At 42.5% G+C, this 72,089-nt stretch overlaps 1 protein-coding gene and 1 long non-coding RNA gene across 3 annotated transcripts; one reads left to right on the top strand and one right to left on the bottom strand.

Annotated features, from left to right (window-relative positions):
* Nucleotides 1–31,466: 31,466 nt before the first annotated feature.
* LOC115137057 (uncharacterized) lies at nucleotides 31,467–53,729 on the bottom strand. 2 transcript variants are annotated; one of them, XR_010465093.1, is made up of 4 exons: nucleotides 53,548–53,729; nucleotides 40,037–40,112; nucleotides 39,606–39,658; nucleotides 31,467–38,880 (listed from the first exon to the last, which is right to left on the bottom strand). It is a non-coding gene; the product is annotated as an uncharacterized LOC115137057 (long non-coding RNA). The 2 variants fall into 2 exon arrangements; XR_003864751.2 differs by having other exon boundaries at nucleotides 40,037–40,117; nucleotides 53,548–53,727.
* A 6,173-nt stretch (nucleotides 53,730–59,902) lies between these two features.
* Nucleotides 59,903–61,438, top strand: LOC115137056 (mRNA decay activator protein ZFP36-like). The gene is made up of 2 exons (XM_029673073.2): nucleotides 59,903–60,025; nucleotides 60,291–61,438. The coding sequence occupies exons 1-2, from the start codon at nucleotides 59,993–59,995 to the stop codon at nucleotides 61,350–61,352; spliced, it is 1,095 nt and encodes a 364-aa protein (XP_029528933.1). The 5' UTR covers nucleotides 59,903–59,992; the 3' UTR covers nucleotides 61,353–61,438.
* The last annotated feature ends 10,651 nt before the right edge of the window (nucleotides 61,439–72,089 follow it).

The raw sequence follows: 72,089 nt of genomic DNA, 5'->3' as shown, positions 1-72,089 counted from the left end.
TTTGCTTACTGGATGTTATGTTGTGATTATGTATGTGTGCCTATATCTGTGTGTGCTTCTGACCCGAACAAAACCATCTCGAAGTGATGAGTCACATTGAAACGTGACAGTTTTCTATCTGTGAACGTGGTGTTTCCTGTAAGCTACGTTTTTCAACTGTGCCACTGTGACACACCTCTCACATCTTCAATAGTGTTTGAGGAGGTAGAAATGTGCCACGATAAAACATTTCCATGTGAAGCAGAACAGTTACTGGCAGGGCTGCTCCTTTTCATACAGGTTTTGTGTAAACGTTACGGAGGTAGGTGATGATACCCAGTACATCAACTACATCTATCCATTCCACATTTAATTGGTGTAATAAATGATCCTGTCTTCCAAGAAGGGAACTGGAAAAAGACTGTTCCAATGGGATTGAGGACTGGAATAAACAAGTTGTACGTGACAAAAGATATGACGAAACTACGTAGCTCTCTAGTCAATGTACTTACTGTATGTTATGGTTCTGGGAAATGTGGGCAGCAATGTACGGTAAATGGTGTCACTCACTGGTGGGAAATGAAGGCATACAAAAGCAGAACATTTCAGTCAACATACTCACATGCAAATATACGTACATGTACATACAAACACCAACACACTCATTCACACACATTTCAGGAAACTCTGTAGTCATCACTGTCAACACAGACCGGGAAGTTCTGTGACAAACATGTGACATAAGGAATGACAGAAGCAGAGGTAGAGAAAAACCTGCCTCATCCTTGTGCCCCTGTCTGCCGGGTGACATCAGAGAGACACTGTCTGGAGCCAGTGAGGATTTGAGGAAATTGGCCCAGGCCAGCAGACACCACAGAGGTTATTAAAAGTCGTCCACTTCACCAAAAGGGAATAACCAGGGGAAGTCTTGCCATCCATTCGGTGTTCTGTGGCTGTCCGACTGCAAAAGAGATATTAAGGTTTCTTGGGAAAACATGTAAAACTGTGCTCAACATAATATTGGCACACAAAATCAATCTCATCTTCGCTTTGGGAGATGTGTAAAACTATATCAATTGTTCTGAGAGGCAGACTAATCCCCAATGTTACACTGTTCAACAGCTCTACCCCTCTCTCCACCCCACTTCCCCACTTCCCAAAACATTGCATCAGTGGAAAACGTAAAGTACGTGGGAGAAATAGTGACACATTTCCTAAGTGGGTGTTTATGTGAAATCAAAGAATATACATCTGATGACGGAAGGGGATTACACAATATTGCAGAGGTGGCACCGTACTTCCCAGCCAAATATCTCTGGTTTACAAGGAAACTGAGGTTCCTGGAGGAGTGTGCAGTACATTGAAAATGTGATTTGGCTCTCAGTGAACATCTCTGTGGGCATGGGAAGTGATGTATACTGTGATACACTGAGTTATTACTGCCTGATCACCAACAACAATGAGACAGCCTATAGGGAGGAGAGGGTCAGAGACCTGGTTGTGTGGTGCCAGGATATCAACCTTTCCCTCAATGTGATCAAGACAAAGGACATGATAGTGGACTACAGGAAAAGGAGGGCAGAACACACCCCCATATACATCGATGGGCTGTAGTGGAGCGAGTCGAGAGCTTCAAGTTCCTTAGTGTACACATTACCAACAAAGTATCATGGTCCAAACACACCAAGAAAGTCGCGAAGAGGGCACGACAATGCCTTTCCCGCCTCAGGAGACTGAAAAGATTTGGCATGGGTCGCCAGATACTCAAAAATGTCTACAGCTGCACCATCGAGAGCATTTTGACCGGTTGCATCTCCGCCTGATATGGCAACTGCTCGGCATCCACCTGTAATGCGCTACAGAGGGTAGTGCGTAGGGCTGTTGCGGCAACCGTATTACCGCCACACAGGCAGTCATGAGTAATGAAGGCAGTCAAATTCTACATGACGATTTAGTCATGGTAATTAGTCTTCTCCAAGCTCTGATGCTGCTGGTCATTATAGCCTACCAAATTTGATAACTGTCTGGTCCTCGGCACACTATTGTCCCTCCACTAATAAAAAGAGGAAGATCCCATCAGCTTCTATAGGCTAGGCCTACTATATTTAGTTTTGAACTGTCCTAATATTAAGCACATTGCTTATGTTTTCAACAGGAGCATAGCTTACCTGGCTGGCATGAAAATGAACCACTTGCTATTTGCTATTTAAAAGTGCATAGATGACATGTATTTTTTCCACGCTGATACAGGTGCATGATAATGGTCCATTCTAAATCAAAACAAATGTCACTAAATATATTATTTAGTATATGTAAAGAGAAGATGAAATCAAGAATAGTCTGACAATATTAACCTATCAATTGTGAAATACATATTATCACTTGTGAATGACGCCCAGCATAAACAATGCCTTTTTTTTGCGACTTATAGGCCTATGAGCTAGGCTACACTCATAAGCGTATTGGCTAGGCTATATGAGGTGTTGCGAAGGGTACAAAGCAGCACTCCGGGCCACAAAAGGCCTGGATCTGTTCTGGGTTGCATTACAGGCCACAAAGAGGATGCCACCGTGAAATTCGAGGCATTAGCAAGTGCTTGTCAAATTGTGAATGAGAGACTATTGGAGTGTGTTCAGCCTGTACAAGAAAACAAAGCCTGAGCTCATGCCTTTCAAAGGACTTTGTCCAAATCATCATTAGAGTCTCATCATGCAGCCTTACAATGTATTAAAAATCAAAACATATAGCCCAATGTTTGTAGAACAACTGAAGTTACATTAATAACTCCAAATCAAGCATATAGGAGTACTTGTTTCTTTGTTAACCATTCAACTCAGAATAGCCGTATGTGCGCACTCCCTTAAATCGTTTGGGGAAATATTTGTATTGTATTCTTCATTCAATTGTATTCTTCATACTATAAAATAATATAAAAATAATGCCACGGAATTCTAAGCAAATCTTTTCTGGTAAATGAACTAGTGTAGCCCACAGCCATTTGGCATAGCCACATCAGGACCTCACATAAGGACAACTCAGATAATGCTATTCTTTTCTTCTGAAATAAACTACATTTTCTTCATATCATGCTTCTTTGGACCTGTCTAAAATAAATAATGGATCAATTGTGAAGGTGTAGGCTATATTACACGGCTTTATTCAACTTTTTAAAATGGCTTGTGTGGAAGCCAGGAGATGCTAAATGTGTTTATGTTAATTAACGGTCAATTATAGTGAGACAGACAGTTATTTGCTTGACAATACACCGACTGGCGGAATTTCGTGACCACTGCAGCCCTGGTAGTGCGTATAGCCCAGTTCATCACTGGGGCCAATATTCCTGCCATACAGGACCTATATACTAGGTGGTGTCAGAGGAAGGCACAAAACATTGTGAAAGACTTCAGTCACCCAAGTCATAGACTGTTCTCTCTGTCCCGCACGGCAAACGGTACCGGAGCGCCTAAGTCTAAGTCCAAAATGCTCTTTAACAGTTTCTACCCCCAAGCCACAAGACTGCTGAACAATTAATCAAATGGCCACCATTCTTCTTAAGCTTAGCAGATAGATAAACCCGGTACAGCTACTGTAGTGTTGAAGGATGATTTGCCACTGCTTTGTAGATACAGTAATATTGAAATATGGAAAGAAAAGAACAATGAGTATGACTTATTGTACGCTAACTGAATACTATGCTTAATTCCCAATAATAACACAGCATGTATTTGTATACATGGACATAAAAATAATATGACTTCACATCTCTAGATGGCCGGAGACAGCGGGGGTCCGGCTGGATGAACCAGCTTCAGAGGGAGATGGAGACGCCTAGACATTGGCGGCTCATAATCATAATCACTGCCACTGAAATATTTTTTTAAAATCAGTAACAATACTTTCACGTATGAGCCCTGTATCAACACGTAAAATAAACAGATATATATAGAGTACAGGGAACATAATCACTATGGTGAAGGGCTGTTCCATTCCATGTTTATGTAAAATAAATGTTAAAAATATATTGCAAATGAAATAAGAAAAGCTAAAAAAAACTCAAATGAATAATATTTGATATTATTAATTTCAAACAATGACATTAGCATTAGAACTTACCAATCCAGCATGGCATCTTCGCCATGCAGAAACATGTCCTCCGCTTGGGAGTCAAAACTAGCTTTGCTGAAAGATTCATCTTCCTGAAGCAACTCGGTCTCGCTGTATCTATTTCCTCTATAATTTGGGTTAAATCTGTATACCTAGACTTTGTTTGAGCTTTTCCTGATATATTCGCCATATTTTAAATATATAAACTTGTTGAAAATGCTATTGAATATGTACTGCTATGCGTACACCCGTGGCTCCGTCAAGTAGGATTTGCAATGGCGAATTAACCTCTTTTACGCCAAAGTTTACGCTGGTAAACCAAGCAATGACATGTACACCACAATACCCAAGAACTGCTCCGATTATTTTGTAGTTAGGTTAAGTGGCTTGTTTGTGATACGTTGTATCGCATATAGATTTGACTGCCCTACAATAACTTGCAGAATGTCTTCAAAGAAAAACTGCTTGAACTGGAGGGTGGACATGATATCATTAGATCTGTCTCTCAAACCTGATTCGGGGGTCCACTCTTCCTGACTCTCTTCACGCTCACTGTCTTCATTGTCACTCTCCTCAAGCTCAATGACCCCAACTGCTCGTTCATGTTCCTTTCCTTCCATAAAATAGTATTGTGTTCATTTCCTGTAAGTATCAGGAGATAGTAGAGTAAAAACATTGACTATGTTCATAGGTATTCATCTGAGCACTCTGATCTCCACACTTTAGCATGATATTGCCCAAACAAAAGTGGTCTAACTGCACAATGTTGCATTGATGCAACGAACCCCCAAAAAAGTTTTAGTACATAAATAAAAACAATCAAACATACTTCTTTCCATACTCATCTTTTTTTATATAAAGTTATTTCATCTTACCAATTGGTGGCACTGTGTCCCACGCGGCTTTGCTTCCTGCTCCAACGCAGACAAAAGGCCACACCAACTTCAGCCACTCATTTCCTTGGACACATGTCAGGTGATTATATATATATATTTATTTTGTAAATGTAAGAGGCGGTGTAAGGTCCAAAATGGTAGTTTGTTGGATGAAGGCAACACCATGCAATAGAGGGTTAACTTCTTGCGTCGAGCCATGCCGGATCCAGTAGCGTAATCATAGCCTCAAGCTCAATACCATAACGCAACGTTAACTATTCATGAAAATCGCAAATGAAATGAAATTAATATGCTAGCTCTCAAGCTTAGCCTTTTGTTAACAACGCTGTCATCTCAGATTTTCAAAAATATGCTTCTCTACCATAGCAAACTAGCATTTAGCATTTAGCTTTAGCATTTAGCATTTAGCGTTAGCAGGCCACATTTTCACAAAAACCAGCAGAAACATTCAATAAATCATTTACCTTTGAAGAACTTCGGATGTTTTCAATGAGGAGACTCTCAGTTAGATAGAAAATGTTCCGTTTTTCCTGAAAGATTTTTTGTGCAGGAGAAATCGGTCCGTTTGGTGCGTCACATTTGGCTACCAAAAAACCCCGAAAATTCAGTTATCCAAATGCCGAACTTTTTTCCAAATTAACTCCATAATATCGACTGAAACATGGCAAACGTTGTTTAGAACCAATCCTCAAGGTGTTTTTCACATATCTCTTCAATGATGTATCGTTCCTGGAAGTATGAGTCTCCTTCTGTAACGCAAGGTACAATGGTTGCCACTGGGAATTACGCACCGACTTAGACAAAGGCCACCGGACGGCCCCCTGGCAAATGTAGTCTCTTATGGCCAATCTTCCAATGATATGCCTACAAATACGCCACAATGCTGCAGACATCTTGGATGAACGGCAGAGCGCATAAGCTCGTTCACAGCATATTCACAGCCATATAAGGAGAGTAAGTAAAACACAGCGTCAAAAATCCTGTTCATTTCCTGTTTGAAGTTTCATCTTGGTTTCGCCTGTAAGATCAATTCTGGGGTACTCACAGATAATATCTTTGCAGTTTTGAAAACGTCAGAGTGTTTTCTTTCCAACGCTGGCAATTATATGCATAGTCGAGCATCTTTTCGTGACAAAATATTGTGCTTAAAATGGGCACGTCTTTTTATCCAATAATGACATAGCGCCCCCATAGGTTGAAGAGGTTAATGTGTTTGAGTCAATCACTTTGTCTCTGTATGTGTAGGCAATCAAGCTGATGCTGTCTGGTCAAAAAATAATATGACATTGTTGCTGCTTGTAGCATTTGGCCTCACTTGATAAAAAAAGTACAAAATAATAGCCAATCAGTGTTGAGCTAAACTGTGAATGGTCCTGGTGCACCACACCTAGGGAAGCCAGCTTGGATTTGGCTTCAATCCTGTCACATAGCATCGCGCAAAATACATCATTGACAGAAACAACTTGAATTGTTGCATCTTGTTGTGTTGTTGTCCTCCGGTGGCTAGCTATCTAGCTAAAAGTTGTCCTTTCCTAAATTAGCCATGGATGGAGATAGCTGTTGGGACTGGTTTTACTGACAGTAGTTCTCCGTACTGGCCTATGATTATAATGGTGATGCTGATCCAACAATAAATGTATACATTATGCCTATGTACTGAGAGGATGTAAGTTCAATATGTAGCTAGATGTACTGTAGAAGGCTAATGTTAACTAGCTGATGTTGCCCATGAACGGAAGTTAGGCTAGCGAGCAAGCATTTTAGCCAGGTAGCCTAGGACAATAAAACATTTAAGCGTATACTGTGTGACAGAGTTATAGACAATTTCGTCAACATGAAAGAGGAGGATGGCATTGGCCTCTCTCTACAGTTTACAAGTAGGGTGAGTAAACACTGGATGGTATACCAAACTTTTTGATATACTCAGAGGACCATTACTAGCATGTTTTAACCACTCCTATATAAACGATAGATTATCGGACACGCGACGATGGTCTGATTTCATTATTACTGAAACAGGATCCAAGTGGGATATATAAAGATCCAGTCCATTAAAAAAAGTGGAGGCCTCGTACACTTCAGTGCTGTGATGCAATAATTCTAGCTAAATGCTTGGTGCATAGAATTAAAAAGGTATTGTCAGATATTATTCATCCTAATCAGACAGGTTTTCTACATTGACGATACATTGGAGATAATATAAGAGAAGTATTGGAAACAATAGAATATTACGAAACATCGGGGACAGCAGGCCTGGTTTTCATAGCTGATTTTGAAAAGGCTTTTGATAAAGTACGACAGGAGTTTATATGTAAATGCCTAGAATATTTCAATTTTGGAGAATCTCTTATAAAATGGGTTAAGGTTATGTATAGTAACTTCCTTATGTCTGAAAAACAGGCTTCCAGGGAGGGCAATTTTGGGGCTTCACCATGTTTCATCGAAATGTACAGCTGTGTGTCATCCGCATAGCAGTGAAAGTTAACGTTATGTTTCCCGAATGACATCACCAAGAGGTAAAATATATAGTGAAAACAATAGTGGTCCTAAAATGGAACGTTGAGGAACACTGGAATTTACAGTTGATTTGTCAGAGGACAAACCATCCACAGAGACAAACTGCTATCTTTCCGACAGGTAAGATCTAAACCAAGCCAGAACTTGTCCGTGTAGACCAATTTGGGTTTCCAATCTCTCCGAAAGTATGTGGTGATCGATGGTATCAAAAGCAGAACTAAGGTCGAGGAGCACGAGGACAGATGCCGAGTCTCGGTCTGACGCCATTAAAAGGTAATTTATCACCTTCACAAGTGCAGTCTCAGTGCTATGATGGGGTCTAAAACCAGACTGAAGCATTTCGTATACATTGTTTGTCTTCAGGAAGGCAGTGAGTTGCTGCACAACAGCTTTTTCTAACATTTCTGAGAGGAATATGGGAGATTCAATATAGGCATTTATTTATTTTTTTCTGGGTCAAGGTTTGGCTTTTTCAAGAGAGGCTTTATTACTGCCACTTTTAGTGAGTTTGGTACACATCCGGTGGATAGAGAGCTATTTATTATGTTCAACATAGGAGGGCCAAGCATAGGAAGCAGCTCTTTCAGTAGTTTAGTTGGAATAGGGTCCAGTATGCCGCTTGAAGATTTAGAGGCCATGAAGGTTTTAAGTTCATGAATTTATCACTGCTGAAGTGAAAGCCATCCTCTCTTGGGGAATGCTGCTTTTTTGTTAGCTTTGCGACAGTATAAAAAATACATTTTAGATTGTTCTTATTCTCCTCAATTAAGTTGGAAAAATAGAATGACCAAGCAGAAGTAAAGGCTCTTCAATACTGCACGGTGCTGTCTTTCCAAGCTTATCGGATGTTGAGGGAAAAAAATGAAGATCTACAATTTTATTCCACCAGACAAAACTTGGTCCAGAGTATGAGTGTGGCAGTGAGTAGGTCCGGAGACATGTTGGACAAAACCCACTAAGTCAATGATGGCTCCAAAAGTATTTTGGAGTGGGTCTGTGGACTTTTCCATGTAAGTATTAAAGTCACCAAAAATTTGAATATTATCTGCCGTGACTACAAGGTCCGATAGGAATTCAGTGAGGAACGCTGTATACAGCCCAGGAGGCAGGTAAACAGTAGCTATAAAAAGTGACTGAGTAGTGTAACGGCTGTTGGAATGAGAGGACCAAGATGCAGCGTGGTAAGTGTTCATGTTGATTTAATAGAACTGAACACTGACATAACTAAAAATAACAAGGAGAATGAACAAATACCGAAACAGTCCTGTCGGGTGCAGAAATACACAAAACAGAAAACAACTACCCATAAGACACAGGTGGGAAAAGGCTACCTAAGTATGGTTCTCAATCAGAGGCAACGATAGACAGCTGCCTCTGATTGAGAACCACACCCGGCCAAACACACAGAAATAGAAAACATAGAACACAAAAACATAGAATGCCCACCCCAACTCCCTCCCTGACCAAACCAAAATACAGACATAAAAAGGATCTGTAGGCTGCATAGATTTCATGACTAGAAGCTCAAAAGACAAAAACGCAGTTATTTTATTTTTTGGTGAAATGGAATTTGTTATCGTAAATGTTAGCAACACCTCCACCTTTGCAGGATGCGCGGGGGATATGGTCACTAGTGTAACCAGGAGTTGAGTCCTCATTTAACGCAGTAAATTCATCAGGCTTAAGCCATGTTTCAGTCAGGCCAATCATATCAAGATTATGATCAGTGATTAGTTAATTGACTATAACTGCCTTGGATGTGAGGGATCTAACATTAAGTAGCCCTACTTTTAGATGTGAGATTTCACAATCTCTTTCAATAATGACAGGAATGGAGGAGGATCTCTTTTCCAGTGAGATTGCTAAGGGGAACACCTCCATGTTTAGTTTTTCCCAACCTAGATTAAGGCACAGACACGGTCTCGATGGGGATAGCTGAGCTGACTACACTGACTGTGCTAGTAGCAGACTCCACTAAGCTGGCCGGCTGGCTAACCGCCTGCTGCCTGGCCTGCACCCTATCTCATTGTGGAGCAAGAGGAGTTAGAAACCTGTCTATGTTCATAGATAAGATGAGAGCACCCCTCCAGCTAGGATGGAGTCCATCACTCATCGGCAGGCCAGGCTTGGTCCTGTTTGTGGGTAAGTCCCAGAAAGAGGGCTATTTAAATAACGAATATGAATTTGGAGGGCAGAAATTGTCCTCTCACTAAAGGCATCAGTCATACAAAAATTACATTTAAATCCGAAATGGTTCTCTAGTAAATTAGTCAGAATGTCTCACCCATGAGACTGAAAATGGCCTTTTTCCCTTTATTCAGATTACAACTAGTCACTTTCGGTTATTTGAAAATGTCACGCCCTGACCTTAGAGAGGCGTTTTATTTCTCTATTTGGTTAGGTCAGGGTGTGATGTGGGGTGGGCATTCTATGTTTTGGTTTTCTATGATTTTGTATTTCTATGTTTTGGCCGGGTATGGTTCTCAATCAGGGACAGCTGTCTATCGTTGTCTCTGATTGGGAACCATACTTAGGTAGCCCTTTCCCTCCTTTCTTTGTGGGAAGTTAACTTGTGGCACATAGACCTTACGCGTATTGCGTTTGTCAGCATCCTAAATAAAAGGAATATGTACGCTCACCACGCCGCGCTTTGGTGAAGTTCTTTCAACGGCCGTGACAGAAAACAAAATATCGTTATTTTTTAAACAAGCCTTAGGAAGTTGGTTTCAATTTTATTTTAATCCACCTGAAAAGACAACCAATAATACAACAAATTTTGTTTAACTCAAATATACTAATTGATTAAAAAAACATTTTTCGTAAAATGTTTAAGAAGGGTGTCATTTTTGTAAATGACATCATAAATAGGACTGGTGGAGTTATGTCACACATGCAGATAACACAGACCTATGGACATGCTCTACCCAAAATTACAACCAAGCTAATGGCAACATTACCACAAAAATGGAGGAGGCAAGTGGAAGGGGGAAAAAGTAAGGAACTTGTCTGTCGGCCCTGCATTAAAGACCAAAAATGGTTAAAGAAAATTGTGATAAATATATACTAATTTCCTTTAAGGGCCAACAAATTGACAGCTGTGCCATATAAATTGCAAAATAGTTGGAAGAGATGTTTGATGTAGCGATTCCATGGCACATGGTTTATGAATTGACACACAAAATGACCCGGATTCAAAATGTATTATTATTATTATTATTAAAAATTCTTGCAACCAATAGAATATTAAATATATGGGGGATACAATCTTCCCAGCTCTGCAGATTTTGCTGTGAGGAGGCAGAGTCATTAGAACATTTATTTTGGTACTGTCCATATGTAGCTCGTTTTTGGTCACAGGTCCAGGAATGGCTGAAGAATTGCAACATTTACTTTGAATTAACGCTGCAGATAGCAATACTGGATGATTTGAAAAGTCATAGTCAATTGATCAATAATTTAATAATTATTTAGCAAAAATGTTTATATTTAATTTACAATCTGTAGAAGCTATGAGATAGAAATGTTCAGTACTTTTGTGAAGCATCACAGCACAGTTGAAAAATGTATGGCAAATAGAAATGCAAAATGGATGGTGTTAAGAGATAGATGGGAGGGGTTGAATGGAGCTGAAGGGTGGGACTAATAACAACAAGATAACCAATGTAAAACATACAGGGTTTGTAAAATGTATATAGGGTCAGAAATGTTGCGAAATAGCACAGTTACAAATAGAAATCAAACTGGATGGACATCAGAAATAGAGGAAGGACTAAAAACAAACAAAATATAAAATAACAAAATATGTCTGTAAAGTGTGTATAATATGTATAAACTGAAGGTAGAAGCCTAAGTGTTATTGTTTATTAGTTTACTCCAATTGGGAGAGGGGTGGTAGGGTTTGGGGGAATAAGAAATGTATATTCTAAAAACAATATGTACTGTATATGTACTGTTTGTATGTATGCATGTATGTATGTATGTATATATGTGTATATGTATGAATGTTTATGTATATATGTATATGGGTATGTGTGTGTGTATGTACAGCGGGGAGAACAAGTATTTGATACACTGCCGGTTTTGCAGGTTTTCTACTTACCAAGCATGTAGAGGTCTGTCATTTTTATCATAGGTACACATCAACTGTGAGAGACAGAATCTAAAACAAAAATCCAGAAAATCACATTGTATGACTTTTAAGTAATTAATTTGCATTTTATTGCATGACATAAGTATTTGATCACCTACCAACCAGTAAGAATTCCGGCTCTCACAGACCTGTTAGTTTTTCTTTAAGAAGCCCTCCTGTTCTCCACTCACTACCAGTATTAACTGCACCTGTTAGAACTCGTTACCTGTATAAAAGACACCTGTCCACACACTCAATCAAACAGACTCCAACCTCTCCACAATGGCCAAGACCAGAGAGCTGTGTAAGGACATCAGGGATAAAATTGTAGACCTGCACAAGGCTGGGATGGGCTACAGGACAATAGGCAAGCAGCTTGGAGAGAAGGCAACAACTGTTGGCGCAATTGTTCGAAAATGGAAGAAGTTCAAGATGACGGTCAATCACCCTCGGTCTGAGGCTCCATGCAAGATCTCACCTCGTGGGGCATCAATGATCATGAGGAAGGTGAGGGATCAGCCCAGAACTACACGGCAGGACCTGGTCAATGACCTGAAGAGAGCTGGGACCACAATCTCAAAGAAAACCATTAGTAACACACTACGCCGCCATGGATTAAAATCCTGCAGCGCACGCAAGGTCCCCCTGCTCAAGCCAGCCCATGTCCAGGCCCGTCTGAAGTTTGCCAATGACCATCTGGATGATCCAGAGGAGGAATGGGAGGAGGTCATGTGGTCTAATGAGACAAAAATAGAGCTTGTTGGTCTAAACTCCACTCGCCGTGTTTGGAGGAAGAAGAAGGATGAGTACAACCCGAAGAACACCATCCCAACCGTGAAGCATGGAGGTGGAACATCATTCTTTGGGGATGCTTTTCTGCAAAGGGGACAGGACGACTGCACCGTATTGAGGGGAGGATGGATGGGGCCATGTATCGCGAGATCTTGGCCAACAACCTCCTTCCCTCAGTAAGAGCATTGAAGATGGGTCGTGGCTGGGTCTTCCAGCATGACAACGACCCGAAACACACAGCCAGGGCAACTAAGGAGTGGCTCCGTAAGAAGCATCTCAAGGTCCTGGAGTGGCCTAGCCAGTCTCCAGACCTGAACCCAATAGAAAATATTTGGAGGGAGCTGAATGTCCGTATTGCCCAGTGACAGTCCTGAAACCTGAAGGTATCTGGAGAAGGTCTGTATGGACGAGTGGGCCAAAATCCCTGCTTGCAGTGTGTGCAAACCTGGTCAAGAACTACAGGAAACGTATGATCTCCGTAATTGCAACCAAACGTTTCTGTGCCAAATATTAAGTTCTGCTTTTCTGATGTATCAAATACTTGTCATGCAATAAAATGCTAATTAATTACTTAAAAATCATACAATGTGATGTTCTGGATTTTTGTTTTAGATTCCGTCTCTCACAGTTGAAGTGTACCTACGATAAAAATTACAGACCTCTACATGCTTTGTAAGTAAGTGTATCCAATACTTGTTCTCCCTACTGTATGTATGTACGTACGTACGTATAGATATATATTTACCCCAAAAAATACATGGGGGATTGGTAATGCTTCCAACAATGTAATTGTCTGCATCAACAATATTTCCGCAATATTAAAGCTGTTCCACCCCATGCGAAAAAATAAATAATTACAAATAACAATAAAAATAATAGGTTTTTTTCTACTTTCACGAACTGATGCACACACACACACACACAAATCAGAACCATGGACAGCCACATCATATTGAGCTTTCGTTGACTGGTGCTTGTACAGTGGATGCAGCTCCAGTTTTCTTTGTGATTTACGGTAACTCCTTCTAAATCGGTAACTAGTTCTAAATCAATAGTTGTTTAGTAGTACAAAACATTTCGGAAACATTTACTTGCTTGACCATGCTGTAAGTCAGTGGTTCCCAACCAGGGGTACTTGGAGCAAAATTCAGTTGGTGGTACAGTAACCAAACAATGGTTGGGAACCACTGCTGTAGGTCATGTAACTGTTTGTTACATGCAATATGCTTTGTGGACTTCACCTAACAGAGATTGCTCTGTGGTTTTGTGATGAAACAAAGGTGTGGTTGAATTTATTCGGCCACTCTGTCTTCTTATTGTCTTGGCATTAGGCCTGTATATCACTGTCGCAATCCATATGAACTAACAGGTTATGATCAAACAATGCAATTGTCACAACGCATAGGTTGCAATGTGGATTTCTTTCTGGCTTGGCTTCCCCAGTGATTTTCCCCACGCACAGCAACTGGATTCGAGGTCTAGCTGTGGCCCAGTGCAGAGTGCATTTCTTGACAACCGTGAGATAACAGTGATAAGCACAAGTCATTCAAGAAATGCAGCCTCCCAAACGATTCATTCTCGAGCATGTTAAGCAGAGGCTGTGTATTGTATGTTTTGGTTCTACAAAGCTGTGTCCATCATAACATTAAACAATCAATTCATTTAAGTCATTATTGCACCATGCAATCAATTATCATTACGTAATTTTCTTCACTATGCTCATGATCTATTTTTTCCTGCGCGCATATGACAAACAGTTGGTGGTCGGGGTATGTCTCTGGAGCCGCTGATCCGGAGGAGCGTGTATTAATCCTGCTGTAGGACTCAAACGAATGACTAAAATGAAAGAGTCACTGAAAAACAAACCATGACTCTCGAGTCAGTGAAAAGCGTCATTCAAAACGAACAAACAGTTCGCGAAGTACACATCACTAGTATGCTGATTCACATTCCAGTGTTGGACTTTGTAAGAATTCTCCACCAGGTGGCACCACAACAGCAGAAGATATCCTTGTTTTTCCTCGTCAATGGATCCTATTAGAATGGATTTGAAGCAAGTTGGTATAAAACATTGCCCTAAGCACTGTTTTAGGGGTTACATGCAATGTTAGGATTTAAGGAGAGTTAACTGATCCTAGATATGTGGCTACGTGCATATTCTACCTTTACGTTATGTTCAGTTGTAGTTGCTACCCTTGACAGAAAATACAAGATTGTTCAACACTGTAAAGGTCATGACCCCCTACAGACATGGTATCATTTAACTGAACTACATACTACAAACATGAGGATCACAACTCATCAAGCCAATTGATCATTAAAAACTCTACGGGACCGGTGTGCCCCGGTTAACGTAGGCTAATGTGATTAGTATGAGGTTGTAAGTAACAAAACATTTTCCCAGGAAATAGACATATCTGAAATGGGCAGAAAGCTTAAATTCTTGTTAATCTGACTGCACTGTCCAATTTACAGTAGCTAATACAGTGAAAGAATACCATGCTATTGTTTGAGGAGAGTGCACACTTATGAACTTGAAAATGTATTAATAAACCAATTAGGCACATTTGGGCAGTCTAAAACATTGCATATAATTGTGCCTGGGCTGGAACAATGGCCTTTCTCTTGCATTTCAAAGAGGATGGTACAAAAAAATAAATGCATGTTTTTGTTTTTGTCTTTGTATTTTCTTTTACCAGATCTAATATGTTATATTGTCCTACATTCATTTCACATTTCCACAAACTTCAAAGTTTTTCCTTTCAGATGGTATCAAACATATGGATATCCTTGCTTCAGATCCTGAGCTACAGGCAGTTAGATTTGGGTCATTTTAGGCAAAAAAGGTCCAATACTTATTAAAGCTTACTTTGTTGGTCTTACAATGTCACGTCCTGACCTTAGTTCCTTTTTTATGTCTCTATTTTAGTTTGGTCAGGGCGTGAGTTGGGGCGGGGCGGGCATTCTATGTTTTTGTTCTATGTGTTATAGTTCTATGTGTTTGGCCTGGTATGGTTCCCAATCAGAGGCGGCTGTCAATTGTTGTCTCTGATTGAGAACTTAGGCAGCCTATTTTCCCACTGTGGTTTGTGGGTAGTTGTTTTCTGTGTCTGTGTCTCACCATACAGAACTGTTTCGATTTTTTTACGACGCTGCGTTTTGGTCCGATCTTTCATACTCCTCATCAGATGAAGAAAATCGTTACATACATTGAGCTCCATAAGCATTGGGACAGTGACACATGTATTATTGTTTTGGCTCTGTACTCCAGCACTTTGGATTTGAAATGATATAATGACTGAGAAAGTTAGACGCAGAAATATCATACCCCCAAGACATGCTAACCTCGCACCATTATAATAACAGAGGTGGTTAGCATTTTTACAGGGTACGATATTTATTCCTCTGCAACTTTCTCACTCTTCATTACTAACAATTGATTCAGGATTAACACAGTCAAAAAGGTGTGTGACGTGTGTGTGACTCAAGCTGTGATAATTATGTCCCCCAGGACAATGATCAACACAGGGTACTTAAATTACAAGTTTGACTTGCCAGTAACCTCTAAACTGACTGTAAAACAAGTCATATATGCACATCTCATCAGTGAACCTAGAGCATCTAAAACGTTTTGATGTACCACTCAGAGTATCTCCTCAGTTAAGAGGTTGGAGTCCCATGATTTTGTGGCTAATCAAATACATGTTATGTGTCTTCCTCTTCTTGTAAAACTGCACAGGTTTTGTACAATAGGCAGGTTTCTACCACTTGTCAGCCATATTAAACAGCCCGAATGCAAACTGAGACCTGTGAAATTATGAAACTGCCATGTTGTTGCTAAAAAGCTCTTGTCATGAAAGCATCCTTTTAAATAGCCCATAAAATACCACAGTATCTCAGGTATGTGGCTGGAAAATATGGGGTTAGCTGTTCAACTGCAACATAAAAACTGTAGACTAGGAATACAAATGATAACAGGAGCATAACTTGGACAATAGACCCAGTCACTGCTCAGTGAGGCTGTTTTTAGCAACCCAGTATCACAGATCATTGTGAAATAGACAAAATATCTATTGGAATTTTGTGACAGGCACACGAAAAAAGTACATTTTTTTCGTGTAGAGTACATGATTTTGTATTTAGTGAATTTCAATCACAGATAAAGACAGTAGGTTACTTTTAAGACAGAAACGGTAGGAGGAAGATTGGTTGAGGAGAATGGGTGGGTGTATAACGTGAACGCCTAGCAACTCAAAGGTGGCGTGTTCAAATCTCATCATAGACAACTTTAGAATTTTAATTGATTAACGTTGCAACTGCTTAGCTAACCCTTCCCCTAACCTTAACTTATCTGTAACCTTAACCCTATAACTACTTAGCTAGCATGTTATATAACCCTAACCTTAACCCTTAGCCGAGCTAACATTAGCCAACTAGCTAGCCTAGCTTATATTAGCCACAGCAAATTGGAATTTGTGTATGTACATGAATGCAATATGAAGAAAGATAACCGTGTAATACACACGAATTGCATTGTGACAAATTGTGTAATTTTGATTTAGTAATTTGTTTTCAATAAGCTGTGATGGTGTGTTGGTTTTTAGGGTTGCATTACTGGGCAGATTAAACACCAAGAATCCAGGATATTTATTTAATCTAAACTCAAAGTCGTGTAAATGTAAAATATTGTACATTTATGGTATGCAGACCATTTATTCGCTTGGAGTATTGCCAACAAACCTATGTTGGTTAGAATCGGTAAAATAGCTTTGAATGTCAGCCTGAGATGTATAAAATGTGTTGACTACCCCACATGAATAAGGTTTATTGGATGTTCGTTATCATCTGATGCTGTTATGTACTGTTCACTAGGCCTGCTAAGGTTACATGAAAGCACTTTTGCAAGTGGAACGTGCCAGACCCCACTGATGCAAGTGCTTTTTACATCTCTGGTGGAAGGTGACTTTATGTTCGGTAGTGTGGTTTCCATATCCTGTGGTTGTGTGCGAGAGATCTGCCATGAAATCACTAAAATCGTCACAATGATTGTTGGCATCTCCTCTCGTCTCATGTTGTCTCGCTGTACATTAGTGTGAGAGTTTTGAACATTGTACTGGCAACCTGGTGTCCCTACAGGCCTACCTGTTGAATCTCACTGCCCAGACCTACTCTCTGACTTCTCTATCTCTTCCTTTCACTCTGGATCTTTCTGAGCTCATCTAATAACGTATTTGTTAATTTGACAGTTGGATGTACTGCCAAATTTTCTAAAATGACGTTGGAGTCGACATATGGTAGAGATATTTACATTAAGTTCTCTGGCAACAACTCTGGTGGATATTCCTGCAGTCAGCATGCCAATAGCACGCTCCCTCAACTTGAGACATCTGTGGCATTGTGTTCTGTGACATTTTAGAGTGGGCTTTCATTGTCCCCAGCACAAGGTGCACCTGTGTAATGATCATACTGTTTAATCAAATCAGCTTCCTGATATGCCACACCTGTCAGGTGGATGGATTATCTTGGCAAAAGATACATTTTCACGAACAGGGATGTTAAAAATGTATGCATAACATTTGAGAAAAAATAAGCTTTTTGTGCATATGGAATATTTTTGGGCTCTTTTATTTAAGCTCAAGAAACATGGGACCAACACTTTACATTTTGCCTTTATATTTTTGTTCTTTGTAATAACAAAGTCCCTGAAATTTGTGTAGTCAGAAGTTTTGCATGAGTGGTTTCCCATGATCATCTCTCCCTGGGCCGGCCCCAGGAAGCTCAGGTGCTAAAAATACCGAATTTCTACCGCTCCGGTGGCAGCCGTAGCAGGAAACAATGCACAATTCCTCCTGCAATGACAAAACCTGATCCAACACCAACAACAAGGGTTGAACTGAGGGGAACGAGGGCGGGGGGCTACTCAGAGGGGTCTAATGAAAACCTTTTGCTTTGACGAGTTATTACCTGGTAAAGTAAGGGTTAAATAAAATAAATAAAATGTGTATTTATTGCGCTGGTTCTGCACTTTAACCCTCAAGGCAATCTAAACAGTGTTTGGATTGGATGACTGACGGGTTTAGAAGTTCCTAGGCCTGGCTAGGAAGCCTGTCACATTAGCTGACATCTCCTATTTCTTTGAAATAAAAAATAAACACTGGCTCTCTAGGTTTGAAATGCTTATGTATGTGGGGTGTCTGAGACACATGGCATGGACAAGTGATCTTGAAGTAGCTGAGGTGAAATGTCTACCTCTTGACTCTCACACTTTAAGGCATGACAAGAATAGCAATAAGTTGATTATTAAACGGCAGTAAGCCATCTATGTAATTTGGCATTGTATTATCCTGAAAATAAATCTGCTCCGCGTCAACCAAACCCAATGGACATCCCTCCAATCATCTCTAACTCACTTTTGTTTTGTTTTCATTTGTTTTACTGAGTAGAGATAACTTCTAAGCTTTATAGATTCATTCAATTGAAGGCCCTAATTTGGAGCTCAGTTTTGTCGTTATTTTGAGGCTCTTACAGATACAGTGTCATATTCAATCTGAGAATACAATGTGTGGTGAGCTGTATCACTACTACTGTATGAATTGCTTTTCAGTATCACATCATTTTCAGTATGACTTCACAGCCATGTAAATGTGGTCTTGAGTAAGCTGTATGTTATGTTGACCGTTCATCTGATGTAGAAATAGCAGACAATCAATCAAAGACATCACTAATGGTAATTACAGTAACTTATGTTGTTCAATGGATCAATCTTTCGATTTTCCTAGAAGCAACTATTACACCAACTGTCTGTCTATTGCATTCCTTGGGGAGAAAGAAGTAGGACTGCATTGTAACATTATATTGTATGTGTGACTAGACTTCACAATGAAACACTATTTCAGACCTACTGTTTCATATTCGGTGAAGCATTCAGACCATCTTCTGAAAATAATATATTTTTGGAGCCATGCCTGTCAGAAATAAGCCCCATCAACACATTGCTCTACATGAACATGTTGGTGTCAACTAAAAAAAAAGTCAGGCAAGAGGGTGGAAACGGTTAACCCCGCCTGTTATTTTTAGCCATGAAAGCCCCCAGACGGAGAGACAGAGAAGAGGCGATGGAAACAGAACCCCTGCTCTGTAGTGTTGAGAGATTCCATCTAGAATACTTCTCACCTCCCTATCCCACAAGACATAAGTTAACATGGGTTTACCACGTACTGTACAGTTAAAGTTCACATGTTGTAAAAATCTTGTTAGTGGATAAGAGGCAAATCAAATGTCACTGATCGAAGAGTGGTGACAGTTGTCTTGATATACCACTGACAGGCCTAGAACAATAAGCTGGTGACATTTGGAGGGGAAAAAAACTCAAATGTCAAAGGAAGTGCTCCTGTTTTGATCTGAAATGTATTATTTGTTTTATATGTAATCTTTACTGTGTGTGTGTACATCAGTTCAGTTTTTTTTGTCCATTGAGTGTAATTTGCGATTTGTTCATGAGCCCTTGTCTCATTTTGAGGAGTTAACTTTTCAAAACAGTCTTCTTTTAGGGGGGAAATCACATTAAAAAACGTAGAAAATTGTATTCTCTTCCAGAAATACAGAAGCATAACTTACAGTAAAAACCATTTGAGGTGAGTCTTAATGAGATGTTGAAGTAATGTAGAGGTGGCATGGAATATGAAAGTGAGAGACAAACTGTTTTCCTACTACACCCCCCATATACAGTTACAAGAACCTCAGAGTAGGTCATGGGCGTACACAAAACTTACCCCTTTACATTCGGCAGACGTAAGCTGTGGGATGGGGGGTGATTTTACTTCCCCATATTGTGGTCAGCTTCATTTGTTTTACAACTGCCTTTGACATTTCACTTGTCAAGAGAGGTTTTGTGTTTTTGAAGCCGGGGACAAAGGCAATAAGCCGTTCTTCTATCAGCACAGTTGAACATGCTGTTGTAGACAGAGATAACTTGTTTTAGAGAAATGTTATCGTAGAACATTGTAAGCGCTTTCATTGTCTGCTTATATGCCCCCTTTATTTATCCTATGGTTCTGACTTGGTGTACAGGGAGAACACTGTCAGAATGACCCGTGTTCTGAATTCTGTCGCTGTACATTTCAAGTGCTGAACAAATAGTTATATTGACTATGTGCATCCTAGCTCGCTCATTAATGTCTTAATCGTAATTACGGATGGCCTCTTATCCTCTTGTCTTCACGTTATGACAGTTTATATACATCTCAATTGTCAGTAGAAACCACATTTGTTTAAGTAAGTCAGCCATTTCAAATATGTTTTTTTTAAAGGCAGTTACTGAGGCTGAATTAATTGTTTCGCTGATAGCCAGGCGTAGCAGTGGAAAGGCTTTAGGTCTGCTGTTGGGAAAGCTTTATGTAGGCCCAAACAGTTTGTGGGCACCGTTTGTCACCGTTATAGTGCAATTAATGTATTGTTTAATGTTGTGTAGTTGCTTTACTAGCATGCATCCCATCATTTTTTTTATTGTTTGCCCCACCAAGATTTACATGCTAAAATCACCACTGGTCTGTACTATAAGCCTATGGCTTTTACCTTCTGTCCTGGTCCCTCCTTTCCAGATCTGATCTCCTTCCAGCTTGGCTTGGACCGCCGTTCAAGAAACTCTCAGGAGATACTCCAATTTGGCACATGATGACCATCTGGGAATGTGGGAGCAGCGAGTCAGCGAGTCAGAGCGGCTGGCTAAATGCGCAGTGACAGAAAACGAGCATGTTTCTCTTAAGAGTGAAGTTAAGTGAGTTAAGACCACCAAGAAAGAGTTCTTTGGTAGACAAGTAGTCTATCTCTGCCCCATTTGTTTATTTTATGGAGGTAGCCTAGTTTTTTAGCAGTCTACCAACTAACTCCGAGCATAGGAGCTTTTGTCGATCTTGTGAGAATGTTTTTATATTTAACCTTTATTTAACTAGGCAAGTCAGTTAAGAAAAAAATCGTATTTACAATGACGGCCTAAACTGTCCAAACTCGGACTGTCACACCCTGATCTGTTTCACCTGCCTTCGTGCTTGTCTCCAGCCCGTCCAACTGTTGCCCATCTTCCCCATTATCCCCTGTATATTTATACCTGTTTTCTCTGTTTGTCTGTTGCCAGTTTGTTTTGTTCGTGAAACCTACCAGCGTTTCTTCCCCTGCTCCTGCCTGTTTATTGCTCTTGTTTTCTAGTTCTTCCCAGTTTTGACCGTTCTGCCTGCACTGACCCTCCCAAGGAGCCACCATTGGAAGGCACGATGAGTTTCTTCGGGGTCTTATGGAAGGGCTCCAGACCTTGGCTGAACGTCACGACCAAGCATTAAACACACTGCTGGAGCAATTCCGTGGGTTGTCTACTATGCGGCCTACCACGACGGTAACCTCCCAGCTCCTCAGTAACCTGGCTGTTAGCAGCGCCGTCACCCCGGTTTCCCGGGATCCTCACTTACCTCCCCCGGAGCGCTTCGACGGAGAGTCGGGCAGTGTTCACTCATTATCAAGCTGCAGCCCTCCTCCTTCCCCTCGGACCGCTCTAAGATAGCATACCTCATCACGCTAATGTCTGGGAAGGCTCTGGCCTGGGCTACGGCAGTATGGGAGCAACAGTCGGCCATATGCTCCAATCTGGAGGAGCTTGTGGAAAAGATTTTTGATGCTCCATTGTCCAGGAGAGGCTGCCCGGAAGTTATTCAAGCTCAGGAAAGGCTCCCGCATGTTGGCAGCGAGAGTGCCTGGAACGCGGGAGGGCACTGTTCGAAGTATTAATGCACAGAGTTTTGGAGGAAGTAAAGGACGAGCTTGCTGCCCGGGAACTACTGACGGTTCTCGACTTGCTCATCGCCTTGACCATTTGGATCGATGGGCGACTACCGGAATGAAGGAAGGAGAGGAGAGGAGATTCGATTTCACTCGCCCGTTCAAGGATTCCACCTCGCCTCCAAAGTATCCCGGAAGTCCCCGACGGCTCCGTTGCCAAGTGAACCTGAGGCTACCCGAGTTCCCCTGAGAGTCTCCGAAGGCTGTTGATTCACCTCGTCCCGTTTCCATGCAACTAGGCAGAGCTAGGTTGTCCCCAGACTAACCCTAGGGGGGTCCAGATAACCGGATGTCCATGTCTGACATGGTCCGTTCCGCGGTCCTGGAGTGGGCCCACTCCTTCAGGCTTGCCTGCCACCCAGACTCCTGGCGGACCCTGGCTTTTGTGCGACAATGCTTGCCTCACGTCTCTGCATTTGTCACCGCTTGCATGGTCTGTGCACAGAACAAGACTCCTCAGCATGCTCAGGCTGGTCTCCTCCAACCTCTGTCTGTCCCTCTGCCCTGATCTCTGGACTTTGTCACAGGTCTACCTCCATCTGATGGCAACACTGCCATCCTGACTGTTCTGGATCGGTTTTCCAAAGCCGCACACTACATTCCTCTCCCCAAGCTACCCTCTGCCAAGGAGACGGCCCAGCTCATGGTGCTGCACGTCTTCCGAATCCATGGACTGCCCTTTGACATAGTCTCTGCCAGGGATCCTCAGTTCTCAGCCTGGTTCTGGAAGATGTTCAGCACCCTCATTGGGTCGTCTCCCAGCCTGTCCTCCGGGTTCCACCCCCAGTCCAAAAGCCAGCCTGAGCTTGCCAACCAGGATCTTGAGACTACTCTGCGCTGCATGGTCTCTGCAAACCCCACAACCTGGAGCCAGCAGCTTGTGTTGGTCGAATACGCCCGCAACACCCTTCCCTGCTCTGCCACGGGCCTATCACCGTTTGAGTGTTCCCTGGGGTATCAGCCCCTGCTCTTCCCTGAGCAGGAAGAAGAGGTCGGCATACCTTCTGCCTAGATGTTTGTCGGCCGCTGTCGTCATACCTGGAGGAGAGCCCTGTCGGGTATCGACGACAAGCGGATCGCCACCGGAACCCTGCTCCCCGGTATCATCTCGGGCAGAAGGTATGGCTGTACACCTGGGATCAGCCCCTCAGGGTGGAATCCCGCAAACTCTCCCCCCGGTTTATAGGCCTGTTTCCAATCTCCAAAATTATTAGCCCCTCTGCAGTTTGTCTTCTGTTGCTCCGTACCCTTCCTATATATCCCACCTTTCACGTGTCCAGAGTTAAACCCACGTCTCACACCCCTTTGTCTCAGCCGACCGGCTTACACAGTAAGGCGTCTCCTGAAGGTTCGACATCGGGGAAGGGAGTTCCAGTACCTGGTTGACTGGGAGTGTCCCCACCAGGGACATCCTGGACACGTGCCTCATCACGGGTTTTCCAACGATGGCACCCTGGTCTGCGCCCAGGTAGGACGCCAGGTGGCGCCACTAGAGGGGGAGAGGGGGGTACTGTCACACCCTGATCTGTTTCGTTTGCCTGCCCCTGTTTTAGAATTAAACTTTCATTTCGTCGAACACTGTATGCATCTGGGCTTACCTGAAACGTGATACGGATGACGGTGGGTTAATTGAGAGCCGCCCTATGGGACTCCCAATCATGGCTGGTTGCGAAACATCTTGGATTCGAACCAGGATGTCTGTAGTGACGCCTCTAGCACTGAGAGGCAGTGCCTTAGACTGCTGCACCACTCGGGAGCCTGACAACAATTGTTATAAACTATACCAATCAAAAGACCACATCCTACAGATAAAAATGATATGTTTAGATACATGGAGTGTTTCTTTGGTCGATTATTAAAAAAGAGAGGTCAATAAAACCTTAAATAATTGATGGATTTATAAAAAATCATTGGCATGTTGACACATGAGAGATTTGGAAGTTGTTTCTGTAATGAGTTATTTAACCTCTTACAACTGACCCTTGTTTAGGCCCGGTCTCCCCATATTTGTGATTTTTTTTACATTTGGCTGAAACTTCTCTGTAAGGGTAAACTAATTAAGTAATTTAGAAAATACATATTGACTTGTATTTCCAAATCAAATCTTATTTGTCACATGCACTGGATACTACATCAAATGCTTACTGACATGATGACCACACCGCTCGTGTCGCATGCGCATTGCAAAATAAAGTTATACATACATGTTATTCAATCATTGCACCCACACTGCTCACACACGTCAAGGAGCCTCTATGTAGCCAGGCCCTAAATATCACAATTTGTGACACTTGACACGCTGCAAGTCCTGCCTCTCCCATCTCCTCATTGGTTTTTAGGAGCCTATACCCACGTGGGTGATTGAAAGATTAACTGAGGTCCACACGCCAGTCCAGTGGCTAGTGGTAATGCACCTTAATGACGCTACCAATCCCTGTAGTGGGATAATATTCGTCTGCAACCGCTGAACAGCATAGCGCAACAGTCAAATAATATTACTAGAAAATATTAATATTCATGAAATCACAAGTGCAATATTTTGAAACACAGTTTAGCCTTTTGTTAATCACCCTGTCATCACAGATTTTGAAATTATGCTTTACAGCGAAAGCAATCCAAGCGTTTGTGTAAGTTTATCGATAGCATAGCATTATGTACACTTGTGCATCAGGAAGCTTGGTCACAAAAATCAGAAAAGCAATCAAATTAACCATTTACCTTTGATGATCTTCGGATATTTTCACTCATGAGACTCCCAGTTACACAGCAAATGTTCCTTTTGTTCCATAAAGATTATTTTATACCCAAAATACCGACGTTTGTTTGTCGCGATATGTTCAGAAATCCACAGGAAAGAGTGGTCACGACAACGCAGACAGAAATTCCAAATAGTCTTCATAATGTCCACAGAAACATGTCAAACGTTTTTTATAATCATTCCTCAGGTAGTTTTTCAAATATATATTCGGTAATATATCAACCGAGTGTGTAGCTTTTTCCATAACAGCGGGAGGAACAATGGCCGCTTCACTCAATTCCGCACCATCTCACTCAGAGCCCCCACCTCTCCACTTACGCAATGTGATCCTTCACGCTCATTTTTCAAAATAAAAGCCTGAAACTATGTCTAAAGACTGTTGACACCTTAGGAAGCCACATAAAAAGGAATCTGGTTGATATCCCTTTAAATGGAGGACAGGCACGCATAGGAACACAGAGGTTTCAAAATAAGAGGCTTGGATTATGGATTATCCTCAGGCTTTCGCCAGTTCTGTTAAACCCACAGACAATATTTTTACAGTTTTGGAAACTTTAGAGTGTTTCCTATCCTAATCTGTAAATTATATGCATATTCTAGCATCTGGTCCTGAGAAATAGGCCGTTTACTTTGGGAACGTTATTTTTCCAAACATAAAAATAGTGCCAAATGGCTGCCAAATGCCAAAGAGGTCCAAAGAAGAAGAAGAAGCCTGAAGGAGGAGAGATTTCTAGAAACAAACTCAGTTTACTTTTTTTATCATTTACATTTAAGTCATTTAGCAGACGCTCTTATCCAGAGCGACTTACAAATTGGTGCATTCACCTTATGACCTCCAGTGGAACAGTAGTGCATCTAAATCTTTTCAGGGGGAGGGGGGGTGAGAGGGATTACTTTATCCTATCCTAGGTATTCCTTAAAGAGGTGGGGTTTCAGGTGTCTCCGGAAGGTGGTGATTGACTCCGCTGTCCTGGCGTCGTGAGGGAGTTTGTTCCACCATTGGGGGGCCAGAGCAGCGAACAGTTTTGACTGGGCTGAGCGGGAACTGTACTTCCTCAGTGGTAGGGAGGCGAGCAGGCCAGAGGTGGATGAACGCAGTGCCCTTGTTTGGGTGTAGGGCCTGATCAGAGCCTGGAGGTACTGAGGTGCCGTTCCCCTCACAGCTCCGTAGGCAAGCACCATGGTCTTGTAGCGGATGCGAGCTTCAACTGGAAGCCAGTGGAGGGAGCGGAGGAGCGGGGTGACGTGAGAGAACTTGGGAAGGTTGAACACCAGACGGGCTGCGGCGTTCTGGATGAGTTGTAGGGGTTTAATGGCACAGGCAGGGAGCCCAGCCAACAGCGAGTTGCAGTAATCCAGACGGGAGATGACAAGTGCCTGGATTAGGACCTGCGCCGCTTCCTGTGTGAGGCAGGGTCGTACTCTGCGGATGTTGTAGAGCATGAACCTACAGGAACGGGCCACCGCCTTGATGTTAGTTGAGAACGACAGGGTGTTGTCCAGGATCACGCCAAGGTTCTTAGCGCTCTGGGAGGAGGACACAATGGAGTTGTCAACCGTGATGGCGAGATCATGGAACGGGCAGTCCTTCCCCGGGAGGAAGAGCAGTTCCGTCTTGCCGAGGTTCAGCTTGAGGTGGTGATCCGTCATCCACACGGATATGTCTGCCAGACATGCAGAGATGCGGTTCGCCACCTGGTCATCAGAAGGGGGAAAGGAGAAGATTAATTGTGTGTCGTCTGCATAGCAATGATAGGAGAGACCATGTGAGGTTATGACAGAGCCAAGTGACTTGGTGTATAGCGAGAATAGGAGAGGGCCTAGAACAGAGCCCTGGGGGACACCAGTGGTGAGAGCACGTGGTGTGGAGACGGATTCTCGCCACGCCACCTGGTAGGAGCGACCTGTCAGGTAGGACGCAATCCAAGCGTGGGCCGCGCCGGAGATGCCCAACTCGGAGAGGGTGGAGAGGAGGATCTGATGGTTCACAGTATCGAAGGCAGCCGATAGGTCTAGAAGGATGAGAGCAGAGGAGAGAGAGTTAGCTTTAGCAGTGCGGAGCGCCTCCGTGATACAGAGAAGAGCAGTCTCAGTTGAATGACTAGTCTTGAAACCTGACTGATTTGGATCAAGAAGGTCATTCTGAGAGAGATAGCGGGAGAGCTGGCCAAGGACGGCACGTTCAAGAGTTTTGGAGAGAAAAGAAAGAAGGGATACTGGTCTGTAGTTGTTGACATCGGAGGGATCGAGTGTAGGTTTTTTCAGAAGGGGTGCAACTCTCGCTCTCTTGAAGACGGAAGGGACGTAGCCAGCGGTCAGGGATGAGTTGATGAGCGAGGTGAGGTAAGGGAGGAGGTCTCCGGAAATGGTCTGGAGAAGAGAGGAGGGGATAGGGTCAAGCGGGCAGGTTGTAGGGCGGCCGGCCGTCACAAGACGCGAGATTTCATCTGGAGAGAGAGGGGAGAAAGAGGTCAGAGCACAGGGTAGGGCAGTGTGAGCAGAACCAGCGGTGTCGTTTGACTTAGCAAACGAGGATCGGATGTTGTCGACCTTCTTTTCAAAATGGTTGACGAAGTCATCTGCAGAGAGGGAGGAGGGGGAGGGGGAGGAGGATTCAGGAGGGAGGAGAAGGTTGCAAAGAGTTTCCTAGGGTTAGAGGCAGATGCTTGGAATTTAGAGTGGTAGAAAGTGGCTTTAGCAGCAGAGAGAGAAGAGGAAAATGTAGAGAGGAGGGAGTGAAAGGATGTCAGGTCCGCAGGGAGGCGAAGTTTTCCTCCATTTCCGCTCGGCTGCCCGGAGCCCTGTTCTGTGAGCTCGCAATGAGTCGCCGAGCCACGGAGCGGGAGGGGAGGACCGAGCCGGCCTGGAGGATAGGGGACATAGAGAGTCAAAGGATGCAGAAAGGGAGGAGAGGAGGGTTGAGGAGGCAGAATCAGGAGATAGGTTGGAGAAGGTTTGAGCAGAGGGAAGAGATGATAGGATGGAAGAGGAGAGAGTAGCGGGGGAGAGAGAGCGAAGGTTGGGACGGCGCGATACCATCCGAGTAGGGGCAGTGTGGGAAGTGTTGGATGAGAGCGAGAGGGAAAAGGATACAAGGTAGTGGTCGGAGACTTGGAGGGGAGTTGCAACGAGGTTAGTGGAAGAACAGCATCTAGTAAAGATGAGGTCGAGCGTATTTCCTGCCTTGTGAGTAGGGGGGGAAGGTGAGAGGGTGAGGTCAAAAGAGTGGAAAGAAGGAGGCAGAGAGGAATGAGTCAAAGGTAGGCGTGGGGAGGTTAAAGTCGCCCAGAACTGTGAGAGGTGAGCCGTCCTCAGGAAAGGAGCTTATCAAGGCATCAAGCTCATTGATGAACTCTCCGAGGGAACCTGGAGGGCGATAAATGATAAGGATGTTAAGCTTGAAAGGGCTGGTAACTGTGACAGCATGGAATTCAAAGGAGGCGATAGACAGATGGGTAAGGGGAGAAAGAGAGAATGACCACTTGGGAGAGATGAGGATCCCGGTGCCACCACCCCGCTGACCAGAAGCTCTCGGGGTGTGCGAGAACACGTGGGCAGACGAAGAGAGAGCAGTAGGAGTAGCAGTGTTGTCTGTGGTGATCCATGTTTCCGTCAGTGCCAAGAAGTCGAGGGACTGGAGGGAGACATAGGCGGAGATGAACTCTGCCTTGTTGGCCGCAGATCGGCAGTTCCAGAGGCTACCGGAGACCTGGAACTCCACGTGGGTCGTGCGCGCTGGGACCACCAGATTAGGGTATCTGTGGATCTGTGGATTAAATGTCGGAGTAGAGGACCTTGTGCATTTCATGGAAAATAACAACTCAATGTTTATATCCCATGACAAATTAGCTAGCAACAGCAAGCAAGCTAGCTAAATACCCCAAAACAGTAAGCTAGCTAGCTAAATGTTCATAAATTATTATTGCATTTCAACCTATCCCCAAATCAATATAGTTGGTTCAGAGTTTGTTTTGATATTTCAACATGCTTGTCCTGATCAGGTTCAACATGCGTGGGAGCGGGCTGGTCAGCATTACCAACAATGCAGTTTTAAGAAAACAGAGTTAAGAAAAGATTTATAAATTAACTAAGGTAAAATAAACAATAAAATAACAATAAGGAGGCTGTATACAGGTTAGTCGAAGTAATTTGTGCATGTAAGTAGGGGTAAAGTGACTATGCATAGGTAATAAACAGCGAGTAGCAGCAGTGTAAAAACAAAGGGGGGTCAATGCAAATGGACTGGGTGGCCATTTGATAAATTGTTCAGCAGTCTTTTGGCTTGGGCATAGAAGCTGTTAAGGAGGCTTTTGGCCCAAGACTTGCCGCTCCGGTACCGCTTGGTTCAGCTTTTATGAAAAAGTTTTATGGTAAAGTGAACTCAGTTGCACTACCACCATGGCGAAACCAGCGAAACCACTCTTTCTCCATAGGGCGCCATACGCAATTTGAACAAATGTAGGCCAACAATTGCGCTTACATATTTGTTTGTGCTACTAATTATTCTAATACATAAAGACTTCACAAACAACTTCCTATTAAATCATTGTGAGAATTTATTGTATCTTCTGAACAAAGATAGGGCATACATTTCATGTTCAGCCTGTGTTTGTGTTCACCTTTTGTTGTGTAGGCGCTTGCATAGGCCTACCAAAGTAAATAGACAAACATTTACACAACAGAAAACCTCAATAATGATGCTTCAGTCACCGACTATAGCAGGTGTTAATATTTTCGGTACCTTATACCTGATACCCTACTTATCCGAAACGGAATAAATCAGTCACCAACACAATGTATTGAGGAAGTGAAGCGAGTGCACACCATAGAGATAGATAGAGGACTCATCATGGATATATACATATATATATATATATATATAATTTAGCATGGGCATTGCCATTGAGGGCTTCCACCATTTTAAAGTAGTCAACTGGGTGAGGATTCCGATGATTTGGGAGCGATCATCAAATATAGGCAAAAAAATGTACTACTTTAAAATGGATATAGCTTCAATGGCGCTGCCCATGCTGTCAAAGAGGCTGCAATGGCACAGATACAAAAATGAGTCCTCTAACTATATCTATGGTGCGCACTCGCTTCACTTCCTCAATACATTGTGTTGGTGACTCCTGGAATTGCTTTGATTTATTCCGTTTCGGATAAGTAGGCTATTGTAATAAGCTACTGAAAATATTAACACCTGCTATTGTTGGTGACGGAAGTATCAGTATTGATGTTTTCTGTTGTGTAAATGTTTTTTTATTTACTTTGGTAAGCCTATGTGCATTTTACCTTTGAAAAAAACTACCTGTTTAGGCCTATTAGGTGTCAAGTTCAGGTAGGCCCATTTAACCTATGCCTCATATTCATTGTTCAAGAGAACTGCTTATACAACATGTGTTGCGAAGCTGATAACTCAGCTTTGGGAGTATTTTTGAGCTGTCAAACAACCTGTACATACTGTTGAACTTTTTGCTAAAGTTAACTGTAAATAAAAACCTGTATTGTAAGGTTGTTATAATCTGATTTGCTCAAACCATCCTGACTAGACTGCCGGAACCAGTTACATCGTATTAACACATATGTCGTTTATGATACACAATGTGCTATTCGACCTCTGAGACAAAGATATACAATTAGCTTCTTTGGATGCAGAAGCCATTGACAGAATGAATACAGCTTGCAGATATCTGTTGAAGCATTCATCTTTGACTTAAACAATCTGATATTTGAGTGAAAGTCAGTCAGTCGAGCCAATAGCCCCCAATGTCCTTGAGTTTGAACAATTGGACCTTGAAGGAAGGACATTCCTCAGAGTTTAGGTCAACATGACCCTCCACCCCCGACACCAAAAAAAGCCCCTGCAGTATCTAACCACAACTGGACTAAAGGACTCCGCCTACGCATACGATCACAACCAACTAACCGGTGCCCCCCCACATTGACTATGTGCCGGTACCCTCCTGTATATAGTCTCGCTATTGTTATTTTACTGCTGCTCTTAATGACTTGTTACTTTTATTTCTTATTCTTATCCATGTTACTTGAAACTGCGTTGCTGGTTAGGGGCTCGTAGGTAAGCATTTCACTGTAAAGTTTGATTTGACCCATTCCTTCATTTAGCTGCCGTCTCCATAAGCAGTGACAGTGAGTAAGTCACCCTACACCACCACCCACACCACCCCTCACACAGTCTCAATCTGGAACACATCCATTACCACTGGCCATCCACTATTCACTGACTGAAAATTTGTAACATCTTCTATTGCATGAAATGCTGGAACTGAGGGAGCTGCTTTTTGACCCTGACTGCCTAACAATAACATTTTTCCCTCCCTCAGACTACAGATGCTGGGTGTCTCTCTGAGGCGTGTGCAGCTAGTTGCTGGGCCATGAGAACTGTTGCTATGGAAAAAGATAGGGAACCAATCCAGATGAGCCAATACACAATTTACACAACTTCACATACACAACTTCTTTCTTGTATTTTGTATGTACTAGAAAAGGTGACACACTAAAATAGCAATCATATATATACATATATATATACAGTTGAAGTCAGAAGTTTACATACACCTTAGCCACATACATTTAAACTCGTTTTTTCACAATTCCTGACATTTAATCCTAGTAACAATCACCTGTTTTAAGTCAGTTAGGATCAACACTTTATTTTAAGAATGTGAAATGTCAGAATAACAGTAGAGATAATGATTTATTTCAGCTTTTATTTCTTTCATCACATTCCCAGTGGGTCAGTAGCTACATACACTCAATTAGTATTTGGTAGTATTGCCTTTAAATTGTTTATCTTGGGTCAAACATTTAAGGTTGCCTTCCACAAGCTTCCCACAACAATTTGGGTGAATTTTGTCCCATTCCTCCTGACAGAGCTGGTGTAATAGAGTCAGGTTTGTAGGCCTCCTTGCTAGCACACACTTTTTCAGTTCTGCTCACAAGTTTTCTATGGGATTGAGGTCAGGGCTTTGTGATGGCCACTCCAATACCTTGACTTTGTTGTCCTTAAGCCATTTTGACATAACTTTGGAAGCATACTTGGGGTCATTGTCCATTTGGAAAACCCATTTGAGACCAAGCTACAACGTCCTGACTGATATCTTGAGATGTTGCTTCAATCTATCCACGTAATTTTCCTACCTCATGATGCCCTCTATTTTGTGAAGTGCACCAGTCCCTCCTGCAGCAAAGCACCCCCACAACATGATGCTGCCACCCCCGTGCTTCATATTCTTTAATAGAACTCAGAACACTAAAATACAAAACCAACAAGAGAACAAAATTAAACCGAAACAGTACTGTCTGGTAACAGATACGAACAGAAATGAATCACCCACAACTCAAGGGGGAAAACAGGCTGCCTTAGTATGGTTCTCAATCAGGGACAACGATTGACAGCTGCCTCTGATTGAGAACCATACCAGGCCAAACACAGAAATACCAAATCATAGAAAAAAAGAACATAGACTGCCCACCCAACTCACACCCTGACCAACTAAAACAAAGACATCACAAAGGAACTAAGGTCAGAACGTGACAGTACCCCCCCCCCAAAGGTGCGGACTCCGGCCGCAAAACCTTAACCTATAGGGGAGGGTCTGGGTGGGTGGGTGTCTGTCCGCGGTGGCGGTGGCGGCGCGGGACGTGGACCACTCCATCATAGTCTCGGCCCACTTAAGTGGCGCCTTGGAAGCGGCGACCCTCTCCGCCGAGCTCTAACTGGGGACCCTAGCAACGGGTCCCGAATGGACGGGAGATTCCGGCAGCACCGGACAGGCGGGAGACTCCGGCAGCTCCGGAGTGAAAGGCGATTCCGGCAGCTCCGGAGTGACAGGCGGCTCCGGCAGCTCCGGAGTGACCGGCGACTATGGAGAATGGATACAGAATACAAAAAGTACAAGAGAAACAAAATGAAAACCGAAACAGTCCCGAATGGTGCAAACACTGAAATGGAAAATAATCACCCAAAAATCACAGGTGGGAAAGGCTACATAAGTATGATTCTCAATCAGAGACAACTAACGACACCTGCCTCTGATTGAGAACCATACCAGGCCAAACACAAAAACACCACATAGAAAAAGGAACATAGACAACCCACCCAACTCACGCCCTGACCATACTAAAACAAAGACATAACAAAAGAACTAAGGTCAGAACGTGACACAAATGATGTCAATTAGCCTATCAGAAGCTTCTAAAGCCATAACATAATTTTGGGAAATTTCCAAGCTATTTAAAGGCACAGTCAACTTAGTGTATGTAAACTTCTGACCCACTGGAATTGTGATACAGTGAATTATAAGTGAAAAACTCTGTCTGTACACAATTGTTGAAAAAATTACTTGTGTCATGCACGAAGTAGATGTCCTAACCGACTTGCCAAAACAATAGTTTGTTAACAAGACATTTGTGGAGTGGTTGGAAAACGAGTTTTAATGACTCCAACCTAAGTATATGTAAACTTCCCGACTTCAACTGTATGTATATATATGCTATATATATATATATATATATATATATATATATATATATGCTATAATTGCAGTGATAGGGAAGTGTATCTATTTCCCTTCCCCCACAGTACAACTGTTGACCAATAGATAGTGAGTTTGGTACCTTTATAAAGCTTTGGCAATAAAGACACGTATTGAATGGGAAATTATTTGCTTGTTGTATAGCCTATAGATCAATCTAGAAGAATAGGTGTAAGGGTGAGATGGTTATACTTTTCTTTTGTGTGAACATGCTGACTTTCCAGTTTCTAAGACCCGCTGTCTGTCACACTGTGGTTGGTGCAGTCCCACAGGCATGAACAATGCATGTGTACATGCTTTCACAACCTGCCCTACTTAGCACACTATATAGCCATCACACTGCACCTGATACAGTCATGTTCTCAGAAGGGATCAGACAGATTGTCTCAACTAGTGCAAAGATGACTTGATCCATGTCATACTGACCCAAATGGTGCTTGCTGACTAGTCAATGCCAGCCATTATGACACACAAAAAAAGGACCACCTTCACTTACTAAACTCAGGCGACTGCACATACTGGTATTACCATCAAAATAGAGACAAACCCATGCTGCGCACAAGGACCTTTCTGTACTCATTAGAGCGTGTTTGTGCGTGCAGTTAGCACTCCCACACGTCTTATTAACAAGTCTAAAATCAGCTGCCGCCCCTCTGCACAGCTCCCTGAGAAGTTAACAGTCTGCATGGACAGGATGTTGTGGTTGTACTGGTAGCGTGCACTTCACACCAAGAGGCGAGAATGGAGACGCCATGACGTGAAGGTAAGAAGAAAAACAGAGGCACCGCTATGAGGGTGTGCAGTTTCCACCCGGGCCCATGCCAACTTTGACCAGTGTCTAGATACTATGTAGCCACTATTAGTCTTGCTCAGTTCTTTAATCAACCTTCAGTTGAAGTTAAAGCAGGTACATTCATCTCAGTTATGAATGAGAACTTCCAATTTTGACATGGTCCCTGCGTCTAAGTTGATATAAAAGACGAAACCGATCAACATTGAATTATTCCATTGTGCCATAAAAAAAAAAAAACGTTTTAGTGCCGTTATAGTACAATACAATACAGGGTACCACAGGCTAACCGCAACGCAAGAATACAGAGGAAGTGTGCAGTTCCTCCTCGACACAGTCCAAAGGGTGTTTGCCTAACAGTATTCAGGCCAAGCACAGACACTGACGTCAGAGAGCCTTTACAGTACAGCCGCCAGAGTGTCCTGACCTAAAAGGTACAAGAAAGTGAGAAATGGAGTCCTACGTCCCTTCGAATGAGGGCAGCTACAAAACACGAATCACTGTAGTTTCTTTGGACTTCAAAATGCAGACAGTGAACTGGTAGAGGGCAATAGTATGTGCGTCTAGTATATGAGGCGAGCTAAAGCCACAAAGACACAGACCTAATGGTAGAAGTAGTCATGTCTTTATATTTACATATGCCTAGTTAAATCAAATAAATTAACATGGCAGATAAGCTTGGCTACACTACGACTGGCCTAGAACTACAGAGGTGTAAAAGATTGTATTTTGATGAGCTGTCACTTGTCCCATGTTTATGGTTAACATTGGCCAGCTTACTGCACCTTGCCAACTGCACCTTGCCAAATCAGGTGAGCGTTCTGAATTACGTCATTCTACAAATAATTAGTCCGGTGGAAACGCTTCAAGAACCATGTAGCCTTTTTAAGACAGAGCTTTCTTCCAGGGAGTCTCTTTCCCTCAGTCTGTGGAAAAACATGACACAGGTCCTATGATTGTTTCATGGTCAAGGTTAAAGTATGTCAACCTCCTTCACTGATTTGACCCATGAGCTAAAAATGACCGTCGATAAGGAGAAGTTGATCTTTAACCGAGTTAAGTCATTTTATTTCCCCTTTGTCTGCCCTTTGCTAATCTGTATCTCATCCTTACTAACACGGTTTCCCCTGTGATTCTATTGTGTGATTACAACAGGCACTTCATTCAGAACCTGTTCCCGTGTTATTCCTCTTTCTACTATAGATCTACTCTACTATTGATTGTGTAATATGTATTTAGCATGAACTAACACAACATCCAGGGCTCTGACCCAAACTTACTAGTTAAAAAAAATAAAAAATCCCCCACCCCCATCCAACTCCCTCTGCCCACAGCTCTCCCCTTTCAACCAGCTGTGATAATGGCCACATTTAGAAATCCAAGGGCTGTTATTACTCACAGGCAGAAACACAAACTCACTCTGCAAACACTTGGCCCGAAGGCCTGGTATACAGAGTCAGAAAAAAATGCTGTGTTTGTCCCCAAAGGATGGCAAATAAGGGTTGTGAGGAGGTTCGACTAGTGAATTGGGAACAACACCCTCCTAGCTCACAGCTGTGGGAGACGTACACCACAAACCGCCCCTTGAACAACCTGCAGAGCCACCCGCCTCTGCTCTTCCCTCACCTACATCGTGTTACACACAAACACTGCATACAGCAGGCTACATGAGGCAACAAGCTCAAACTTTAAAGCTACGAAGTATGAACGTCCGTCTATGGGTATGTGTGGGGTTGTATGTGTGTGTACGGGTGAGAGGGAGAGTGAGAGAGACGGATACGTAGTTAAGACATGCGGCCTGCAGAGAAGGTGAATTAAAACGTTCTAATGGCGGTCAACATTGTAACCAAGCACCAGTTAGTGCACACTCAGATGTTTAGTATGTCCCCATTTGTATTGTGGCTGACGGACACTGAGTACACCAAACATTAAGAACACCTCCCTAATATTTAGTTGCACCCCCTTTTTCTCTCAGAGCAGCCTCTATTCGTCAGGGCATGGACTCTACAAGGTGTCGAAAGCGTTCCACAAAGATGCTGGCTCATGTTGACTCCAATGCTTCCCACAGTTGTGTCAAGTTGGCTGGATGTCCTTTGGGTAGTGGACCATTCTTGATACACACGGGAAACTGTTGAGCGTGAAAAACCCAGCAGGGTTGCAGTTCTTGACACAAACCGGGGCGCCTGTCACCTACTATCATACCCCGTTCAAAGGCACTTCAATCTTTTGTCTTGTCCCTTCACCCTATGAATGGCACACATACACAATCCATGTCTCAATTGCCTCAAGGCTTAAAAATCCTGCTTTAGATTGTCCCCTCCCCTTCATTTAAACTGGTTGAAGTGGATTAAACATGTGACATCAATAAGGGATCATAGCTTTCACCTGGATTCACCTAGTCAGTCTGTCGTGGAAAGAGGTTGTTGATGTTTTGTATAATATTTTAGCATTATTTATACACACTGTTTTTCTGTCTAGGAATGCAAGATCTACGGTAAGCTAAGCTTGTCTTTCCAGTTTTCTAAATATCGGTAACTGGGTGGGGCTATTTAAAATAGGGTGTTGGTTGTCTGAACAGACAACAGACAAAGACGGAACATGGAACAAACCACAGTCACCCCCAAAAAAAGACAGAAGTTTAGTAATTATTTCACCTGACCTTACTATTCAACATTTCCATGCAATCATTTGATGCCTTATGTAAGGGGCCTTGAGACAAGAATCTATGTGAACAGGTTGGCTTCAAATTTCAAGTCACTGGAGTATTCGTACAGTAATTCTTTCCAGTAATGCTGACCATTTTTTCATGGATTTTTCTTCACTGAGAGAAAACATTACCAGCGGGAAGGTCAGCAGTTTGTGCTTGTACGTGTTTGTCTGTGTGTGTCTGTGTCTGTGTTATGACCTGTATGAAACCTCTGCTGCACCCCCACCATTCACTAAGTGGTTCAGTGGAGTATAGGTCCTTACAGCAATTTTAACTCAGTCATAGAGTTCACTATTTGCAATAGTATGACAAGGATTGCGATTGTGACACATGACATGAAGAAAATATTCTCTGTAAACTTGTGAACTTTTCCATTGGAATAATGTAGTAAACCTGCATGGTTTCATCATTGTTTTGGGGGAGTATTCTAGATCTTATATCACTGAGGCATTTTGACAGGTTGTTTTGACATTGTTGTCCTGTGGATTTTGTGTCATGTGAGGCCTCGTCCCTACCTGTGCCCCACCCAGACTTCAAAATATAACTCTGTGATGGGTTCTGCCCCTGCTGTGGGACTGTATAACCCGTTTCACCAGCTCAGAGACTTGCCCAATCAAAGACAGCTCCATAAGTCAGTCCCGCCTCTTTGCACAACGCACGCCTAGGGGTAAGGCTGTAAACCAGGGACTCACACTGGCCGTTATTCCACCAATCAGATGATATCGTATGAGTTTTCTTTTGTATTATTTATGACGCTACAGATAAATCTACCAATCAGGTGCCCTGTGTTGTATAACCAATTACTTCTCAAGTGTGTCCTATTTCATTGTGTTATGAAAATGTTCTCTATCAATTTTGAGGATGAAGAGGTGTGTCTTACTGTTCATAGCAAATGGAAAAAACAAGGCTTCATTTGTCACAAAATAATTGTGATAACTACAGTAAAACTCTGTCACACTGACCCTTGTTCCACCAATCAGCTTTGTGGCAACATGATTTGTAGTGCACTCTTAATTTTTTTTTTGCTATGGTAGAACTTAAAAGGGTTCTTCGGCTGTTGCCATAGGAAAACCCTTTGAAGAACACTTTTTGTTTCCCGGTGTAACCTTTTTGGGTTCTATGTAGAACCCTTTCCACATACGAACCAAAAATGGTTCTCTTATGGGGACAGCCGAATAACTTTTTTTTTCTAAAAGTGTACCATTGCTTAAGCTACCATGCAGCAGAGCCAAGTTGTATTGCCAATTAACAGTCTGGGATGCTGTTAGATTTCCTTAGATTTGTCCAGATTTCTGTTTTTTATTATGAAAGGTTATCTCTCAAATTTTACAATGTTATTGGGAAAAACTACTACATTTGCCACCAAAGAATTGTGATGACTACAGTAAACCACACCAGGCAAATATTTGCAGTTCGGTTGACCACAAGGGCTATTTTTTCCCTTTAAGAGCTTAAAAAGGCCCAATATTGGCTCTGTTCCAATAGCACATTCATGTTGTTCTCACTCTTCACGTGTGGGAACGGGATAAACCTGTATCCTCATCAAAAACAAGATTCACTTTCTTCTGCTGTTCAACACGTGGCACTTTTGAGAAGCGGTAAACCAAGTTCTCAGAATGTGCAGAAATAGCTGTGAGTATGGAGAAGAATGAGTGTTTGTCTCAGAGCTAGCGGGTGGGTAAATTGGTGAGTGTGGAAGTAAGTGGGTCCTCTAAGTCTGAGTCATTGTGGCCTGTGACGAAGCCTCAATGTTCATTCCACCTCATGTGACTCTGTTTCACTGTGGTTTTGGCACAGCGTTCGGGACTTCAGATGGATTCATCTGTGAGGGAACAAAAGAAGACAAATGGATTGTCTTAGTGTTCGAGACAACATCACAGACAATCAAAACAAGAAAATAAATGCTTAGATGATTGCACGCTTTGTGTGTGTTATTCCTTCAAAATAACTTCCTTATGTCTCAAATTCCCTAGGTGTTTGTGTTAAAGGCAGAAAAAAAGAACATTGCACATTTGACAAAGAAGCACTGTTGAAAGGCAGAATAAGCCATATGGTTACGACAAAGCCAAGGAATGTCGGACCACCTGATTTACAGCAGTGATTCAGTACATAGTAACAAAAAGTAGTTATAGCGGAGATATTAAGATTTGTCACAAACACATGCAAGCTTTGGGTTATTCCATCCAGGCTTAACTAAAAATGAAAATAGAAATATATTATGGTGTCACATGACCTATTAGAAGAAAAAAATCGAGCATTTTACAAAATAGACAATATGGACACAAAATAAAAAGCAAGCCTACAGGCTGAAAAGTTCACTAGAATTACGTAATTAATGGAAGAGATGTAAAGAGTTTCACATTTACCTGTTCAAATCAAACATTACAGTCACACCCATCAATGCCAAAACACTGGTAGACTGAGTCAACATTAGCAGTGGTATGTTTCTGGATGTTTTTGCCAATAAAGCTTCTAATGTACATCCAGTGACAACAAAGTGTAGAACTTGTGAAGAAACATTTGTCAGGTTGAAAAGAGATCACCCACCCCCTTGATTTCATCATACGTTCAACTGCCAGTCATTTGTAGGCTTTGGGAACCTAAGAATCACAAAAAGATTTCTGGTTAATTAGTGTGTGTTCTTACAAGCAAGTGTGTTAATCTCTCTTCCTTGGAATTGTTGTCAGAGTTCTTAGAAACCTGGGGATGTACTCTTAGCCACACTGGCTGACTGGGGTGGCAGGGTAGCCTAGTGGTTAGAGCGTTGGACTAGTAACCGAAAGGTTGCAAGTTCAAATCCCCGAGCTGACAAGGTACAAATCTGTCATTCTGCCCCTGAACAGGCATTTAACCCACTGTTCCTAGGCCGTCATTGAAAATAAGAATTTGTTCTTAACTGACTTGCCTAGTAAAATAAAGGTAAAATAAAAAATAAAAATAAAATGCTCTGGGCAGCTTGGAATGAAAAGAAAACCCACCAATTGAGCAGTAGATCTTTCCTCCCATAGACCTCACGTCCACAGGGCAGGAATGCAACTCTCACCTTCCTCCTCACTGATCTAGGAAGACAGACGTTTTGCTTTAGTTCTAGGCTCTTCATAGTTCTTCATGATAAGTGCTGAGTGGGGCGCGTGGGTGGGGCGCAGAATAGCATAGTTTGAACGGTACCTCCCTGGTGACATTTTCAACATATGGCCTGAGGTTTCAGCCGGAGGAATGAACTGTGATATGGTCTCTGGGGAATGGGAAACTTTCAGGGTTTTTGACAGAGTTTCAGTGCCGTGGTAGATGGACGGAATCTAAATCCATACCCCCAGAGTATGTACTTTGGCTAAATAGTGTAAACGTGTAATTATGCACATTCTTATATTATAAAAAACAATACTGATTAAAAAGGATGTGGGTGGTGTCAATATGTTGGCACATGGCTTCTGAAAGCAAATTTATTTTGCCAACGTAAATCCAAAAACTTGCGTCAGCATTACATGTTCTCTATCATTTCAATTATCCGGTCCACCTTTTATAGATCCTAATGGAAAATGTAATAATGTATGAGGAGCATTCAATACTTTATGGCGAGCATCACGTTACAGTTTCATCTCATTGGTCATTAGGCGTTGACAGGTGTTTTGTTTGCTTTGAGGTTTTGCTGATTGAGGAACTAGTAATGAAGCGTGTTATGACTTGGTCTCTAGTAACAACAAGTGTACACCCTTCTCACCGTATCACCAAGACAACTCAAACAGACAATATGCTGAATTTAGAAATGCAATAGAAACCAGGAACATTCTACTCTGTGTGGCCGCTTTCAAATACGGCAAATGTGTAAGACAAATGTATAAATACACATTTAAAATACAAGTAACGTACGCAAAGTTGGTAACCACACAATTTGTACAGCAGATTATTTATTTGAACAGACTTACCTTAGGTTTGACTAAACTTCATGATTGCCCCTTTGTTAAAATTGGCTAAGAATTGAATAATAAACACTTCATTTCCGTACCTCTAATCACTAATGGCATAAATTGCAGAAAAGTAAGACTAAATTGTTACCTCCATTACTACCACACATCAGCACAAGCCAAAATATTTGTCCCACCACCACACCCTCCATAGGCCTAGTCCTAAGCCCTTTGCTCACTATCATACACCTCCAGTAGGCCAAAGCCCAAGCCTTTAGCCCACTACCATACCCCTCCATGCGGTAGGCCCATGCCTAGGGTCTTGATCCGCCTCCTCTCCCAGCATCTGCCGATTGTTTGACAGGGCCCTCTTCGCGACGTCTCCTAGCATCTCCAGTTGCTCTAGCTCGCCCTGTGACTAACACCTCTCAGCTATATTTCACTAACAAATGAGAAGACCTTCCAGACGACGGGCAGAGAAGAAGAACCAAGGACGGAAACGAAAAACATGTGGGAAAGCCTGGACTGCATTTCATACAGAAAAGGATACTCCAAGAAAAATCGGAACATTCCCCAGACCCCTTCCTCCATTTAAGAGGGACTTGAACCTCTCATAAAAGCTCTCTCAGTATGAATGGCTTGATGATCTTAACAGAAAGTGATCCAGTATTGTTATGCATTTGACTGACGAGTGAAGGTACATAACTATACCTAACATACACATCAATTTAATTAGTCTTGTATGTGTGACCTTGTCATTATTTTTCTTAGGAAATAAAAGTCCTTATTACACTATTGCTAATACTGTACGTAACACTAACACTACTGTGTACATTTCTACAACATTTGGGGTACTTTGCACTCTGAGCCAACAGATATAGGCTTACAAATAGGGTTTTACTGTCATAACATTAAGAGGTCAATAGGTTGTTAAAAAAAAAGCCTGAATTGAGTGAGTGAGTGAGTGATTAAGTGAAAAAAGCTAAACATTTGTTCGTATGCAGGTTATTATCAACCTCAAAACTATGCAAGGAACTCTGGGTTAAACACAAGCATCAGTCAAAGCTATGTTGTTCTGAAGACATTAAATCAACCTGTTTAAAATGGTGTACTAAATCGGTATGACTGAAGTGGGATAAGGAGAAGGGCAGAGGGGGGAATTCTCTGGCAGTGAGCGAGTCAAACCTCTCTTTCAGCTGGAGTCCGTATGACACCAGCCCAAAGGCAGCCATCTTGCAGCATTGCAGGCATTCCTGTGATTTAAAGCAGCAGGGTGAGTCACTGTGTTCGATGCAAACACGGCCTCTGATTCACACCCCGGTGACTAAGACCCCAAACGGACCCCACTGAGAGACGAGGAGTGAGGAAAGGAGAAGCCTTTATCTGTCTGCCATCTCCTCTGCCCGCCAAAACACAGGAAACCTGATAAGGGGACAAAATGCAATGCATTTATTTCCAAAGCTAATTGTCCATTGCCCAACAAATGATTTTTGGTTGACCTCAAAGTATGCCATGAGTCACTTCCCTAGTTGGCCCAAGTCTTCAGTCTACAACTGTTTCTAGTGACATTTCATTGCTAAGATTGTTTAGTAGGCCTATAACCTTTCTCTCAATAATTCTTAATGAGTTTGTACCAGACCAGTATAAAGCCGTGAAGATGTGTCAGAAAACATTTCTAACCTAAATTAGCCAACTCGGCACACATACCAATTTCAATGCATCATGATTTGAATGATCAGATCTTTTCACTTTTCTTACAGCTCATTAAAATGTACAAAATTGCCAAACAACAAGACACATCCTTTTTCTCTCTCTCTCTATCTGCACACTGTCTGACTTCCTGCCTGCTACCAACAGAAACAGGTTGCACCTGCTATGTGACATCATAAAATATCTTTCCTCCATCATATCCTTACATGGTCTCTCCTATCGTTGTTATGCAGATGACACCCAGGTCCCACTTCTGACACCCAGGTCGCGACACACATCTCTGCATGTGTGGCAAATATCTCTGCTTGGATGTCGGCCCACCACCTCAAGCTCAACCTCGACAAGACAGAGCTGCTCTTCCTCCCGGGGAAGGCCAGTCAGCTCTAAGACCTCGCCATCATGGTTGTCAACCTTCCCAGTGTGCAAAGAACCTTGGCATGACCCTGGACAACACCCTGTCATTCTCTGAAAACATCAAAACAGTGACTCGACCCTACTTCACACAGGAAGCGACACAGGTCCTAATCCAGGCACTTGTCATCTCCAGTCTGGACTACTGCAATTTGCTGTTGGCTGGCCTCCCTGCTTGTGCCATCAAGCCCCTTCAGCTTATTCAGAATGCTGCATCCCGCCTGGTGTTCCACATTCCCAAGTTCTTCCATGTCACCCCATCCCTCAGCACACTCCACTGGCTTCCAGCCGAAACTCGCATCCACAACTTGCCTACGGGGCAGCAAGAGGAATTGCCAATCCCTACCTTCAGGCTATGCTCAAACCCTACACCCCAACCCGAGAACTCCGTTCTGCCACCTCTGGTCTCTTGGCCCACCCCAATGGTGGAACCAACTTCCCCCTGAAGCTAAGACAGTCCCTGCCAATCTTCCCGAAAACATGTGAAACCCAACCTCTTCGAAGAGTATCTTAATTCCACAGCACCCCCCCCCCCCCCCCCCCCCCCCAAAAAAGGCTTTCGTGAACTAACACTTTACCTTTTCCCTTTACTAACTTTGACTTTGCTGATAGCTACTTTGAGGAAAAATGTACTTACTATGACTGTGATGTGTGGTTGTCCCACCTAGCTATTTTAAGATGAAAAGCCCTAACTGTAAGTGGCTAAATTATGGTTCTTGCGCAATGGACGACACACCTCAATATCCCTTCTAGATGTTTTCATACTCCTGTTTCAACAACTGATACAAAGACATAAAACTTCACACACATGGTTAGATAATCATTCTTAAATCGAATGCCAAGTAAGGTTTTGATCAAAAGATGACACATTGCTCATCTAATAAAAATAAATACACTTCATTAAGTTGTCACTTGAAAAAGCAATTCCTTTGTATGTCAGATGGTACAATGCTATATGGTGTTAAGGGAAAGTTGAAAAAGTCCACGACCCACACACTTCAACCTGGGCAGTTTGAAGCTCACCTTAGAAAGATATGACCTACATATCAAGACAAAGAAAGTTTTAGATTTTGTGACAATTCAGAAAATATCCATAGGTGGAAGATAATTTACACCACATCAAAAGGGCCAAACAGACATTTTCCATTCCCCTTTCTTTTTTTCAATTTAAAGTTTTATTAAGTTTTCTTGTTTTTCAATAAACCAACAAAACACATTCCACATTCACAGATGTGACAGGCTTAAAAAAATATATATATATAATAATAAAAAATTATAATAAAAAAATAAAAATCAGAGCTCCTAAATTCTAGTACTGTTGTTTGCCATCCAAAACAACAGAGATTGGCCTGTGAAAACTGAAGGATTCATTATGCAGATATCACCCATTTACACAACTGCAGCCTGCGTCACAGCATTACTCTGATACTCTTTGGCTTCTTGCTTATTACCTTTCCTGACCCTGATAACTCCCCTTTTAAATCCTCACAAACTTTAAGAGGAGCTCAAAACTAAATCCTCCCGAGCGGTCAGATGTATTTCTTCCTTGTGTGCCATGACATGAACTTCTCTGATAAGGTAGAACTGACTCAAGTGTCCATGAATCCACCCTTGTCCTAGATGGAGGTGATCATATGTCCCTTTTCCGTCCCCCTCTAGCCTTCCATTCGGATGGCTTGGCAAGGTTCGGGATACAGGAGGCCGGAGTGTTGGTTCTGTTCAGGAGATTTCACTCTCACATAACCACGTCAAACCCAAGCACGGCCAAAACAATCGGGCTGTGGAGGTTTGCCTCCTTAAAACGGATTTCGTATGAAATAATCCCAGGCTCTAAAGTCTCACGCACGTGGCCCGGGATGTTTGATGTGTGGATTATTGCTCAGATTAAGCCTCCCCTTTAAAAAAGAGGCACATTCAGTGAGAGGTTTGATGTAGTGATAAAAAGACACCAGTGACCTGCTTTGATGTGTAGGCCCCTGAATCTGAACATACACCAAGCCTGACACTCCCCACAGTGACTGTATGTGCATGCCCCAACCAGAAGCCGTGGATTACAGGCAACATCTGCACTGAGCTAAAGGGTAGAGCAGCCGCTTTCAAGGAGCGGGACTCTAACCCGGATGCTTATAAGAAATCCTGCAATGCCCTCCGATGAACCATCAAACAGGCAAAGCTTCAATATAGGACTAAGATTCAAACCTACTACACGGACTACAACGGGAAGTACAGCTGCGAGCTGCCCAGTGAGACAAGCCTACCAGACGAGCTAAATGACTTCTATGCACACTTTGAGGCAAGCAACACTGAAGCGTGCATCAGAGCACCACCTGTTCTAGACGACTGTGTGATCACCCTCTCCATAGCCAATGTGAATAAGACCTTTAAACAGGTCAACATTCACAAGGCCGCAGGGCCAGCGGAATAACCAGGATGTGTACTCCGAGCATGCGCTGACCAACTGGCAAGTGTCTTCATCTGTCTGTAATACCAACATGTTTCAAGCAGACCATCATAGTCCCTATGCCCAGGAACACCAAGGTAACCTGCCTAAATTACTACCAACCCGTAGCACTCACGTCGGTAGCCATGAAGTGCTGTGAAAGGCTGGTCATGACTCACATCAACACTATTATCCCAGAAACCCTAGACCCACTCCAATTTGCATACCGCCCCAATAGAGCCACTGATGACGCAATCTCTATTGCACTCCACACTGCCCTTTCCCACCTGGACAAAAGGTGGGAATTCTATTTATTGACTACAGCTCAGCGTTCAACAGTATAGTGCCCTCAAAACTCAATGGGACTAAACACCTCCCTCTGCACCTCCCTCTGCAACTTCCTGACGGGCTTCTCCCCCCGTGCTGATCCTCAACACGGGGGCCCCTCAGGGGTGCATGCTCAGTCCCCTCATTACTCCCTGTTAACCCATGACTGCATGGTCAAGCACAACTCCATCACCATCATTAAGTTTGCAGACGGCATAACAGTGGTAGGCATGATCACCGACAATGATGAGACAGCCTATAAGGAGGTCAGAGACCTGGCAGTGTGGTACCAGGATAACAACCTCTCCCTCACAAAGACAGTCGTAAAGGGCACAAAAACGTCTATTCACCCTCGAGAGACTGAAAAGATTTGGCGCATGTGACAAATACAATATTATATAATTTTATTTGACATAAACCCACAGCTATGCCCTTTGAGGGCAGAGTGCATTTCACAGAGCAATATATGAGCAATATTTGCACTTCACAATCATGGATAAACAGTCACGTCCATGGGCATGGGGAGTAGGAGTCACTGGTAGATGGATAAGAGGAGTGGACTGGAACCAGGTTTCGATGAAGGGAAATGTTTATGCATGGAATTGGATCGGGTTAGGTTCTAAATTAACCTGCTCTTAAATCGGGGTATTGCAAATGAGGGACAATGTCAGCTGAATGTAAATGTTTCAGTTATAATAAGTTACTGTCAGATTTTAGTTTCTCTATCAGTACATAGTGGCGGTCAGTGCCGTTTAAGATGAGGAAGGACAATGTTTTTGTCACGTCTAATCAAGGTGGGTGGAATCAGGCGCAGAGAGCAGATAGCGAATAAAGTTTATTCTCCGTTGAACAAAACAAACACGGTGAACCCAAACACACACATGGTGAAATTATCCAACACAGGATAACAGAGTAACCGGAGAATAAGAAACACAAAAACACCGATAGACGAAAATAATGACAACATAAACAATCCCGCACAAAACAAGGGTGGGACAACCTACAATATATACAGACACTAATTAACTAAACAACACACAGGTGCAACCAATCAGACAAAACCAACAGATAAACGAAAAGGGATCGATAGTGGCTAGTAGGACGGTGACGACGACCGCCGAGCACCGCCCGAACGGGTAGGAGAGCCAACCTCGGCGGAAGTCGTGACAGTTTTTTAATGAGCATGGCCTTATTTCCATTACAGCATATTGGATGACTGTCATTCATATTCCATTCACCCAGCTCAATGTAACATCAATAGGTTTAGGCTACTACATGATACTCAAATGTTCCCTAAACCCATCATGAGGTTGTTACAACAGGTTGAGAGAAAAATTTGAGTAATCCAAACAGTGACACATTCAATAGCACCTTGCACACTCTTGCCTGCATCTAGCTGATATAGGGTGTAATCATTAGTTCAACAGTTGCAAACGAGAGTTTTTATTGGACAAATTCAAGTATGTTTATCCCAGTTTCATTCTCTATTTTCGATACATTTTTCAACAAATTCGGCAAATCGAATAGACCCCAGATCAACGCAAACACGGTTCACTTTCATAGCAACCACATACAAACACCATGTTCATTTTGATGTATAATTCCTTCTCGCAATCTACACGCTCTGAAGTGGTGGAAAAAGTACCCAATTATTATACTTGAGTAAAAGTAAAGATATATAGAGTATATAGCTATCTTTCTCTCACTTCTCCTTCATTGTCTTATGAATTAATTTCTTCAAAACTGTTCAACTATTGTCCTTCTCTCACTTTGAGTCAACTACTCACCATATTTGTTGCACTCCAGTGCTAGCTAGCAGTAGCTTATGCTTTCAGTAGTAGATTCTTTGTCTGATCTTTTGATTGGAATGACAACATGTCAGTTTATACTGCAAGACCTCTGATAGGTTGGAGGATGCCCTCTGGAAGTTATTACTGTGTGTCTATGGAAGGGGATGAGAACCCTGAGCCTCCTAGGTTTTGTATTGAAGTCAACGTACCCAGAGAAGGACGGAAACTAGCTGTCATCCGGCTACACCATGGAGCTACCCCAGAGATTGCTGTTGAGGCTACAGTACATGACCTTCATTGCAAAACAGTGTGTTTCAGTCAATTATATCGTTTTATCAAAATAGTATAAAATTAAAAAAATTCACTAAGGAGAATGGTCCTCCCCTTCCTCCTCTGGGGTGCCTCCACTGGTATATACAGAATATAGGCCTTGACAAGAAAAACATGAACATGATCCAGCGTTTATGACATCTACACAACAAACAGTAACCTCCTTCACACCTCTTCAATGTTTTCACCCACTTCACAAGGTTCCCTTTAAAAGCCTGAGGGACTGTGTATGTGCGTGTGTGTGTGGACGTGTGTAAGTATTTGTGTCTATGTGCACACATTTGCTGTTATTGCTTAGCCTTTCACTTCTTTCTGCTGTGAGTGTCAATAGTGCCATGGTGGCAAATACAGAGCATACGTGAGAGCACCGGCAGCAGGGAGAAGCTTCCTTCAGGAGACAGAGGAACTACACAGACTTTTAATAGGGGGAACACACATACGCACCTAGGACCTAGGAGACATACAAGACGGCGTGTGAGATATCGGAAAGGTGTTGCACTGTACCTTTGGCCTACTTTAATGTGAGAAAACATTCATAGGGAGACGCCACCTGACAAAAGAGGCTTCAGATCTGATTGGTGAAAGGGATACACCAATGACGTGTGGCGTTTTCAAATCCACTGTGCTTCAATTTGAATATCTAAAATATTCCCCGCTTTAAACGTGACTACTGCATACATGACCTTTCCATAAAAGTATGGGGAAGTTATGTTATGGGAAAACACAGCTCAACGTGTCGACACAACCATTGGTATTTACTACTGCTGTTGTGATTAATGCTATTATGATCATTTATGATATTTCCACATTTTTCCCATCAGACATGGCTGATGAATGGCCCAGAGTCAGGCACCAGTGTCGGACATTATTCAACATGATATACAGAGAAGAACCAGCAGCACAAATCCCAGAAACGCTCTCCTCACACATCAAACTTTACCCTGCACATTTTGCCTCCCCTACCATACATGGAAATACTTCTTTATTTTAAAAGAGCAGACTCTTGATTGATTGTGAGTGAGTGAGTGAGTGAGTGAGTGAGTGAGTGAGTGAGTGAGTGAGTGAGTGAGTGAGTGAGTGAGTGAGTGAGTGAGTGAGTGAGTGAGTGAGTGAGTGAGTGAGTGAGTGAGTGAGTGAGTGAGTGAGGGAGCGAGTGAGGGAGCGAGTGAGGGAGCGAGTGAGGGAGCGAGCGAGTGAAGTAGGGCCTGTTATCAGTGGAATGGGGAATGTTGACAGGCGGGATTGTGCTGAGATAGTGCCTGCACATCAGGCCTGGTGTGACGCATGGCAGACACGCCCACTCCCTCCCTCCATCCATCTCTATCCCCCTCTCCTTCTAACTATCTCTTGCCCTTTTCTTTACTTTCCTCCCCTTCCAGTATGACAAAATGTTTCTTTACCTCTCATAAAATAATGCTATCCTCCCATAGCAATGGCGGTTAATTGACATATCAAAGGTTTTGGGAACACACTCCGTTCTCCCTTTATTTGATTTCCCATCTCAATTGAGTTCACTTGCCTGTGTTTCCCTATACAGGATTTAGAAGCACTGCTGGTGTTATGAAACATTTAGGGGAAGCTGCCTCCCTTGGATTCCCAATAGCACTCATCTGCTTTCCTTTTTCTCCACTAGACCAGAGAAAGAACAAAAAATCTGGTGTTGCGCAACCACTGTGAGAGCATTCAGGACGTTTGGTTTCATTTTCCTTCTTCTGCTTCCCGTCTCTCCCACCCCTCAACCTCCTGCTAGGCAGCGCTGGCCCCACTTCCTTGAGAGGGGAAAAAATTTAGAAATATGATAAAGAGGGCAAAGAGGATTGGGAAGAAAGAAAAGTGAGAAAGCATATTACAACTTCAGATTCTCATATTACTGAAGAACCAGGGAGACTCGCAGAAGGTTTGAAAAGAGAGAGACAATGAGAGAGAGAATTAGAAAGAGGGGGAAAAATACAGCGACTGGAAGGGGTGTTGACATGGAGCTAAATTACAGCGGGGAGTTCAAATAAGCACGGCCCATAGGGATTAGTATATGCTATATGTGCTAATACACAGAGTCTTCATAACTTCAAGCCTGCCAAAGAACCACATGAAAACCAATCCAACACTGAAATTCCATTGATATTACTGAAACTGAACAAAACTGGTCATGACGTTTGAAACCTAATCTTGAGGAATAGTACTATTTTCATAGGTGTGACCAAGGATGACAGAGGTATTACTATTTTTTGCATAAAACACCTCAAAAAGGGGTGTAAGGCTGAGTCATAATCTGTGGTCAAATACCCATACTAACATACTGTATACTACATACTTAATGAGTATATACTACATACTATTCTATATACTGTTTGTTCGTTTAAGTATACTGTAAAGCGTCCTAGCGCTTCGCCTGTCTACCGGAAATTGATGCTGTTGCTATGCAAACCTCTTGCTAGCAAGTTAGCATAACAAATGACTAGCTAGACGTTTTCCGACTTGGCGTGTGTTCTGAAATTCAATCTGGAGTGCCAGAGGGCGCTCATAGTGCGCTCGGGGCATTTGTAAATTCAGAGCATTGTCAGATTGTCTGTTTGTAAATTCAGAGCATTTCGCTCTTGGAGCGTTCAGAGCGCACACTGAACGCTCTGGCTGAGGAATAGGGTTGATTCGAGCGTTCTGATCTTACAATGGCAGTCAAGCACCCAAGCTAACTGGCTAATGTTGGCTAGCTTGCTAGCTACTTCCAGATACAAATGAGAAAACGCCTAACTGACCATTTTACTTGCCCTAGAAGAGCTGGTTAGGCAGGTTTCATGTTATCCAGAGCATTGGTGACTGTAACAGTGCTGCTGGCAACAATTTAATTACGCTTTTTGCCAAGGTTTACTGACACCGGCCATCTCTGAAATTGAAGTATGGCCAGAGTGAATTTACAAAAACACCATAATGTTAATTGAGAACGCACAACGACTACACCACTTAGCTAAGCTAAAATATTATGGGAATAATCAAGTAAATAAACATTGGGTAGTTAGTTATATAGCATATAGTTAATATATTAACAAGTTTGATGTATTATTAGCCAACTAACTTTAGGTAGCTAGCTAACATAACGATAACGTTGCATACTGCTGTAATGATATGCTATGTGGTGCGTAAGAATAGCATAGCTAACAAATTGTCAGCCAACATAACATGTAAAGGTTGCCTATTTGAAAAGTCATTACTTTATTACATTGCTCAACATTTTCTTAACATTTTTCCCAATTAGTTAAAGCAATGAATTGGATGAAGCTCTCGTTGGACTTCGGCTACATATTTCCCATCATTTTCTTCAAATCTGAAAACGATGTGAAGCCACTCCCATTTTCAGAGGAATTGCATTATGTGCCCTAAAAGTACGGAAATAGTGTCAACATCCGGGAACTTATAGCATACTAACTATATCCATACTATGAGCAATAAGCATACTTTAGACTCAATTTACGTCACAAATAGTACAGTGAGTGCGGTTAGTATGAGTAATTCGAACACAGCTATAGTCTTACCGAACACTAAGTGGGTCCACATCCGCACAGTTATCATCCAGCAGTACGGCACCTGACCATGAATACAGCTATGAGTGAAACATGGAAGAACTCAGAAAAGGGAGTGTGTGTGCTTGGCCATAGCCCAAAGAGCTCTCACAGAGGTTAGGTTTGAAAGCCTATTGCATGTTATGAATAGATACACTTAAAAATACACAACTCTGCAGAACATAACTATTTCACACGGATGAGAAAAAAAACATTGCACCATAGGAACTGTCTCCTGGCAGTGTCTGACCCCTTTGTCACAAGGCGTCCCCACTCTGGACACAGCTACATGGTTCACTGACAATAATGTTCCCTACTTTATACTGAGTGAGAGAGAGCATGAGAGAGAGAGGGACAGAGAGAGACTATGAGAGCTGTGCTGCTGCAGAGTGAGTGGGACTTCCGACCTATCTCAGGACTGGCAGATTCTGCACTCAGCTTTGACTGCCATACCACACTTGCCTGTGAGGGGATGGCTCAATCATTCCCACGGCGCCTGGCCATTAGGACCTAGGATCATCCAAGTTATTAAAAAGAACAGACTAGCACTGCCTTTAGTTACACCTATAACGAGACAAGAATTGAAATAATGATCAAAATAGCCACTTCACAAGACAGTGCTGAACTTATTATTGGAATCATAGAGGCCTTTCTTGTATTTTTTAAATTTAATTATCCCTCCCACAAATGGTCAAATCTGCGATGATGTCACCATCCACCATTTGTGAATATTATAGAATGACACTGCCTTCCATGTGCGATGCCACACGTGTGGTCAAAATGTGGCTACATGTCGTGTGATCACGTCACACCTGTAAAGCAGTGATATTTGTATAGACTGTATTGAGAAGGGAAGTGCCACACTGACATGTCAAGCCTCAAATATCTGTAATTCAACATGCTGGATTCTTCAAAGACTATCTAGTTTTCCACGCAATCTTGAACCTTGAGTGAACCTGAATTGTGGTACAATTCCTGGGACAATATTCCACAGCATTCTTTCCCCCGACAGGCTAATGATCCCATTTCAGACCTCTGCTCAGTGTGAAAATAGTGCGTCAGAAATTTGACCCCGATGGACAATAAAGGACAGCATCATTGGCACTGCGGGGTGTTGTCACTGCGAGGTGTTGTCACTGCACGCTGGGCCACTATATTCAGTGACAGGTGCATAGAAAAGTTAAGGAATACGGTTTTATGCTTGGATTGACAAACAAGCATCCACATATTAACTGGCACAAAGCAAGTGGGTTATGTGTCTCGGTTTTGATATTAATTGATAGCCCATTTTTTCTATAACAGGGAGACAGGGCACAGTAGCCTGTGTGTATTGACATCCATTCAGGTTTTCCAGGTGCGGTAGACAGTGCTGTGTTCAAGAGGGGTTGCGTAAATAAAAGGGAGGTAGCATCAACTCACAGAGCCAGTATGTGAAAGACGAGGGGTGGTATTCCATATATAAGGCCATGTTTGTTCCTCAGGGAATATTTCACACTGCCAAAATGTGTTTCGAAGGGAAGTGTAAAAACTGCACCTCCATAGCGAAAACAGAGTGGCACAAATGCAATCCCTCTGAGGACCGCTAGAGTAAGCTACTGCTTTGACTCGCTGAGGTAATTCCAGGAAACAGACATACCTGGAAAACATCATGTACCAAAGTATTACCCAATTTCAGTTTTTTTTTTCTCCCAAAAGCAAATCTTTTAAAAAGCATTTCAAACTGAACTTTTGAACTCAGGGAGATTAACCTCACGGACAAGTTACCCAGTGAGTTTGTCAGAACAAATCCAATAGGCTAAGGGAAAACATACAAAGGCAATAGACGAAAACGGTTATCATACAAACATTATAGTCAATGCAGAGCAATACGTAGCTACGGTACAGAACATAGGCCTACTATACAGCACAAGTCCTCATATACACCTATTTCACAAAGACACACTGATTTCAAACAAAGGAATAGAACACGGAAACACCTCTTGACAAAATAAGAGCCACTGTGTTTCTAAGGGGGAGACTCACCGTTAGTAATGTAATGCGAGCAGGAAAGGAAGGTACTTTCCCTTGTAAAAAGGTCTGTAAATATGGGCTCGTGACCAACTGCAGCAGCTGAGTCAGTCGATGCCCTCTGTCCTCCTCCTGTAAGGTCATCCCCAATGAGAAGAGTATGTGGTGCAACTGACTCATATTCAAGCGCACTGATGAAACTGAAACCAAGCAGACAGGAGTATGAAAAATGGGGGGAAACAACCATGGAGAGCTTGGTGTGTAATAAAAAGGGAATACTTTGGATTTGGATTCGATTTATTAGGATCCCCATTAGCAACAGATAGTCTTACTGGGGTCCGACATATAACGAAAAAGACATAACAGACAAATGACTTTACAATATACATACAGTACCAGTCAGAAGCTTCCATTAGCAAAGGTCGATGTCTGCACCCCCTCGGAAATCTAATTAGCAAAAAACATATATATATCCCCTACAACTCTGTCAGTTTAAGCGAGAGATACAGTACCAGTCAAAAGTTTTAGAACACCTACTCATTCAAGGGTTTTTCTTCATCTGGACTATTTTCTACATGGTAGAATAATAGTGAAAACATCAAAACTATTAAATAACACATATGGAATCATGTAGTAACCAAAAAAAAAAAATGTTTAAAGTAGACATCCTTTGCCTTGATGACAGCTTTGCAAACTCTTGGCGTTCTCTCAACCAGCTTCACCTGGAATGCTTTTCCAACAATCTTGAAAGAGTTCCCACATATGCAGAGCACTTGATGGCTGCTTTTCCATCACTCTGCGGTCCGACTCATCCCAAACCATCTCAATTGGGTTGAGGTCGGATGATTGTGGAGGCCAGGTCATCTGATGCACCACACCATCACTCTGCTTCTTGGTCAAATAGCCCTTACACAGCCTGGAGGTGTGTTGGGTCATTGTCCTGCTGAAAAACAAATGATAGTCCCACTACACACAAAGCAGATTGGATGGAGTATCGCTGCAGAATTCTGTGGTAGCTATGCTGGTTATGTGTGCCTTGAATTCTAAATAAATCACTGACAGTGTCACCAGCAAAGCATACCCACCCCATCACACCTCCTCCTCCATGCTTCACGGTGGGAATCACACATGCGGAGAACATCTGTTCACCTACTCTGCATCTCACAAAGACACGGCGGTTGGAACCAAAAATCTCAAATTGCACTCATCAGACTAAAGGACAGATTTCCACCGGTCTAATGTCCATTGCTCCTGTTTCTTGGACCTTCTTATTGGTACCCTTTAGTATTGACTAATCTTCATGTCTTAAAGTAATGATGGCCTGTCGTTTCACTTTGCTTATTCGAGCTGTTCTTGCCATAATATGGACTTGGTATTTTACCAAATAGGGCTATCTTCTGTATACCACCCATACCTTATCACAAGACAACTGATTCGCTCGAACCCATTAAGAAGGAAAGAAATTCCACAAATTAACTTTAAACAAGGCACACCGGTTAATTGAAATGCATTCCAGGTGAATACCTCATGAAGCTGGCTGAGAGAATGCCAAGAGTGTGCAAAGCTGTCATCAAGGCAAAGGGTGGCTATTTTGAAGAATCTCAAATATATAACACATTTTCATTTAACACTTTTTTGGTTGCTATATGTGTTATTTCATAGTTTTTATGTCTTCACTATTATTCTACAATGTAGAAAATAGCACAACATAAGAAAAACCCTGGAATGAGTAGGTGTGTCCAAACTTTTGACTGGTACTGTACTTGCACACTTAAAAACATTACCATGTAGTGTGTGTGTGCACGTCTATCAGTTACACATTAAGGTCAGTACATACACACAACAGGTAAGAAGTACATTTCCATTTGAGTGGAAGTTATGGTCCACAAGTCTCTAAGAGCTTTTCACACCTGTTATTATTTTTTTTAATGATTTAAACTCTGTCCAGTTGGTTGTTGATTATTGCTAGAAAGCCATTTTCAAGTCTTGCCATAGATTTTTCAAGCCGATTTAAGTCAAAACTATAACTAGGCCACTCAGGAACATTCAACGTCCTCTTGGTAAGCGACTACAGAATATATTTGGCCTTGTGTTTTAGGTTATTGTCCTGCTGAAAGGTGAATATGTCTGCCAGTGTTTATTGGAAAGCAGACTGAACCGGGTTTTCTTGAACCAGGTTTAGCCTGTGCTTAGCTCTATTCCGTTTATGTTTGATGCAGTCACCACCATGCTTGAAATGATAAAGAGTGGTACTCAGTGATGTGTTGTGTTGGATGTTGCTTTATTGCAAACAGGATGCATGTTATGGAATATTTGTATTCTGTAAAGGCTTCATTATTTTCACTGTCATTTAGGTTAGTATGTTAGCAGGTTAGTATGATCCATCCTCAGTTTTCACCTATCACAACCATTGAACTCTAACTGTTTTATTGTCCACCATTGGCCTCATGGTTTCCTTCCTCTCCAGCAACTGAATTAGGAAGGACACCTGCATATTTGTAGTGATGGGGTGTATTGATACACCATCTAAAGTGACATTAATAACTTCACGATGCTCAAAGGGACATTCAAGGTCTGCTTTTGTTTTGCCATCTACCAATAGGTGCCCTTCTTTGCGAGGCATTGGAAAACATCCCTGGTCTTTCAGGTTGAATCTGTGTTTGAAATTCACGGCTTGACTGAGGGACCTTATAGGTAATTGTATGTGTGGGGTACAGAGATGAGGTAGTCCTTCAAAAATCATGTTAAACACTATTTTTGTACACAGAGTGAGTCCATGTAACTTATTATGTGACTTGTTAAGCACATTTTTACTCCTGAACTTAGACTATGAATATTAAATATTCAAATTTTGTTGACTCAAGACATTTCAGCTTTTCATTTTTAATGAATTTGTAAATATTTCTAAAAACATAATTCCACTTTGACATTATGAGGTTTTGTGTGTAGGCCAGTGACACAAAATCTCAATTTAATACATTTTAAATTCAGGCTGCAACACAACAAAATGTAGAAAAAGTCAAGGGGTGCGAATACTTTCTGAAGGCACTGTAAATACTGACTACAGTACAAGAAAAAAAATGGATTTAGGTGTTGAGTCTATTGACAGTGCTGAACACAGATGTGTCTGGACACAACCATTCACTTATTTATGTCTTGAGCAGCATTGAGAGGAGTTACAATAAGAGCAGCTCACTATGAGCTGACAATTTTGTCAACAATAAGATAACTGCAGCATAAAAACAGTGAGTTTAGCTGAGACATTTGATAACTGGGTCATTTGAGTCACTCCCAGGTCACTTAGCATAAGTGGTATCGGTGAATGATTGTGTGGGTTAATGATTTGTGGAAATTGGGACAAAGGACATGGCATACGTGATTTTCAGTAACAATCCACAATGCACAAAATGTGATTTCTGTATGCATTTACATGGAGTTACATTTATAGTTTTGCTTTTACTCATCTATTTGTTGTTGGGCTGCTAATACAAGCTATAAAAGGTGCTTTATAAAATGCATAAATTTCAATTATGTCAGATTTTTTTTTTGCATACGTTTTTGTAATAATTTCCCTAATTCATACCACAGCCTCCCCACCCCGTGCACATGTCACCATGAGTGTTCATAAGGGGGTTCCTGCCTAAATATGCCTATTGGGATGTCTATAGTGTATAAGCTGTACCTTTGCTAAGACTGGAAAGCCCCAATGGAAAGCTTGGCATATCGCACATTGTTGCGCACCATAGAATGTCCCTTGGGGTTTAGCTAGCATGTATATTTGTGTGAGCACGTGTGTATGAGCGAGTATGCCGCGCCCCTCCCCAACTCACCAGGAGCAACTTCCCATACTCTTGGGACCGGGGAAGAAAATAAACTTGGAGAAAAGATGCACACCACTTCACAGTTTGAGAAACTAAAGAAGTGGATTGGGAAACAAAATAGAAATAAAGGGAAAGAGAAGGCAAGGAAGAAAACATTTTCAATTTCTCATGAACCATTTTTTAAATATAATTTCCAGACAAATTTGACAAGGTAGTGGAAGCTTGGGGTTATTTTTAACTGGACATGAGTAGGCATGCCTGCCCTACCTGCTTCTGTGGCCGGGAGTTATGTTGCCTGCAATTAATGAAACTTGAGCTTTTCAAGGCCCCTGATGGACACGTCCCACTGCTGTTGGGATATAATGTAAAGGAAAGGTACACTGTGACCACTAAGGTGACATTAATGTAAAGGAAAGGTACACTGTGACCACTAAGGTGACATTAATGTAAAGGAAAAGTACACTGTGACCACTAAGGTGACATTAATGTAAAGGAAAGGTACACTGTGACCACTAAGGTGACATTAATGTAAAGGAAAGGTACACTGTGACCACTAAGGTGACATTAATGTAAAGGAAAGGTACACTGTGACCACTAAGGTGGGAAACTGACATAATATGTCTTGGGAGGGAGGGACATAAAGTGTTTCTGCCTCAAGTTTGTGTTTCAGTTCCACATCCACCCCTTGGCTATATAGGCAATGAGGAGTTGGCTTACAGGAATATGTATACAGCAGTTACTAAACATCATGTTAGGCCAGTCTCTGCACCCATTTCCCCTCACATCGTCTCCATAATAAAACCTTAATACTGAGTTAAATATAGGCTATAGAGTTTAGGACACAACCAGATTATACAAAAACACTATTCAGCAACAACGGTGCTGAAGTCAATGTATAAGCATTTTGAGGGAGTGATAGGGTCCAAGTGAAATGAGCAGTTTCCTCAAACATTGAATAGTTGAAACAGTGTTCCTTCTGCCATTAGGTAGTTTGGCAATCAAATGACTCAATTGAAAGAGCTCAACGCACATCCAAGTGTAAGCATTTCAAAGTAAATATGTGACTTTCTATCGCACTTCCTTGTTAGACTTATGAACTGTGTGACAACAAACCCACATGACAAATAGAGATACAGTCACCTCTAAGAACTGTAGATCAACTCAACATGGGCCAGTTGATCCATGGGACATTGTCCCTGGATATATTTTGACTGGATATGTTTTCAAACCCTCTCACCTTCTTCAACTTGACACTATTTACATGAGCAAGTGTAGCACAACTAAAGTACAAAATACTCTCAGAATGTAGTCTACTAATCAAGGCAGAGTGGGTTATTCCACACTTTAAAATCGGGCCATTGTTGTGCCTACTTTATTGGTGTTAGCCAACGGTAGTTAGCAGCTGAGTTAATGCCAAAATGACTTATTTAGCCACACAAATTCAGATTCGTTTCTCACACGTGTGAACAGTGCTATGTCAGGCAAGGGATAGACCCATGGTTTCATTGATGGTTAAATAGCAGAAACAGAAACATAGTCATTATCCAAGAGTTTCCTGCTATCGAGGGATTAGTAATCACATTGTCTGTTTACCATTGGGCTACCAGTAACACATATGGGGAAAAAAAATACTTACTGAGCCTTGTCATGGTACCACACACATGACTTAGCAAACCCTACATGATATCACAAATAGAAACTAAACAGTATCCTGATAAACCCTGTGTTTCAAGTCTAGACTGATTACTGGATAATGTTATTTGTTACAGTAAGATCATACTAAAGTCATTGCTTAAATGGATTCATATCACCTGTCATGACATTGTCATGAAAATGGACATACAGATGGAAAAGCAGATACATTTTAGGCCACCTTGTTAGATCTATAGTCTACATGACCACCATCCGGTCTCCAACTAAATCTAGGCTACATGAAATTGACCATGTCTGTTTTGTGCCAAAGTGTGAGCGTAATTGTCTGAAGGTGCGATTGAAAACATTGACTTTAAATAATGCACATTGGCATATATATATTCCTATAGCCTAAGGGTATATAAATAACTATCTCTCCCCCCTTTGAGGGCTAGCCTATAACTGTTGGAAATGAAAGTAAAGACTGGAAAATATATTATTAAAGACAGAATTAAAAACAGAGAGCAGGTCTCACGCATAGAAACCAATGAGGAAAAAGTCTGGGGTGGTTCTGGTAACAGCCTTGGGGGGAAATGTGTCCAGGGACGAAGTAGTTAATTAAGCCTACTATCCTAAAACCAGTCGTCATCGTAATTTAAAATCGAATGAACATAGGAAAAGAATGAACAAGTGGGTCACTACTTGTGGGCGTATTATGTAGCCCTAGTCTATATGATGCGTTCATGTTTGAATGTTGAGGAAACTGAAACATTTCACAGCTATTTAAAAATACAAAAACATGGCTTTACGACAAACCCTGGTTGCTGTGTATGAAACTTTACGGGAGTGGTGTCCGGGAAGATAGCACAGGAAACCCCGCCTGCCGCCCTAAATAAACTATAAAAAGGGCTAGTCCTGCAGTAACAGCGCAGCGCAATCGCCCGTGTCTTGCAGCTGAAAGTGACAGGCGAACTAAAACTTTTCAACGGACAAGAATACATAGAAGCATGTCAGATATGATCGACGATATTATCACGAGGGTAAGTTTTATTCACTGGGGTTATATTTATGTTCAGATCAGTAGTATAAGCTATGGTTATGCATTTGGTGCGTAAAAAAAAACACAATTAGACTATTTTATTAGTTGTTGGCTACTTTCAACTTTGATTACATGTTGAAATATTCACAAAACATATTTAACGATTACGTTTCTGAGGAGCAGAGCATATGCTACAATTCTGCATCGTGAGTAGGCTATTATATGGTTATAACGTGATTTATTGACTGTTATATTTCTCTCCACAGAATCTGATCAATCTGGGTTTAGATGAACCATTCACCCAGAAACAAATTCAACCGATGGTACCTCGTCTCAACCGTTCAACTTCGTTCTTCTCACCAAAGAGCCATAGTCTAAGCTCTGAGCAATTGAACGATGATACCCCCTGGCCACTTGACATTTGGAGCAAGATGGCTCCAAGTCAACCACAGGTTTCCTTCAGACCTGACCGCTCCATGAGTCTGACCGAATCCAGTGTACTCTCCTTCAGTAAAATGAAGACCCTGGATGAAGTGCCTCCACCGCCTGGATTTCCCCCACTGAACAACCCGACACCTCTCCCTTCCAACCGTTACAAGACCGAACTGTGCCGTAGTTTCCAGGAGAACGGCAGCTGTAAATATGGGAGCAAGTGTCAGTTTGCCCATGGAGAGCCTGAGCTGCGTGGTTTATACAGGCACCCAAAATACAAAACGGAGGCCTGCCGCACCTTTTACAACTTTGGCTACTGCCCATATGGAGCCCGCTGTCACTTCATTCATGAAGAGAAGCTCACCCCCTTAACCCAAAAGTTCCACAACCAAGCACTTGCTGATCAGAGCCCACGTCAGCTCCGTCAGAGCGTCAGTTTCGCAGGTTTCATGGGATCACGCAGCTCTCCTCCCCCTGCGCTCCACGACCCCCTTGGCTTCACCCGGGCGCCCTCGGTGTCACCACCCCCTGCGGACATTCTCTCCCCAGTGTTCAATGACACCCAACGCGACACATTTCAGTTTTGTCAGAGCCGACCCAGTGTTGGTGACATCCACAACATCCCTATGATAGTTGAGCCACAGAAGCCCTCACGCTGCGTTTGTGGCCACGGAAATAACTTCCCAGACACTCTGAACAAATCGTACGCTATGGAGGACCGCAACAACGTCTACATCACCCAGCAAAACCTCCACCGCTTCTCTTCTGAAGATTCTCTCTCAGATCGGGATAGTTACACCAGCACAGGCAGCACCAGCGGTTCAGAGTCCCCCACATTTGATGGGGCTGGCAACAAACGCCTCACCGTCTTTGCGCGTCTGTCACTCTCTGACTAGGAAACCCAAACCACATAGAGACAATCCAACACCCGAACCTTGATCAATTGTGAAGGTTCTGCTTACACAAATCAGAAATCCTATCAATATGATGCGCATCAACACTTTATACTGTTTATTTATATTAGTAAATTACTTGCTCAGTGACATTTATTTGGTACTCAAACTTCTATCAAAATCTGTATATTTTTTATAATTATGTATATTTTCATTTATCTTTTCATCTTGTCTTCCATTAATTGCTTTCTTTAAAAATGACCTTGATGGTTGATAGTAACACACGTTTTAAGTAGCTTTACCTGTCTCAATCAATATGAGAAGGACCTAGTAGCCTTACTTGGATTAGTCCTTTAAAGATCTGATCATTTGAAACAAAAGACTCCCCTCCATTTAGTAAGCTGACATAACTGTTTGTCAGGTCTGTTTATACTGTTGGTATTCATGTGTATACCAAGAACTATTCAAACCATCAATGTGACTTGGAAAATGACGACAACACATTCTCTCACTGTGATATGCACTTTAAACTAGGTATTGGGAGACTAGTCTCTCTATGTAGCATTTAACCAAAGCTTTACACTTCTTTTTTTTTTTTTTTACTTTTGCCAAATTCTTTGTGTAAGAACAATTTTTCATATTATTTTTGGACTTATTATTTTTGGACTCATAATATTTTAACACATCTGTGACAAAAGTGAGAAGGTGCTAGTACGCCATCTGTGTATGTCACAGATCTAGGAGGGGGTATTTGTGTAGCCTTGCCATTTATTGAGAGACCTGTTTTGTTGCATAATGTTTTGACAACCCTGATTGGGTCTTACTCAACTGTAGTAGGTGACTTCTATTTCATCAGGGACTGTAACATCACAGTATTTCCATAGACTATATGTTGACTTATTTGCATTTCTTTGCTTTTTGTAATTGTAGAGACTTAACTAATATATTTATTATGATATTTATTGTGGTAATACCAATGTATTTTGTACTTATTTATCAAGAACTTGTCAGGGTCTGTAAAAACGATGTGTGAATTATTGAGAAAAATATGAATTTATTTTTGATCACCTAAACAAGAGAAATAAATGAAAATGATAAATAAATGTAATTTCTTGCATTTAATTGTTTGTTTTTTTGACAGTTTTACAGTTTGTCTCAAGTTTGATTCAATAAGGAAAACCTTTCTTACTACTTGATGACAACACAAACAGACAGCTATATGAGGGCAGAATACATGGCTTAACAATCCAAAAAAAGAAAAAGAAGAAGCTCTCAATTCCTCAGTGTAACCTGTGAGCAACCAGTCTTTTTCTTTCTGGAGACGGCTGTTATGGCAACACAAATGGGTGATCGGTCCAGTATTTGGCCAAAATACTGTGTCAGTCACTGAAGGCATTTGACCCAAAACAACAACTTATCCTGCATGTATAGAGCTCAGTTTCGTAACTAGCCATGCGCAAATGCTGGAGCTAATGTGTTGATAGGGAGCTGAGCTGTAACCTAGCTGTGTGGTCAAGTGCCTGTCATATATGACATTCCTCTCCTAGAACACCATTTCATCAAGGGTGCTCACCCTTGTGTTTACTCACTGGCAAGGTTGTCATGGTTAACAGTCTTTCCTTCTGCTCTGCATACACTTGAGTGTAAACCAATACTTGCAATTTTTATCCCCAAATGGGGTATCAATGTTTATGATGCCAGATATGACTAGATTGCTTCAGATAGGCCTTCTATTAAAAATGAACTCTGGATGAGAAAAAAAATTATCTACTTTTGCGATGTGTCCCTTCATATAAGGATAGCTGACAAGGTTTTATTGAGGAGTTTTTAATATGGGCACAGGATGAACACAAAGAGCAATGCAAGCACTTCCTTATATCTTGTATTTGAAATGTGAGGTTTATAGTGTTAAATCAACCTCCCTGCGTCAATAGCCTACTCTTACTCAACACAGTAAGGTCTTCAAAAGTCTATACGCTGCAAATTTCTGATGGGATCATCAGAAATTCCTTCTCCAAGAATAAAGTAGGGGTCAAACAACAACCCTGAACACATAACTAGGGTTATAAAGGGAGGGTATATTACTGGAAACTTTAGATGTCTACCAGTAAATTATCAGAATTTTGTTATCTTTCAAGGATTTTATGTAATCTATCAAAATACAACAGCCCTATCTGGTGCAGTAAACACAAAGACAGGAAACAATCACCCACAAAATACCCAAAGAATATGGCTCCCAATCAGAGACAACGATAAACACCTGCCTCTGATTGAGAACCACTCTAGGCAACCATAGACTTACATAGACAACTAAACTGAACACAACCCCATTAATCTAATAAAACCCCTAGACAAGACGAAACACAATAAATCACCCATGTCACACCCTGGCCTAACCAAAATAATAAAGAAAACAAAGATAACTAAGACCAGGGCGTGACAGGAATGCTTTTCCAACAGTCTTGAAGGAGTTCCCACATATGCTGAGCACTTGTTGGCTGCTTTTCTGTTACTCTGCGGTCCAACTCATCCCAAACCATCTCAATTGGGTTGAGGTTGGGTGATTGTGGAGGCCAGATCATGTGATGCAGCACTCCATCACCCTCCTTCTTGGTCAAATAGCCCTTACACAGCCTGGAGGTGTGTTGGGTCATTGTCCTGTTGAAAAACAAATGATAGTCCCACTAAGCACAATCCAGATAGGTTGTCATATCGCTGATGAATGCTGTGGTAGCCATGCTGGTTAAGTGTGCCTTGAATTCTAAATATATTACTGGCAGTGTCACCAGCAAAGCACCCCAACACCACCACACATCCTCCTCCATTATTCACAGTAGGAACCACACATGCAGAGATCATCTGACAACCTACTCCGCATCTCACAAAGACACAGCGTTGGTAACCAAAAATCTCAAATTTGGACTCATCAGACCAAAATTACAGATTTCCGTCAGAGTCCGGTAACTCTAATGAACTTATCCTCTTCAGCAGAGGTAAATCTGTGTCTTCCTTTCCTGTGGCAGTCCTCATGAGAGCCAGTTTCATCATAGCGCTTGATATTTTTTTCGACTGAAAGTTCATATCTTAAAGTAATGATGGACTGTCATGTCTCTTTACATATTTCAAATCAAATCAAAGTTAATTTGTCACGTGTGCTGAATACAACAGGTGTAGACCATACAGTGAAATGCTAACTTACAAGCCCATAAGTATTTGGTAAAACATAGATAAGTAGAGAAATACAAAATAAAAATAACAGTAAAATGACAGTGAAAATTACAGTAGCGAGGCGGTATACAGGTGGTACCGGTACACAGTCAATGTGCGGGGGCACCGGTTAGTCGGGCTAATTGAGGTAATATGTAAACTCAGCAAAAAATAAACGTCCCTTTTTCAGGACCCTGTCTTTCAAAGATAATTAATAAAAATCCAAAAAACTGCACAGATCTTCATTGTAAAGGGTTTAAACACTGTTTTCCATGCTTGTTCAATGAACCAAAAACAATTTATGAACATGCACCTGTGGAACTGTCGTTAAGACACTAACAGCTTAAAGATGTTAGGCAATTAAGGTCACAGTTATGAACACTTAGGACGCTAAAGAGGCCTTTCTACTTACTCTGAAAAACACCAAAAGAAAGATGTCCAGGGTCCCTGCTCATCTGAGTGAACGTGCCTTAGGCATGCTACAAGGAGGCATGAGGACTGCAGATGTGGCCAGAGCAATAAATTGCAATGTCCAAACTGTGAGACGCCTAAGACAGCACTACAAGGAGACAGGACGGACAGCTGATTGTCCTCGCAGTGGCAGACCACGTGTAACAACACCTGCACAGGATCGGTACATCCGAACATCACACCTGCTGGACAGGTATAGGATGGCAACAACAACTGCCCGAGTTACATCAGGAATTCACAATCCCTCCATCAGTGCTAAGACTGTCCGCAATAGGCTGAGAGAGGCTGGACTGATGGCTTGTAAGCCTGTTGTAAGGAGGTGTCACCAGACATTACCGGCAACAACATCGCCTATGGGCACAAACCCACCATCGCTGGACCAGACAGGACTGGCAAAAAGTGCTCTTCACTTCACGGTTTTGTCTCACCAGGGGTGATGGTCGGATTTGCGTTTATCGTCCAAGGAATGTGCGTTACATCGAGGCCTGTACTCTGGAGTGGGATCGATTTGACGGTGGAGGGTCCGTCATGGTCTTGGGCGGTGTGTCCCAGCATCATCGGACTGAGCTTGTTGTCATTGTAGACAATCTCATCGCTGTGCGTTACAGGGAAGACATCCTCCTCCCTCATGTGGTACCCTTCCTGCAGGCTCATCCTGACATGACCCTCCAGCATGACAATGCCATCAGCCATACTGCTCGTTCTGTGCATGATTTCCTGCAAGACGGGGAATATCAGTGTTCTGCCATGGCCAGCGAAGAGCCAGGATCTCAATCCCATTGAGCATGTCTGGGACCTGTTGGATCGGAGGGTGAGGGCTAGGGCCATACCCCCAGAAATGTCCGGGAACTTGCAGGTGCCTTGGTGGAAGAGGGGGGGGTAACATCTCACAGCAAGAACTGGCAAATATGAGGCAGTCCATGAGGAGGAGATGCACTGCAGTCCTTAATGCAGTTGGTAGCCACACCAGATACTGACTGTTACTTTTGATTTTGATCCCCCCTTTGTTCAGGGACACCAATAATGAGCCTATATAGAGGGGTCACCGGTACCGAATCAGTATGCATGGGGTACAGGTTAGTTGAGGTAACATAAATTGTCCGGTGGCGATTTTATTGGTTGTTCAACAGTGTTATGGCTTGGGGGTAGAAGACTTGGTGCTCCGTTACCGCTTGCCATGCGGTAGCAGAAAAAACAGTCTAACTTGGGTGACTGGAATCTTTGACAATTTTATGGGCTTTCCTCTGACACCGCCTATTGTATAGGTCCTGGAAGGCAGGAAGCTTGACCCCAGTGATGTACTGGGCCATTCGCACTACCCTCTGTAGTGCCTTACCGTCAGATGCCGAGCAATTGCCATACCAGGCGGTGATGCAAACAGTCAGGATGCTCTCAATGGTGCAGGTGAAGAACCTTTTGAGGATCTGGGGACCCATGCTAAATAATTTCAGTCTCTTGGAGGGGAAAAGGTTTTGTTGTGCCCTCTTCTGGGATGTAGCGCACCGGGCTGTGAAGGAGCACTGGAGACACCGTGCGCTCCACCGCATAACACGGTGCCTGACCAGTACGACGCTCGCCATGGTAAGCACGGGGAGTTGGCTCAGGTCTCCAACCTGACTCAGCCAAACTCCCCGTGTGCCCACCCAAAAAGTGTTTTGGGGCTGCCTCTCGGGCTTCCTCACTAGCCGTGTACGTGTCGCCAACTCCATTCTCCGGTATCCCTCCTCGCACTGCTCAATTGAATCCCAGGCGGGCTCTGGCACTCACCCTGGGTCGACCAACCAACTCTCTACCTCTTACCAGGTGGTCTCATACTCCTGGCCACGCTGCTTGGTCCTTTTGTGGTGGCTAGTTCTTTCACGGCAGTTGCTGGAAGAAGACCAAGGTGCAGCATGGTGAGCGTACATTTCTTTTTATTTAAGATAAATGTCGCCAACAAAACAACAAAACAAGATAACGACCGTGAAGCTCAACAGGGCTAAGTGCCACAAACAAAGTTAACTACCCACAACGAAAGGAGGAAAAAATACCTAAGTATGGTTCCCAATCAGAGACCACGATAGACAGCTGTCCCTGATTGAGAACCATACCCGGCCAAAACATAGAATCACAAAATCATAGAAAACAAAACATAGAATGCCCACCCCAAATCACACCCTGACCAAACCAAATAGAGACATAAAAAAGCTCTCTACGGTCAGGTCGTGACACCGTGGGGACGACGACGTTGATGCACTTACTGATGAAGCCGATGACTGAGGTGGTGTACTCCTCAATACCATTGGAATCCAGTCTGTGCTAGCAAAACAGTCCTCTAGTGTAGCATCCGCGTCATCTGACTACTTCCATATTGTGCGAGTCACTGGTACTTCCTGCTTTAGTTTTCACTTGTAAGCAGGCATCAGGAGGATATAATTATGGTCAGATTTTCCAAATGGAGGGCGGGGATAGATTTGTATGCATCTCTGTGTGTAGAGTAAAGGTGGTCTAAGATTTTATTTCGTTGCACATATGACATGCTGGTAAAAATTTGGTAAAACTGATTAAAGTTTGTCTGCATTAAAGTCCCCGGCCACTAGGAGCGCCGCTTCTGGGTGAGCATTTTCTTCTTTGCTTATGGCCTTATAGAGCTGGTTGAGAGCGGTCTTATTGCCAGCAGTGTTCAGTGGTGGCAAATAGACAGCTATGAAATAATGTAAATGAGAACTCTCTTGGTTGATAGTGGGGTCTATAGCTTATCATGAGGTACTCTACCTCAAGCGAGCAATACTGTGAGATTTTTTAAATATTAGACATCGTGCACAAGCTGTTATTGACAAATAGACACACAACCCCACCCCTCGTCTTACCAGAGGTAGCGTTTCTGTTCTGCCGGTGCATGGAAAATCCCGCTAGCTCTATATTGTCCATATCGTCGTTCAGCCATGTCTCGGTGAAACATAAGATGTTACAGTTTTCGATGTCCAATTGGTAGGATAATCTTAATCGTAGGTCATCAATTTTATTGCACGTTAGCAAGAAGAATGGATGGCGATGGGAGTTTACTCGCTCGCCTACGGATTCTCAGAAGGTTGCCCGATCTGCGGCCCCTTTTCCTGCATCTTGTCTTCACACAAAAGGCGTGGATCTCAATTCAAATCAAATTTGATTGGTCACATACACATAGTTAGCAGATGTTAATGCGAGTGTAGCGAAATGCTTGTGCTTCTAGTTCTGACCGTGGAGTAATATCTAAGAAGTAATCTAACAATTTCACAACAACTACCTTAAACACACAAGTGTAAAGGAATGAATAAGAATATGTACATATAAATATATGGATGAGCGATGGCCGAACAGCATAGGCAAGATGCAGTAGATGGTATAGAGTACAGTATATACCTATGAGATGAGTAATGTAGGGTATGTAAGCATTATATAAAGTGACATTATTTAAAGTACTAGTGATACATTTATTACATCCAGTTTTTTTAATTATTAAAGTGGCTAAAGATTTGATTTGAGTCAGCATGTTGGCAGCAGCCACTCAATGTTAGTGATGGCTGATGAACAGTCTGATGGACTTGAGATAGAAGTTGTTTTTCAGTCTCTTGGTCCTAGCTTTGATGCACCTGTACTGACCTCGCCTTCTGGATGGTATTCGGGTGAACAGGCAGTGGCTCAGGTGGTTGTTGTCCTTTATGATCTTTTTGGCCTTCCTGTGACATGGGGTGGTGTAGGTGTCCTGGAGTGCAGGTAGTTTGCCCCCGGTGATGCGTTGAGCAGACCTCACTACCCTCTGGAGAGCCTTACGGTTGTGGGCGGAGCAGTTGCCGTACCAGGCGGTTATACAGCCCGACAGGATGTATAACTTTCCACCTTCTCCACTACTGTCCCGTCAATGTGGATAGGGGGGTGATCCCTCTGCGGTTTCCTGAAGTCATCGATCATCTCCTTTGTTTTGTTGACGTTGAATGTGAGGTTATTTTCCTGACACCACACTCCGAGGGCCCTCACCTCCTCCCTGTAAGCCGTCTCGTCGTTGTTGGTAATCAAGCCTACCACTGTAGTGTCGTCTGCAAACTTGATGATTGAGTTGGAGGCGTGCATGGCCATGCAGTCATGGCTGAACAGGGAGTACAGGAGAGGGCTGAGAATGCACCCTTGTGGGGCCCCAGTGTTGAGGATCAGTGGAGTGGGATGGAGATGTTGTTTCCTACCCTCACCACCTAGGGGCAGCCCATCAGAAAGTCCAGGACCCAGCTGCACAGGGAGGGGTTGAGACCCAGGGTCTCAAGCTTAATGACGAGTTTGGAGGGTACTACCGGTGTTAAATGCTGAGCTGTTATCGATGAACAGCATTCTTACATAGGTATTCCTCTTTTCCAGATGGGTTAGGACAGTGTGACTGCGATTGCGTCGTCTGTGGACCTATTGGGACGGTAAGCAAATTGGAGTGGGTCTAGGGTGTCAGGTAGGGTGGAGGTGATATGATCCTTTATTAGTCTCTAAAAGCACTTCATGAAGACGGAAGTGAGTGCTAAGGGGTGATAGTTGTTTAGCTCAGTTACCTTAGCTTTCTTGGGAACACGAACAATGGTGGCCCTCTTGAAGCATGTGGGAACAGCAGACTGGGATAGGGATTGCTCTGAGGAGGCAGCTAGGGATGCCGTCTGGGCCGGCAGCCTTGCGAGGGTTAACACGTTTAAATGTTTTACTCACGTTGGCTGCGGAGAAGGAGAGCCTGCAGGTTTTGGTAGCAGAACGTGTCAGAGGGACTGTATTGTCCTCAAAGCGAGCAAAGAAGTTGTTTAGTTTGTCTGGGGGAAAGTTGTCAGTGTCCGCGACAAGGCTGGTTTTCTTTTTGTAATCCATGATTGACTGTATACCCTGTCACATACGTCTCGTGTTTGAGCCGTTGAATTGCGACTCTACTTTGTCTCTATACTGACGCTTAGCGTGTTTGATTGCCTTGCAGAGGGAATAGCTACACTGGGCCTGTTCCAGTGAAAGCAGGATGTCCATCTCGCCGGACTCGTTAATGAAAAACGTTTCTTCCAGTCCATGGTGAGTAATCGCCGTTCTCATTTCCAGAAGTTATTTTCGGTCAGAATAGACGGTAGCAGCAACATTATGTAAACAATACTTTTTTTTTAAAATAAGATGCTAAAAAAAATGTTTTATAACAAAATAGTACAATTGGTTGGGAGAATGTAAAACGTCAGCCATGTTTGTCGGCATCATCGGAGCTGTTCTTGCCATAATATAGACTTGATCTTTTACCAAATATGGCTATCTTCTGTATACCCCCTATACCTTGTCACAACACAACTTACCTTTTAACAAGGCACACCTGGTAATTGAAATGCATTCCCGGTGACTACCTCACGAAGCTGGTTGAGAGAATGCCAAGAGTGTGCAAAGCTGTCATTAAGGCAAAGGGTGGCTACTTTGAATCTCAAACATGAAATATATTTTGATTTGTTCAACACTTTTTTAGTTACTACATGATTCCACATGTGTTATTTCATAGTTTTGATGTCTTCACTATTATTCAACAATGTAGAAAACAGTACAAATAAATAAAAACCCTTGAATGAGTAGGTGTCCAAACTATTGACTGGTACTGTATATATATTTTTTAACATATTTATTTTACCATGTCAATATGTACAGTTTGGAAGTTTATATACATTTACAGTGGGGCAAAAAAGTATTTAGTCAGCCACCAATTGTGCAAGTTCTTCCACTTAAAAAGATGAGAGAGGCCTGTAATTTTCATCATAGGTACACTTCAACTATGACAGACAAAATGAGAAAAGAAATCCAGAAAATCACATTGTAGGATTTTTTATTTATTTATTTGCAAATTATGGTGGAAAATAAGTATTTGGTCACTTACAACCAAGCAAGATTTCTGGCTCTCACAGACCTGTAACTTCTTCTTTAAGAGGCTCCTCTGTCCTCCACTCGTTACCTGTATTAATGGCACCTGTTTGAACTTGTTATCAGTATAAAAGACACCTGTCCACAACCTCAAACAGTCACACTCCAAACTCCACTATGGCCAAGACCAAAGAGCTGTCAAAGAACACCAGAAACAAAATTGTAGACCTGCACCAGGCTGGGAAGACTGAATCTGCAATAGGTAAGGAGCTTGGTTTGAAGAAATCAACTGTGGGAGCAATTATTAGGACATGGAAGACATACAAGACCACTGATACTCTCCCTTGATCTGGGGCTCCACACAAGATCTCACCCCGTGGGGTCAAAATGATCACAAGAACGGTGAGCAAAAATCCCAGAACCACACGGAGGGACCGAGTGAATGACCTGCAGAGAGCTGGGACCAAAGTAACAAAGCCTACCATCAGTAACACACTACGCCGCCAGGGACTCAAATCCTGCAGTGCCAGACGTGTCCCCCTGCTTAAGCCAGTACATGTCCAGGCCCGTCTGAAGTTTGCTAGAGAGCATTTGGATGATCCAGAAGAAGATTGGGAGAATGTCATATGGTCAGATGAAACCAAAATATAACTTTTTGGTAAAAACTCAACTCGTCGTGTTTGGAGGACAAAGAATGCTGAGTTGCATCCAAAGAACACCATACCTATTGTGAAGCATGGGGTGGAAACATCATGCTTTGGGCCTGTTTTTCTGCAAAGGGACCAGGACGACTGATCTGTGTAAAGGAAAGAATGAATGGGGCCATGTATCGTGAGATTTTGAGTGAAAACCTCCTTCCATCAGCAAGGGCATTGAAAATGAAACGTGGTTGGGTCTTTCAGCATGACAATGATCCCAAACACACCGCCTGGGCAATGAAGGAGTGGCTTCGTAAGAAGCATTTCAAGGTCCTGGAGTGGCCTAGCCAGTCTCCAGATCTCAACCCCATAGAAAATCTTTGGAGGGAGTTGAAAGTCTGTGTTGCCCAGCAACAGCCCCAAAACATCACTGCTCTAGAGGAGATCTGCATGGAGGAATGGGCCAAAATACCAGCAACAGTGTGTGAAAACCTTGTGAAGACTTACAGAAAACGTTTGACCTCTGTCATTGCCAACAAAGGGTATATAACAACGTATT

Source organism: Oncorhynchus nerka, linkage group LG11 (genome assembly GCF_034236695.1).
Source record: "Oncorhynchus nerka isolate Pitt River linkage group LG11, Oner_Uvic_2.0, whole genome shotgun sequence".
NCBI classification, from domain to species: Eukaryota; Metazoa; Chordata; class Actinopteri; order Salmoniformes; family Salmonidae; genus Oncorhynchus; species Oncorhynchus nerka.
This window is presented reverse-complemented; position numbering and strand designations above follow the sequence as displayed.

What these genes read in the sequence shown, in the direction of transcription:
- LOC115137056 (XM_029673073.2), top strand. Translation starts at nt 59,993, where the DNA reads ATGTCAGATATGATCGACGATATTATCACGAGG. An exon ending in TCGACGATATTATCACGAGG is followed by an intron (nt 60,026 to 60,290) that starts GTAAGTTTTATT and finishes TTCTCTCCACAG; the next exon opens with AATCTGATCAATCTGGGTTT.